The sequence below is a fragment of the Sceloporus occidentalis genome, unplaced genomic scaffold, assembly GCF_023333645.1.
Source record: "Sceloporus occidentalis isolate IW3139 unplaced genomic scaffold, rSceOcc1.0.p SCAF_6, whole genome shotgun sequence".
In the NCBI taxonomy this organism is placed as follows: Eukaryota; Metazoa; Chordata; class Lepidosauria; order Squamata; family Phrynosomatidae; genus Sceloporus; species Sceloporus occidentalis.
The window spans coordinates 67,454,319-67,526,407 of record NW_028316986.1 but is presented as its reverse complement, the minus strand read 5'-3'; the positions used below and the strand labels follow the sequence as shown (position 1 = coordinate 67,526,407).

The 72,089-nt window shown below is 41.4% G+C and overlaps 2 protein-coding genes across 3 annotated transcripts in view; one reads left to right on the top strand and one right to left on the bottom strand.

The window, feature by feature from the left end:
- The window catches only part of SPRTN (SprT-like N-terminal domain), a 6,926-nt gene extending 4,983 nt beyond the window's left edge, over positions 1-1,943 (top strand). Inside the window, exon 5 of the mRNA XM_089529932.1 lies at positions 1,127-1,943. Coding sequence (XP_089386058.1) covers positions 1,127-1,830 — 704 coding nt within the window. The 3' untranslated portion in view covers positions 1,831-1,943. The remainder of the gene's footprint in view (positions 1-1,126) is intronic.
- Positions 1,944-16,108: 14,165 nt separating this feature from the next.
- Positions 16,109-60,461, bottom strand: EGLN1 (egl-9 family hypoxia inducible factor 1). Of its 2 annotated transcripts, XM_089529930.1 has the most exons (5): positions 59,176-60,456; positions 28,991-29,110; positions 24,404-24,540; positions 22,100-22,167; positions 16,109-18,689 (listed from the first exon to the last, which is right to left on the bottom strand). In XM_089529930.1, the coding sequence occupies exons 1-5, from the start codon at positions 60,088-60,090 to the stop codon at positions 18,625-18,627; spliced, it is 1,305 nt and encodes a 434-aa protein (XP_089386056.1). In that variant the 5' UTR covers positions 60,091-60,456; the 3' UTR covers positions 16,109-18,624. The 2 variants fall into 2 exon arrangements, with proteins under 2 accessions (XP_089386056.1, XP_089386057.1); XM_089529931.1 differs by lacking the exon at positions 28,991-29,110 and having other exon boundaries at positions 59,176-60,461.
- Positions 60,462-72,089: the final 11,628 nt, after the last annotated feature.

Genomic DNA, 72,089 nt, shown 5'->3' with positions numbered 1-72,089 from the left:
TTAACTATAATCAAAATCCAGTTTCACACTAGATCTACAGTGCCAGTGCAGTTGAACATCTTCCCCAGCTGTATCTTTGGAACCATCCTAAAAAAAACTATGCTGAGGTTTTCCTCACAATTTACAGTAGGTTTTGGGGTGCATAGGAGCTACAGGTAGAAGGTGATATTTCACAGTTCTGTCAGCAGATGTACAACATTAAAGATTTTTCTCAGCATTAACCATTATTCTGATAATACTGCTGAATATTATATCACTCACATTTGTGTATGCACACAACACATATGTGTTTCAAACAGGTAGTTATTATAAAAGGAAAGGCCAGTTAATAGTTTTGTACATATGACTGATTTCTATTTCAGTGGAACTAACAAAATGTCTCCAAACAAAATTCTTTCCTGTTCATTTGAAGCTGTTTGGGTAGAGCATGATGCTATGGAGTAAGACACTGATGGGAAAGCCTCCTCGTTTAGCCTTTCTTCCCCTCATGGTACTTCAGAGCTAACTCAGGATGTCTGAACTGGAATACTACTGAAGTCCTGACCAAATCAATACGGTATCAAATGCTATGCCAACACAAGCCTCAGTACAAAGGTTGCTTTGTTGATATGTCAAGAGAGAATCTGTCAGTTGAGGATCTGCCTGTTTTATTAATTTAATCCATTCTACTGCAGTATATTTACTGCAGTGTCATAATTTTTCTTAAAAAAAACTAACAGAAATGTAATTAGATTTCTTGCATTTTTTATAATTTTGATGTCACAAAATTTCCATTGAACACAATTCTTACCATCAACAGTATTCATTATGTGGCTGGTGAACTATCTAGTTTAATTGACATCCACCACCTGTGCATTTCACCATTGTCTAAATCCAAGAGCCTGCAGGATATGTTGAGAATTTCCAAACTGAATACCTCTGGTTGTAACATTCCAGAAGCTGTTTGTTTTTACCTACCTGTAACAGTTACTAGTCAATGCTGTGTTGCAGCTAAGGGGTGTGTCTTGTTGAACCTAAATGTGTGAAACTGACTAGCATGATAGTTAACTTTCCCTGCAAAGCACTTGTTTGTAATAGTTAACTAAACTATTTGAATGTAAAGTAATTGTTTCTTCTGTTTTCACAGAAAGAGCTCATGCAAACAGTATACAAAGCATAATTCCTTTTAGTGGAAAAGGATATGTCCTTGGTGGGAACACAAATGTGTCATCATCAGAGAGAACCACAAGTCCTAGCAACTACAAGAGGTCACAGCATCATTCACCATCTGGTTTGACTAGACTGAATCCCAAAAATGAACAAAATGTTTCCTTTACAAATGTTTCCTCTTCATTTTCATTTGTTGAGGATAAAAAAAGCTGTGCTTCTAGCCGCATGCTCTCTAAAGTTTCAGTTGCTAACAAAAAAGTTTACAGCAATGTTAATGGTTCACCAATTAAAAAAATTTTGTTTACTGGAAGAAGTTCTCATTCAAGCTCCACAAATGCTGCATCAGATTTACTGCCAAAGGAAACACCAGAAAACCGCTTTTTTGAACCAGCTACATCAACTCCTAAATCCCACATTGTAACGTATGGAAATTATGACACACAAAATAGTGGAGCACCCAAACGGGCAAGGATGGAAGACACAACTGCCTTTGAAAACTATTTTTCAAAGAAAAAGGATCCAGAATGGACTAGCCCTTCAGTGAAAAGCAAGTCTGAATCAGTAATCGTGGAAAGTCTGACAACTTCTGTCAGTGATGAAAAGAGAATGGTTTGCTGCCCTGTCTGCCAGTGTGAGGTTTTGGAAGCAAAAATTAATGAACACTTAGATTCATGCCTTTGAGATTTCAGATCTCATATACCAAAACACTAATCATAGCAATGCTGTCTTTCTCAGGGTTTCCTCTATCTGAGTGTCTCTTGGAACCAATAAAGTTCATTATAATAAATTGCATTCTCACAAGATGTTTTTGCAGAACTTTAAAATATTGGGACAAACATGTAAGTGAATTAAGCCACTAACCCTGAAACTGTTCATTGCCCCATTTAACTGTCTTGAGAAGTTGTTAGCATGATTCTTTCCAGTTAAATATCTTGCACTGTATCCTTTATAGAATCATAGAATTCACAGAGACCCACCAGGGCCATCCAGCCCAACCCCCTGCCATTAAGGAACACACAATCAAAGCGCTTCCGACCGATGGCCATCTAGCCTCTGTTTAAAAACCTCCAAAGGAGACTCCACCACACTCCAACTGCCAAACAACTCTTCAGGAAGTTCTTAATGTTTAGGCAGAATCTCTTTTTCTGTCATTTGAGTCCATTACTCCATGTTCTTTACAGCAGCAGAAATCAAACTTCTTCCTCAGTATGATATCCCTTCAAATATTTAAACATGACATGTCTCCTCTTAACCTTCTCTTCTCCAGGCTAAACATATCCATCTACCTAAGCTGCTCCTCATAGGGCACAGCTTCCAAACCTTTCACTATTTTGGTCACCCTCTGGACATGCTGCAGTTTGTCAATATCCTTTCATGGGCTTACCTTTGCTGTACCTGTACTAATACACTAGGTACTACTCTGATCAAAATTAGAGTTAAGACCTCTTTGAGATGGAACAACTTAGAGGAGTTATGATAGATCAGTCTAATTCTTCATGAGAATCAGATCTAGATCTGATAAGCCTTCCACTTACGTTACTTAGAGCAGTTTCCTATTCTAAAATATCCTTTTCCAGTTCCATTTTTGTTTAAACCTTGAACAGGACAACAGTCCAGGCACTGACCTCAACTTCAAAGTGATCTCTAACTTTGTAGAGTTCATGAAGAATAGTGTTGTGTCTATGTTGAAAATGATTGCTTGCTACAGAATAGTATGTCCCATTTCTGCTTAGAAGCTGATACAGTTTGGTCATACAGTTTGGGCACTCGGCCTCTAAAAGGTTCACCATCACTGGTCTAGGGGATCCACTTCTGGACGGGTTACAAGTAGAGGAAAGCTGGGGGTCAAGGAGGAGGACAGTTGATGTTTCTGTTGGTTGCCCACCCTTCTCACCTACCAGAGCAGAGAATAGAAAAAATAGCTGCCTTGCCCAGTGTCCTTCAAGTCTTTTGCTGAACTTATCAGTTCTTACCACTTGGGAAGATTTCTCAAGCAGACACAAGAACTCTGCTGCATCAGATCAAAAGCCTGGCTAAAACAGCCTAGCTTTTCCACCATGGCCAACTAGCTGCTTCTTGGAAACCTACAAGCAAGAAATGAACCTTTGCATCTGACTTACAGAAGCACATTCCTCTGGTAGTTTTGAGGTAATATACTTTGGTCATGATTTGTAGTCTCACCTTTGACAGACCCAAACAACTTGTAAAAGTGTGATATCCACATATGTTTCCTTTTGCTGTCTGGACAAATGGGGTTTGGGGGTTAGGGAGGTGACCAGGCAATCTATACTTAAAGGAAACATTTAAACATCTAGCTTTGAGCTTGCCATGTCCTGTTTGGACCAGTAGCTGTTTCTTAACACTTGCAGAACACCACAGAATGTTTTCTTAGGAGGTATGGAAGGCATAACATGAAAAACTATTTTCTCATATTACATGGTTCAGGGGGTAAAGCTATATATTGTTTAGTGGAACAGTAGGGCTAACTAAAATACATAATCAACTATACATGTTACCCCAAATCCCTCAACATCAGTATGATATGATTAACAGCAGGGGACCAATTCCTTTTGCCCATCAAATGTCCTATATTCAATTTATTCTTCTGAGGCTACTCAGCAGTAGCTGCTCTGCACAACTGTATATTCAAACAGCCCTCAAACACTTTATATTCATCTTGTTAAGCATGAAACCTTTACCTTTGGTAAAAGAGCATATGAATTTGTCAGTTTCTATGATGGGACAGTTTAATAATAACAGTAATAATGTTCATTTCTATCCTTCTCCAAACAGATTGAAGCGGCTAACAATAAAAACATCAGTAAAATATGACTTATCATTGTATATCAAACCCATCTACAATAAAATACAATTTTATACAAATAATTTATACAAATATAAAATACAAATACAACGATCCTCCCCAAAAAGTAGCTCCGAAATGGAGCTCCTTCTCACGATGATGCCGAGGTGCCATTTGCACCCTGGGGCATTGCACTGACGTCATGCACATGCCACACTGTTTAGGCACGGCGCTTGTGTAATGTCATCAATATGCGCGCTGTGTAGACAGCAGCGCTGTCATATGCTAGGGTTCTGGAGTGTGCTGTGCTCTCCGGAACCCTAGAATTGGCCCCAGGCTGCTGCAAGCCAGCGGTCTGTACTGGACCTTTATTTATAATTTAATTCTCTGCTCATCTCTGTGGTATGCAAGTGCTTCCCAATGATCATTAGGAAAGATGACAAACATCTGCCACATTCAGATCTGTATGTTATTTCAAAATAACTATGTCAAAACATGGAAAGCAATTAAGATTTGTGAAGATGGGAGAAAGTAAAATTGTCATTGTTGGGAAAAATTTCAGTGATAAAGATTAATGCTTTGTCTAGAATGTTTTTGTTGCAGATAATACTGATTTTGACTAATGTGCCATTAAAAGAATTGCAGAAGGATTTCTTCTACAGAATGGAAAACAAAGAGAGGGACTGGCAATAAGTATGGAACAAGTACAAACCGAGGTAGCCCAAAGAAATGTCAATAGAAGGAGCCTTTTATGTAAAGGAAACAATAGCAAAAGAAACATTAATTTACCATTATTTGATGGAGTTTGAACAACTATAGGATTAAATTGAGTGAGAAATTATCCTCAGAGGATATAGCTGAGCAAAGATAATAGTTTCTTGGCACATTGCTCAGATTTCAACACTATCTAACCCTCATCCTCATGAGGACACTCTGGATCACATCACTCTGTTTCCCATACTCATCTATTCTCCTATCTGCAGGTTACAGCTTCCTCTACTTGTCTTTAAAAATGGACTTGCCACTTCATTTCCATACACAAATGATTTTGAATTTGAATTGACATTCTCACACACTAATGACATATATAGATCTGTTCCTGGCTTTCCACTCCACCAAATGCATCTGAGGAAGTAGACAAGTCTACAAAAGCTCATGCTGCCAACTTTTTTCAGTTAGTCTCAAAGGTGCTACAAGATTTCTTTACATACTGATTTTACAGACTAACAAGGCTATGTCTTTGAATGCTACCTCTGTGAATAACAGATAGGGACATTTTATCGTATGTGGTGGACAGGAAAAAGGCAAAAATGTTTGGGTTCAAATAGATACTTTAATACAGAAGACCGTGAAGGTTAATGTCCTTTTTTTTCTTTTGGGACTGAAAGCAGGGTGGGAATTGTGCAGCCTTCCAGATGTTGTTGGACTGCTGCCATTGTTAGCATGCCCAATGGCAAATGCTAGGAGATGCAACCAATGGCATCTGGAGAGTGGCACAATTCGTACCCTTTGTATAAGACTTACCTAAAGATATTTGGGGTGAAAGGAGCATGGGATGAGTGCTTGGTGTATAAAGGCAAGGATGGTTCAACACGAAGATTATCTGAGGGATGACATGCAAAAAATGTGCAGACCTATTCCTTTAAAATACAGTACCTTGCTTTTCTGCCCAATAGTAGCCCTCCAAGATGACTGTCAGTAAATGAAACATTAATATGTAATACATGCACCTTCTTATTAAAGGCATTGGTGGCAACAAAAAGTAGGTGAGATGTTGGGAGATTTCCATACCACAGGCCTTAAATCAGAGATGGGAATCATGTGGCTGTCCCCATGTAGTCAGAGTAACTCCCAAAATTTGTTACCATTGGCAAAGCTGCTGTCTGACGCTATCTGGAGGGCCAACTGAGTCCTACCCATTCCTAGATGTTGCTGTTTATTAAAGTCAGAAGGAAAACTATAGTAATGCATTGTAGCTGATATGCCCAATCAGAATTGTTCTGCACTTCTGTTTTCCTAAAGCAAACACTAGATGGTGCTCTATCTAGGGCGGAACTTCAGTGCATGGGGGAAATGGGAATTTCCCATCACTAATGTGGTTTAAGTGTTAGACTATGACTCTGGAGAGCAGGGTACAAATCCTCACTTGGCCATGAAAACCCATTGGGTAACCTTGGGCAAAGTCATGCTCTCTCAGCCTCAGAGAATGGCAATGGCAAACTAATTCTGAAGAAACATGCCAAGAAAGTCTTGTCATAGGTTCGCCTTAGAGTTGTCATGTCGGAAATGATGTGAAGGCAAACAACACATACACAATGTAAATCTCTACATGTTGGAAAAGTTGCACTGCTTACAGAAACATATAGATTAGAAAATCCAATGCAGTAAACACACCAGAGACTTGCTGTGTCAAATCATTGCCCCATATTGTCCAGCATTCTGTTTGTGCAATGGCAAAACAGGTGCCACAAGTGGGACATAAGAACAACAGCTCCCTTCTGCTTGTGTTGTCCAGAAACTTATATTGAGATTCATGCTTCCATTGATCCTTATGGTAGCATATAGCTATGACTAGTAGCCTTGACAGCCTCATCTTCTGAGCATGTGTCTAATCTCTTTATAGATGTCCTACATTTGTGGTCATCACGACACATGGTCATAGCATAATACACAGTTTAGTGTAATTTGTAAAGAGGGACTTGCCTTTTTTGGTCATGAATCTTCCCCTGTTCTGTTTTTTTGGAGGGCCCTTCATTGGATGACTTTCTAGTATCATGGGAAGATTAAAACTTCATAGCTGCATCCTCAGAGCATGTATGATTTTATATACCTCAATCATGTTCTCTTTACCTTTCTTCTATGTTACAAAACCGCAAACATTTCATTATAGGGAAGTTGCTCAAGAACCTTGATATAATGTTTTCCCCTTTTCCCACACTTGTAGTGATAACATAGATAAAGGTAACATGCTGTTGACCATTTTGCAATGTTTTGCAGTAGTATTCACACACACTCTTTTACTTTTCCACATTTTGTTGGAAATAACGTGGGATTGATATGGATTATTGGTATTATTACTGCTCAGTGTACCCAAGATACAGAACATTGTGGAGGTGCCAAATATTTTCATTGTGTCACAAAAATTAACAAAAACAAGCTGGCACTTGTTGGTTATATAAGAATTTACCTATTTTGCTGTGACTTGCCTACATAAGCTTTGGTTCAAACCACTGCATCCAGAAGTCAAATAAGTAGCTGAATGAAATCCATCAGTCTGCAGTTCTAGTAACATACATTGTCAGATCAGGTGCCCTTGTTTCTGGAAGGCCTCAGAGTTTGCTAGAGAGAATATAAAATCAAACAGAATAATGAATCCTGAGGATCTATCAAAGCAAGCGTGGGATATTGTACAAAAAGCACAAACCAGGGTTGGGGTATTTAAAAAAAATATTCCTGGAATATGTATACTCTGGAACACGTGTGCCACAAAAAGAGGACACGGGTTTGCAATGCAACAAAAACTTTAATTGAACCAAACTTTTCCTTCTCTGGATAGCAGTCAAACAAAACACAACCAAGGGCAGTTAAGGCCTAGTCCCTTTTCGCCCAACTTCACTGTCTGGGCTGTTTCACAGGGAAGAGCCCTCCCCTGGGGAAACAGGACCCCTGCGATGCTTCTCGAGGGGTTCCGTCTCCGCCTTCTCCCTACTTAGAGGCAAGGGCCCAACCTCCCAACGTTCCCCTCTCGGGTCCCACCACTCGTCCTCCAAGTCCAGTAGCTTGCAAGCAGTCCAAGCCTCAGCGTCGGGGAAAGGAAAGTCCCCCTCCTCACGTGGGTCTCGCAGTTGCACTTCTTCGTGCGGACCTTGTCTCTGGCGTGTGTCCCTCAACGGCTCAGTGATACCAGGGTTCCACTCTGCCCCAGACTCCGCCGTACCTGCCCTTTCCTTCTCTCGGTCGCAATTTCCCATTCAGCTCTTCCGCGTCCTAGCCTTCCCGCACGTTCTGGCCCTGCCTCTTTTATTCCCCCAGTGGCTATCTCCGCCTCTCTCTCCAACTCCGCCCCCTTGCTCTCCTTTCCCCAGCTTTCTCCCATCTCCACCTGATCCTCCTTAGCCTCCTCATCCCTCCCAGAAGCTATAGCCTCACTACACACATTTATCAGAAAAGTAGTGAAAAGTGTCAAGAATATTCCAGATGAAAACAAGTTACCAAGGTAAAGATGGCCATGTTCCCATGCAAACTGCCCCCCTGTTGAATGTCCTGGGGTCATGATGCCTTTATTCAGCCAACCAAAAGGCATAACAGTAGCTTTCGATACTCACTAACCACTACATCAAGCAAGAATGGTAAAATATTATGCAGTGGAAGAAAAGTGACACTGTGGCCTCTGCATCTGGCATGTTGGATTTATTCAGAAAGCAGAGCTTGGAATGTAAGTGTTGAAATTAATTTAATAATGTTAAACATTAGAAACTGGAAAAATAATTCATTAGCATAAATAATACCTCCAATAATTAGTTATTGTGAATTTATTCTTATGATTAAAACATTAGCATTGAGCCAGATCATGAGAATTATAGAGAATGGCATAAAGATGATCACTGTTGACCTTGGGGGGGCATTTTTTATTGGCTTCTTCAATGGGGTTCTTTTTTCCCCTTTTAAAGTTGGCTTTCTCCAACCTAGAATTCCCCCCACCCCAAGAATACAACTCCCCTCCCCCAAATATGGTTGTTGCCTGGGAATGGTGGGAGTGCAACATGTTTGGGAACTGTCAGGTTAGGGAACATTGTCCCAAAGCATGGCATCTCATCTTATAACCTCTTAAATTCAGTTTGTCATTCTTCTGCATCTCTCTTTTCTTTCCACCCCCACCAGCAAACATGCACTTTACTCACCCTTCAAATGCCCCACTTGTTAAGTTGGGTCACTGATCTACCACAGGCATAGCAATAGGTGGATAAATACATAGGATAGTCAGCGAATTAAGAGAGTAGGTCTTTAAACAGAAGTTAGATGAGCATCTTTCAGATGTGCTTTAGTTGTGTATTCTTGCACGGTAGGAAGCTGGACTATTCCGCCTAAATATCCTAAAGGCATTAAATGTTGTCTGATCATGGGAGCTAAGCAGGTTAGCAATGGTTAGTATTTGAGTAGGAAACCTCCAACAAATGCCAGGTGTTGTAGGCTATATAGGAAGGAATTAGCAAGCCACCTCTGAATATTCTTTGCCTAAGAAAACCCTAGGAAATTCAGGGGGTCACCATAAATCAACAGGTGACTTGAAGGTTTACACACACACACAGGATTAGATTATTATTATTATTATTATTAACCTTTATTTATAAAGCGCTGTAAAGATAGCCCTTTGGTTCCTCCCAACTCCTAAGATTCTATTATTTTTGTGCTGGATTCTTAAGATACTTTTTGAGAGTGTCTGAGCATATGCAGAATATTTTCTTGTAGAAATAAAGTGCTGCATCCTTTCTATCTTTCCACCTCCACTAAAGCAATGCAGTCTAAAAATGTCAGTGGAAGAACACAGGTTTTGTATGCAGAAACTGGGAATGCCAAATATTGTATAGTCAGCAGCTTCTTCAGTTTAAATTATAAGGTAACAAGCCCACTGTAGTGATTTGGCCCTTGCCACTAGGAAGATGGATTTTAGAGTCTTTGTGAGAATCATGGCCAAAGGTTAATAGCAATCCAGTGGTGTAGAAAGTGTTAATTTGTATTACTAACTTTGTTTTGATACATTTCGCATCAGCTTGGCAGTTTGTGGATGGGAAAAGATATGAAGGCTGAGAACAGACTGGAGGAGTGAGTTTTTCCTCTGTCACTAACCTGCCTACACAATTCTCATAGCTGTTGGAGGGGGGAATGGGTCATGCCTATACATTTTGTTTTTCTTTGTTTGCTTCTGCACTGTGTCAGACCTTGGGAGCCATTCTTCTATTCTTCTTTGCCCAGGAAGGTGCACACCAGATGAGGGAATCCATATAGTTAGCTATGGGGAATTGGATACTCTGGGTAGAAATACGAGTTGTTATTTAGAGGCCCAGTTCTACCATTGGCTGTGAAAAGATGCTGGACTCCACTGGCCTCTTTTGTTGTATATCATCTGCTGCATAATTTGCCACCAATGAAGCTTATCTTATCTAGCAATGTGTCAGTGTTTGGTACCAACTAAAGTCTTGTGGAGACCTGAAAATACACCCCATCCCAGAATGGAAGGGGTGGATAAAAAGAACAAGGTGGGTAAAAAGAGTGAGAAAGGTGGAGAAAGAGGGAGGGAGACTGAAAGAAGCCAAGGGTGACAGAAATTGAGGATGGACATCAAAAAGAAAATTTTCCTTCCTGCCAGATTGTTAATTTGGGGTACATGTCTTGGTCCAAAAGGAGATAAGGTGACAGATAGGGGTCTGTGCAGTTCTGTCTGAGAAATATTGCTAATAGTTTCCCTCAGCCATCTTAGAAAAAAGAGAGAGAGAATATGGGATTTCCTATAGCCCCAATTCTAGAATGAGTTCAGTTGGACAGAAACATCATACAGTGGGCTATTGTTATCTGCAGGCTTACCATATGCAGAGTTGAGCTTCCGCAGACAGCAAGCCCCATTGTTTGTAATAGAGGTGCATCAATGTGGCTGGACTAGTGGCCACGAACACGTTGTACCACCATTGTAAACAACGGGACTTGAGGTCCAGCTGGGGGGACGTCTGGAATGGGACAACTGTATGCCAAACACAAGGTGACTGTGGAAAGATCTGATCAAGGGATAAACCTCTATTCCAACACATTATCTCTGACATGCAGATAAAAAACCCCAGCACACACTTTCTGGAGACCCACAAGATTCCCGAATCGAATGTTTGGATATAGAAAACTGACGTCTTCAATACAAGCTCCTGAATATACTCTGTAGTTTGACCTGTTCTTTCTGTGCTAAAGGAATCCAGACATCAAAGACAAGATATGAAGCAAACAAGGGAATATTCCAGATAAGGCTGGTGCAAGTGTGAAATTCAGCATTACCCTTTTAGGAAAATGGGTTAACAAGGAAGTAGTTTTATCCATGAGGATTCAGCAACTGAACTTGAGGAATGTGGAAGTTTGCATGATCACTTTCCCCAAGGCAAGTGATTTGCATTGCAACATCATAAGACCAGCACAGTGTGTTCCAGTACTATAATTGTTTTCCTTTCTAAAAGCTGAGAGACAGGGAGAAGTTTGTCAGGTGCTGTTTCCCCTGCAACAATGAAGCAGCTTTGATGCAATCTTCTATACCTGGGGAACCTTTCCCTGCCTCAGAGCTCTCAGAAAAAAAACAAGAAAAAAAAAACACCAGCAGCATGGTCATGTGGCACTTGGATCCTATGAAGCTCTACAAGTAAGACAAGATCAGGCATAGATCAAATAGGACATATGGACATGGTGACAACAGTTTCAAGGTCCATATCAAAAGATTTAAAACAGAGAAGTAGCTTAAACTGGGGAGTGAAGAATAGAACGCTTGGCCATCCAGAGAGATAAAGGGTGTCAGTGGGAAGAGTAGAGCAGTGAAGTTTAAAAGCTAGGACAAAGGATCAGGGCTGTTGCTAGGTTGACAAGATGGCTGATCTTGAAAGCTTCATGAAAGTGCAACCAATATGAAGTTATTATGATGAAGTGTTTCTGTTGTTGTTGTTATGTAATGTTTTCACTGCTAGGGAAGGGAGATGTTCTTCTGGGAATTTTCTGCCCAAGATACCAAGATAAATTGACCCGACATGGATACTCTACATTTGGAGGGAGGTAACAGTGGCTAGCCTGCCTCAGGCAGAAAAATTGTGTGCGCTGACTTTGTTGGGCATAAATTGCATAACACAGAAGGGGAAAAGGTTGATGGTTTGAAAAAGGTTTATCTGCCCTGCCCCTCCTTTCTTGTCTTTCTGCAAACTATAAAAATCGTTTGTTTTTATGTGCTTTCATCGTGGCTTCAACTTAGGGCAACTGTATCACTGGCCTCCTCCCTGCTTTCCTTTTGCCATCAGTAAGAAGAGGTTTATCACTGGCCCTTATCACACAAGGGGTTTTGCAGCTCAAATCCAGAATTACTTGTGATCCAATCATGCGAATTCACGTTAAAACGTGATGCATTATCTCACATGATTGCTTTATATGGGGGGGTTGTTCCGAGGCGGATCCACAGTCAATCCGAAGTGACTCCTCAATTTTGTGAATTCGGAAACAAGCAAATTCACAAAAATTGTTTCCAAGCTCACTTTGCTTTCAATCTGAATTGGTCTGGTGTGGAATGCAATTTTGCTTCCGTCCTGGTACACCCCCCCCCCAAACCTCCAAGGTGGCAAATTTCCCATGATATGGCACTGCAATTTTGCTCCATTTGCTTCCGGTGCTCCTTCAAAAACGGAGGATTAGTTTGGATGTAGCTGACAATGGAGGGGGCGATCGGAGGCTGGGGGGAGAGATGAGAGCAATGGAGGGGGCGATCTGAGGCTGGAGTGAGAGGTGACAGGAACTCCAAGTCCCAGAATTCCATAGCATTGAGATGGGAGCAATGGAGGGGGCGATCTGGGGCTGGAGTGAGAGGTGACAGGAACTCCAACTCCCAGAATTCCATAGCATTGAGATGGGAGCAATGGAGGGGGCGATCTGGGGCAAGAGGGGGAGGTGACAGAGGTGACCCTTCATGTGCGGGTTGCATTCATGTGAAACAGGAACCAGGAAGTGGCATCCTTCTTCACCCCAGAAACATAAAAGGGCTCAATGCGTTCAGAGCCCCACCGAGCATGCGCAAGGGTGCCAATTCTAATTGTTGAATTGGCATGGTATGTACCAGTGTGATAATTTAATGTGCACTCACTCTGCTTTGACTCAGGAGTGACCACAATTTCGTTCTTCACATGTGATAATTCATCACGTGAATTGCCTTGGATTCAAATTGAGTGCTAACCCTTCAATTTGAATTGGCTCTGGATTGGAGTTCCAGTTTCACATGTGATAAGGGCCAATGTCTTTTTCTTAGGCTGAGAGTGTGAGACTTTCCTAAAATCATTCAGTGGGTTTCTATGGCCGAGCAGGGATTTGAACCCTAGTTTTCTGGAATCCTAGTCCAGCACTCAGATCACTGCACCACCCTGGTGGTTACTACAGTCTCAGGAGAGATAAATTTAAGATGTGTTTGTTTAAAAACGGCAACAGGTAGGCCCTCTACCAGTTAGTCTGCTTGGGCATAAGGCTTAGCACATATAAACATTTCTGAGTCACACATGCACTAACTTGTGCTAATTTTGCTGGGTTGCAATTTTTAAAAGTAGTTAAGCAAACAAAGAGAAGTACAGGTTGCATTCCACGGAACTGTATTTTTTTTTCTTTTTCTTTTTCGGCAGGGGCATGCTTCAACAGAATCAGAATTCAGCAGTTATAGGGAGCATATGACTGCCTTGTTAGAACAGCTTTGCTTGCTACTGGTTTGTTTCTGGGCACAATTCAAAGTGCTGGTCATGACCTATAAAGCCTAATACATCTTGGGTCCAGGTTATCTGAATGATCATATATCCTGATATTAACCTGGCAGACCTTTAAGATCTTCAGAGATTTTTATCCCACCACTATCACAGGCTTGCTTGGTGAGGACATAAGAGAAAGTCTTCTCAATGGCTGCTCCCACCATCTGGGATGCTCTTCCATGGGAGGCTCGGCTGGCCTCTTCCCTGCTTTCCTTTCGCCATTAGGCAAAGATATTTTTGTGCAAGCAGGCTTTCAATGCATAAGTGTGAGTTATTATTAATAATAATATTAACATTTATTTCTATCCCGCCTCTCTGTGCAACACAACCGAGGTAGCTTACACATTAAAACAATACAGACCTGTATCCCAAAATCCCACCCCTCCTAAAATACAATTTAAAAATTCATAATTTAAAACATACCTTAAAATGACAAACAAAATTAACAAGTAGATCAAAGCAGTGGCTGTGGCGGGAGTGAGGGGTATAGGAGATTCAGATTTTTGGTGGCCAGTTGTCTATTCAGGAAAGGCCTGCCAGAAAAGATCCGCCTTGCTTTTTAAAAGGTGGTAATGAGGGACATGGGTGCTGTATAAAAAAGGACTACATGTAGCCTACAAGATGGAAAATTCCTCTGCCTTAATACTCAAGTAGCTGATCTGGAGATGTTGAGAAAACAAGAAGTGCAGCAAAGGCATTCCTGTCTCCTTCACTGCCATGGGCATTAGAGGACCCCTGTAGTGGGGATGGGGACAATTTTACCATATTTTGCCCCTGCTTGAGCCTTAGTACTTTTTCTTCTTATCAGGAAGTAACCTGTTATAATGGTGAGGTTTCCTAGGGAGCTAAGACAGCCTACTCTCCAAACCACTGACATTTGCACACCTATTTTTGATAAGACAGGTGGATTGTGAAAATGAGGAACCAGCAATCTTATTACACATCTTTAGCAAATGTAGTTTAGTGATCCCAGGAAAAGAATCAAGGCTGCTTATACAAATGCCTGTACAATGGAGACGAGCTCCATGTGAACGGAAACAAAAACACAATGCTAGTGTTTAATACTGAAAATTATAAACTGGATTATTTCTGCAGTGCGGATGCTGCCCCAAAACCAGTGGCTTTATTTTGTGGATTTTGGATGTTACTGTACTTTGCTATATGGCTGACAAGAGCCAGCGTAATGTAGTGGTTTGAAACAGAAACCCACCAGGTAACCTTGAGAAAATCACACTCCCTCAGCCTCAGAAGGCAATGGCAAACCCCTCTGAACAAATCTTGCTAAGAAAATCCTGTAACAAGTTTGTTGTAACTAGTCCTCTGGGAGATCAGGATTCAATTCCCCATGACACCACAGAAATCCACCAGGTAACCTTGGGTAAATAACAGTCTCTCAGCCTCAGAGGATGGCAATGGCAAACCCCCCTCTGACGAAACTTACCAAGGAAACCCCATGATAGGGTTGCCAGAAACGACTTGAAGGCACACAACACACACACACTCACCCAAGTCTGGGGTGAGGAGGAGATGCTGGGGGGGGGGGCCTTCCAGCCGCATGGAGTGGCACTTTGCTTCTGGAGGAAGGGGCACCGTCCCCTCCACAGCCTTAAAGGCAACAGATCCCATCTGATCTTGGGAGCTAGGCAGGATCGGCTATGGGTAATACTTGGATGGGAGATGGCTACATTTCAGAGGAAGGAACTGGCAAAATCACCTGAGCACTCCTTGCTAAGAAAACTTTATGAAATTAATGGGATTGCCATAAGCTGACAGGCCACCTGAAGGCACACACACACACACAAACACACACACACAGCAGAACCAATGCACTGATGTTACCTCCATTTTTTGTAAAACAAAACCTTAAGTCAGAATGTTGTACACCTTTTCCCCAGTCAACATGTTGTTTAGAATGTTTTTTCCCCTTAAATGATGTAGTAGATAGCATTTTCGTTTGCTATGTCTTCTTCTGCCCTCTTTCATTGCCTCCCCCATCCCTATTCTTTAGCACAACCTGTGCAGTGGTGGCAATGACACAAAGCATGAAGAGCAGCAAGCAATATGAGAGATAGGAAGGAGCAGAGAAAAGCTGCCTGAAGCACACTACCTAGTGGTGCAGCATGCATCATGGCAAGGAAACTGAATGATGAGATGGAAAAAAGAGGAGTGGATTGGCAGAAGACAAAAGAGATAAGAAAGGGAATGGATGTGGATAGAGGGATTTAAAAAGATGAGCAGAGTAAGAGATAAGAAAGAAAGGTAGAAGGAAGAAAGAAATGTACAGACCTAGCACGAAGCATATGCTAACATGCAATACTACAGGGATGACAGAGGAAGGATACAGGACATCAGGGATGCACAGTGGCAATGGCATGGACACTGTTGTTATTGTGAAAGCAGACAGTAAAGTTACTAGCAGTCATCTCCCACACAGCCCCATGCCTTCAGCTTTTTTCCTTTAAAAACCAATCACAGCCAGATAATTAAAAACAGGATTTACAAATGAAGCTAACAGAAGACGCTTGACTGCAGCTGCAATATCACTGATTGCTAAAAACAGACACACACATATTATCAGATTACTAATTAGTACTGTGGAGTAGGCTTTAAAAAAGTTACATAATTAAAAATAACCACCACATTGTTTCAAGAACCTTTATACATCTTTTAATTAGATTAGCTTTACAAGCAACTTGAGAGCTCTTTCAGTAATGAACACTGTTTTTCAAAAGTTACATGACTTCATAGGAAATCTGCAAATGAATCCTGAAATTTCTTTGCCTGCTAGATAAAAGTCTTGTGTTTTACAGCTGGCTAATGTCATGAAATAAAGATAGCATTATGAAGCTTTATCTTTAACCAGGACTAAACACACATACAGGCATAAGACAGTTTAAAAATAGTCTGCAACAGGTAGGTTCCTGCTTGGTGATACCCAAGGCTGGAGACTTAACTGACACGAGCGGTTTTCTGAACAGTTGTTATAAGACCCAGTTCGGTGATCTTTTGTAAATAACAAATTAAGAGATTTAAGCACATATAAATCTCCCAGCAAGCACAAATGTAAGACATTGATACTTTGAACAGAGGGACAAACAAAAATGTAAAGGCTTATGTTGTGCATTTCTAACATATTAAACATAATACAAAAGCAGTTAAAAGTTAGAAATGGTGTTCTTTAGGCCTAAAACAGTGCATTGCACTGCAGACCAGACAGAAAAGAAGATTTACACTCCTTGGTCAGGCTTGCAGAGGCACTTACAGTAGAGATGTTTTCTTCTGATTTACCAGGATGAAGAGAAAAATCAAACTCTTAAAAGTTTTGACAGCTTCTTTTTGCAGGGGTGAGGGAAGGGACAAAAAAACCCCAAAAACTCTTGTCACAAGTTCCCCTATTATGCTATCACAATACTGAATTTCCCTCTTCTATCAGTTGTCACTAAACACACGCCTTTTTCATGTTTTACATGAATAGTAAGCTTATTTTTAATAAAAATTACTGAGCTTTCCATAGAAAAGGTCTCTAATAATACAAACTATACAGATGCTAAAATTGTCCAAGTTGTACATGCAGAAATATTTCTGTACACTCACATTGTTCTGCTTGAGTGAGGGAATTAAGGGACAGGTGATGGAACATTATGTAGGGAGGCTCATGTTTCTAAGGCTGGTAGAATTGAAGCTTCCCTTCAGGCGTTACTCTTGAGCACACACCCATCCCTTCCAAACAAGTATTTCAAAATGCTTGGATGAGGGAACTTTATTGCTTCTTCATCTTAAAGTAACTAATTATTTTCCCTTGTCAAAAACATCTCCATATTGATCAGAGGCCAATGTTAAACTTTCTCAGCAGTATGAAAACCTTTAGATTATTAAGGCTGTAGTGATGCACTTCAGTCTTAATGCACTGAATACAGCCTTGACATTATGTAAGATCAATTGGCTAAACTGCAAATGAGAAGGAATACTACTGCTTTAAGAGAACACATCATCTCTGTTTTTAAGTTGCATTGCCTTATAGTGGAAGAAAGTAACGTTTTTGTAAAAAGAGTCAAAACAGAGAACTCCCACCAAGGTAGTAGAAAGGGTGTTTGTTGGTATATCTAAAAGCCTAGAAAAGCCCTTGTATTAAAGGGATCTGATGGTACTTATGGGTATTGTCCACTTGATAATTCATCTATACAAGCCCCACTAAAAGCAGCAGGAGTTGCCCAAAAGCACAGCTGCATTCTTGAAATGAATTCTTGATTTTCACTTCTATCAAGTGACTTTCACAGATGAAATTCCCAATGGATTGTACCCATGGTTTTCAATAGCAAGGACAGTACGGATAGCGTCAAGTCCACTTAGTGCAAGCCAATCACTTAGAAAACCCAAATGAGACAAGATACAGAATGCTTGCTCTCTGCATTCAACATATAAAACCACAAATTTAACAAAGTAATTGACAGCGAGATAGGCATCTGTTTCAGTTTTTAAAAAGTTTCAGAGAACACAATACAGCAGCAATCTTTTTAAAATGTTCAAATTAGTGTAAGATATGAAAATAAAAACAATTGGGTTCAGATGGTAATTAAAGTGCTCCTTTTTGGATTTTAAATGAAAAGACAAAGTGATCATCAGTTACTGGCAATTCTTATTTAAATTAGGTTTTACATGGTAAGGTAACAGTGTGAATAGCAATTTAAAAAAAAAACCCCATATAAATGGTATTCTGTGGAATAATGTTTTGTTTTGCTTAATTTTGATCAGTTGAACCTGGTTATTCAAAATAATAAAATTAAAAAATTCAGATCTTTACCACTTTCCTTTTTTTAAAAAAAGAGGGAGATGAGTAACATTGAGCTGGATGACTGAATGGCAAAATATGAATGATCAAAATCTTCTATGTAGGGCACTTCATGTGTAAGCTGTTTCTTCTCAATGCTTATCTTCATATAAGCAGTCACAGAACTGAAGTCACAATCATGTAGTACAATGCTTCAGCAATTACAAAATCCATTTGATGCAACACTGAAACCTATTATTTATTTATTCCAAGTGTTGATTTGGCGTTGATTTTCCTTTATCTTATTATTCACATTCAAAAGTTATAGACAGTGCCAAGGACTGTTTGGGAGCAGGGAGAAGAGCCAAGGAATTGCTAGATCAAAGGCTTTATAGAAGGTCTTTCCCATTTGAATCAGAAGGTTTGTTGAGCTCAACCCTCACACCCTTTTCACCTGAAAAAAAAAGGGGGAGATTATTAAATAGGGAAAGATTACATTAAATGCATGTTCCAGGGCAATGGTTCCCAAACTTTGGTCCTCTGGATGTCTTGGACTTCAGCTCCCAGAATTCCTGTATGTTAGCCAAATTGCTTGGAGCCCAAAAAACTGGAGGATCAAAGTTTGGGAACCATTGTTTTAGGACTTCTAAATATGATACAACACATACTTTTGAGAGAATGAGGACACTTTTTATTTAAATTAAACACATGAATATTCTAGGGGTTAACAGAACAACATCTCAATATCTTCAAGATTTTAGATGCCCAGGGTAGTATCTTCTAAAACTGTCATTACCACCTTAATTGTTGCAACAGAAAACGTACATTAAATAAGGAATTTAGCAAAAGCCTCTTATGAAAGCCTTAATGCAGTTGAGCTTTTCTGTTGGCTGAACAGAAGATGCTATCTTGTCCAATTTCCTCTTATCCTTATTCCCCCCAATTGGTTAACTCTGATTTTTACCCTTACAAACTAGCTAATTTCTCAACTGGTGCTGTGATTTGACAAGAAGCTTAATGTGTATGAACATTAGATTTAAGAGTAATACCATTTTATGATCCAACTGAAAAGCCACAAAATATTTTGGAAGATTTCAAGTTCTCCAAAACTAATCAACCAAGAACCCTTTCTCCCTCTTTCTTTTCTCCTTCCCAGTACTTCTTGGGAGAGCCCCAGATACCATCTCAATTCATGGAACAGCCTAATCGGAACATCTAAAGCCTTTTTTGACTTTTCATTTTAAAACTCCAACCAGATACAGCCTCCTTGGCTTAAACCTCAACCACTCCCCCCACTGGGCTATGACATCTTATTTCATGAACAGGTCTGGAGAACTTGAAAGCTCGCACAGTACTTTGTGGCTTTTAGCTGACCTAATAAATTCTAAGTTTTTCTTTTGACTAACAAATTTGCTTTTAGTCTGAATGGTAAAAAGCAAATTTATTTATTTATTAATACCACAATTAAGAGAACAATATACTAAAACAGGAATGGTAAATGTAAATGGCTGTTTTCGTGGTTTCTGCTGCCACCAATGCTGAACTTCAACTCAACCTAACCCAACCCCTCAGTATTTCTAACCTTCAATAAGAGAAAGGAAGGAGACACTGCCATGCCAGCCTGTGGGGCGCCAGGCAACAGGAGAGCATTCTGCCACCTTCCTACATTACATAAAGTTGCTGGAGTTGCCTCTGGATTTCAGTGGCAACCATGGGAGCAGTGTGAACCTTGGGAGCAGCTATCAAATTATGTAACAACATCCAGATGGTTGGGAGCTAGAAGTGGCCCGCATGCTCAGGTCCTCTGGAAAGAACCTATTACAGCCTACTAAAACAAGGCTGGCTATGGTTACCCAATGGACTTTCTCATCGGCCACTCCTAACTTATGGAATGGCCTGTCAGAAGAGATCTGTCAAATTACGAATCTTGACAGGTTTAAAAAGGCAGTCAAGACAGATCTCTTCTGATGGCCACCACCTTCCCTGACTGACCATACTGCACCTATGTCCTAGAATTTAATATTGTGGATCACCCTTATCATACCCCATGAAGCCCTCTCACAAATGTTTTAATGGTTTTTAGATTTTAAAGATTTTAATGTTGTTATTATGTGAATTGTGTAATATGTAAGTTTATGGGTTGGGTTGGATAATGCGCAGTGGTGGTGAACCTATGGCACGCGTGCCAAGAGCCCTCTCTGTGGGCACACATGCTGTCACCCTAGCACAGAGTTTGCCACAGTTTATTACTAGAAAGCCAGAGGGACGTGGCACTTACCAATAAATAAGTGGGGTCTGGGTTGCAGTTTGGGCACTCGGTCTATAAAAGGTTCGCCATCACTGGATAAGGGGATAGAGGGGTTTAATTTTATGTTATTTATTATTTTATGAATATTATGTTATATGTTTTATATATGTAAGCCCCCTCGATCCACTGAGAGAGGCAGAGTATAAATTTTTATTATTATTGTTATAATGTTGGTTCTGTCAATGTGCACAGTGGAACCCTGCGGTCAATGCAGTGCATTCTGCACTTTCTCTATTATAACAGTAACTCATGGATGGGCGACTGTGGCCCACCAAATGTTGGTGGACTAGATCACCGCCAGCCAATACTAAAGGATCATGGAATTTAAAATTTGGCAACATCTGGAGGACCATAACTGCCCACCCCTCATCTAGCCCAATGGATTCTCAGATTTTGGAGAGGGTAGGTGCTACAGGAGATAGCATGGAGTGAAGAAGAAGCAGGTATGTAACTTGCAGGATTATTAAGGTAGTAATTTTATATAACAAAGATCAGTTGAAACCAATTTTTCATGTTTATCAAGTTATCTTAGATAAGTCTAATCCAGAAGTAGATAACATGCACTCAGTGGGCTGCTTGCAGTTCTACTTTTTTGTTTTTGTTTTTAGCTTTTAGTGGTGGTGGTATAGTATTTGTATTTTATTATATTTTAAAAGTCTTTTTTTAAATGCTATTCCCAACTTGTGGTTTTAATTTGTGTTTTTTAAATTAAAGTTAACTGTGTTTCAACTTTAGTATTAAGAGGTTTTTTTAAATTGTACTTTGTTATCAAATGATGTACACTATCTTCAGTCCCATGCTGAGAGAAAGGCAGGATAGAAATCAAATAATAAATAGGAATTTCTCTGCTATCCATTGATACTGCCATGGTGCCAAATTCTCGCATCCAAGGGAGAAAAAAAGAGGGTGGTGGTGGAGGCTGCCATTTTTCTTTAAAAACAAAATGCACAGAGCGTATCCCACTCTTTAAAAAGACAGGATTCTGCTGAATACATTTCCATTTTTAAAACAATGTACATGTACTAACCACACGATTTGTTCTTAAAGGAAAACACAGGTTTACTGTCACTATGCAACCAAGATATAATGATGCTGTGAGTGTTGTGGGACCTTGCCAGGTGAAATGCATCCCATTATCCATAGAAGTGTCTATCTTTGCAATAGTCCATTTGTAATACGTTTCTCATAACTCTCGTTTCCTTGGTTGACATGATTTGACTGTTAATGCTAAATAAAGGGTACATTTCAACAGACTTGTTCCTTAATTTGTTCTAGATCATATATTTCAACATATTGTTCTCTGACTGCACTAGGTTCTGGTGATAATAAGGGAACAAGAAAGAGCTTGAGCCATTGGGGTGAGTTACAAGATATAATGAAATTAAAGCTATCTGTATTTCACTGCTAAACATAGAAGATCATTTATTAAGTGCAGCTGTAATGGTCACTGTACTCAGCAGGTGCTGTTGAATGTTACATTCTTATGCGTGCATGGTAAGAAATAGTTTCTTCTATTAAGAAGAGAACAAAAGTGTGAACATAGGGAAATTAGTTACCTGTTAAGTATTTTTCTTTAGCACGGGCTCGTTCATCTGCATCAAAATACCACACTGTTATTGCGTACCTTTAAAAGAACGAGACAACGCAGGAATATACTATTAAACACAAAGTCACTGAAATATTTTTTCAGGGACATTTGACAAACGATTATGCCCAAACCACTTCTCATTCTGTATGCTGCTACCTTCTCCTACATGGTGCTAGTGGGCATCAGGGCTTCTGTAATGACCTCCCATGGCACTTCCAAAACCTCTCCCCCTGCAATAACATTTCTACCAGCTGGCCAGGCCAATAGCTCATATCTCAACAGTGTGGAAGTATGCCCAGGAAAAACATTTCAAAAGACAAAGAGTATAGTGCGCCCGTGCCACATGCAGATGCATTTTACGCGGTTTCCAGCTTATGCGGAAGCCACGCAGGGAGAACAATAGTGCATGTGCCTTTGGCACACACGTACTGTGCTGCCACATGCACGTGCCCCATTATTTCTTATGGGGCTCGAGCACATTATGCAGGGGGATCCGGAATGGATCTCCCATGTAAGGAGAAGGCCGACTGTATTTTACAATTTTTCCCTTGTAAGTAATATAGCTAACCAGAAGCATTTCTCAGCCAAGAACTGGCTAGTTTGCAAGAAGTTCTATAAATGACTGATAAATTACTAGTTTGCAGAATGAGTCTCTTGTTGATAATATATCATGAGTCCACAACCTTTTTAGCTCCATGTGCAGATTTTCAAAGATTCAAAAGTCTTGTGGGGAAAATTCCAAAATGACTGTCACAGGACTATGTGGCTAATGAGATTTAGTAAATCAAAAAAGGATCATCATGATTGTGCATGATTTTTATGAGATCCTCTTCAAGCCACCATTAAAGCATAAATGATTTTTTAAAATGGACTTTAAAGATCACAGATCTGGTATTGGCCAGCACTGCCATGATACAAAACGTATTTACATTAAATGCCAATAGAAACATTACAAAAAACATGTGCATGAGCTCATGTAAAAACATTTGCAAGTTCAAGATAGTTTGTTTTACCAGATCCAGCTATAACATACAGACCCCCGCAGGAGTACCACTATACCTGTCGAATGAGAGGATAATAGACTCAGTGAAGTGGAACTCATGGTTTTACTCATTAGGAGACACTTATCATTATAGGCAAGACTGACCAGAGCCTAACCGAAAATAAAATGAATAGAAGATCCTAATAAAGCCAGTCCAACTGGAAGGGTAGACTGAGGAAATGTAATGTTACATGTAGGACTGTGTATGTACATGCTATAAGCAAAGCAAATGACACCACTATTCACATGAACAGAATACGATCCGATAACAAATTTTAACATTTGTTCCGTATCAAAACAATTACCTGTCAACACTGAGAACCAATTATTCAGAAAATTGGACATTTCTAATCTGCTGTAGTAATAAATGTGTCAAGTGTCTTATCATTAGTCCCAAACTGGAGTAGATCTATTAATCAGTTATTTACTTATGTGTTGATTTCATGTGATCTATCCTAGAAGACTCAAGCTAGATTCTTATATTTACAATCAAGCACTAGATTGTAAGCACTGATTTCAAGAGTCACATAAGACATTATTTTCTTTACTAGCACCCACATGCACATATACAGGATTTTTTTAAAAGCCAGTTCATTTTTTTAAAGCTGTGGTTAACCAAAAATGTGTTCACAATGGTTTCAAATACAGCTTCCAATGCATACACTAAGGAAATTCACATTAGCAATAACAAGATCTTAAACATTCAAGTATTTTATTCCCCCTTTCAATCTTACAAAATCAAAGCCAAACATGTATGCCAACATTTCCATATTTAGTGACTTGCCTCCCTGATCAATCCCTTCATCTTCATTCACTGTATATACTGAATTTAAATGTTTTTGACATGAAACACTAAGTGTGCTGGGATTCAATTGTCCTGAGGCAAAAACAAGTTACAACAACACATAGTAACATGAACTTACTTTTCCTAGTTTGATATATCTAATACAGTGAGTAAAAAAAATGGCTTTTATTGGTTTATAACTAACTCCAGTGCAGCATGATGCTGATCAATCTAAGTTTGCCCTCCCACTCCCAAGGCTGGATAAGCATAAGTTATACATTCTGAATAAGCAGGGGAACTATTGAGGCCTTGTTTACTCATTACTTTCCAAAGAAGAATTAATCTATTTTTGTAAAAAAAAAATTACAGGACAGCATTGACAGGTTTTTAGTTCCCACCTATTTTGTAAATGTACAAGTCTACATGCAAACATTCATTCATCTTACCGTGTAGCAAATGCAGGCTGCACTTCATGAGGGTTGCGGCGGTCAGACCAGAAAAACAGCAGTCTATCAAATTTAGGTTCAATGTCAGCAAACTGGGCTTTGCCTTCTGGAAATATTCGAAGAATACCTCCACTTACCTTTAAAAACAAGAACAGCACTTCACATTAACAGTTGCTATAAACAGTTTTAAGGAATTAACAGCACTACAAACAGCTTCCCTTAATCTAAGAACTTCTAGGTTAACTAAAAAGCAGCCAATAAGCTTTCCTTTTTATAAAGATTGAAAGAAGAACAACCATAGGTAAAATAATCTGTGTTGAAAGTTCTTTTACTGGCTCTTACAAAATTAGTTAGTAAGGACAGAAGTTATTATTACAACATTTATTTTTCTCACATTTTTGCAGGATATTTTAACAGCTGTGTTTTAATGCATGTTTACTGATTCAATACTCATAATATGAATTTCTGAAATATCAAAAACATGTGTTTTTTTTAAAGAAGCAAAAGGTCTAGGTAGTGATGATGGGGTTTAAGTTGTTCATGCATATACATTTTAATCAAAATATCTGCACTAACATTATTAACTAGCAAGTAAAACTGCACAAACAGTTCAAAAATCTGACAGTTCTACTGTGTAACTTATATTTGTTGTGTGACAAGTAACTGTAGTATTTTCACTTCCCTTTCTTAGTAACCTCATAATCTTTAGGATTAAAATTTAGAAGGACAGTTTGCTTATATATAACTGTGGTTCTTTGAATGGTCATTCATGAGCTGACAGATATGGCTTGTTCTGCATTTGTGCAGAGCCTACTGGAAATTTCTAGAGCTCAGCAAAATAACTGTGCCTTGTCCACAGTGTGTATGCTCTTTTCCTCAGTTCCCATTCATTGCCTACTTTTACCATATGCTTCAGCACATAATAAAAATATGAATGAAGAGAGACAGATGACAGTATTATGGAGATGAGCAGAGACTGCGTGAGCTCACAGACTACCATTCCAAGAACCAAGTTACAGGTAAGTAACCTGTCCTTCCTAATGGTTTCGGTGATCCACACATATGAGTGAACAGCAAAGTGATCTGATCTGGAGTAGGGTGGTTGTTACTAGCATACAGATGAAGAAATAAATTTCTCAAATGTAGCCTCTCTGTGGTCCCTGACATCGAGACTGCAAGACTTAATGAATATGAAGGGTTGTGTCTGAGTTGCTGTTTTACAAATGTCTACCAGTGGAACATTAGAAAGAAGCATTATAGATGCAGCCATACCTCTTGCATAATTGCTCCTGACTGAAGAAGGCAGTGGGTTCTTTGGCTATTACACATGCTAATGTTGGTGATAGCCCAATTTGAAATACATTGGGGAAGAGGGAGGTACCCATTTCTGAGGGCTTCAATACTATATAAAGAACCCGTTGGAGGACTAGAAACTCTTTGTCCTATTTACACAAAATGAGACAACCTTCTGCACATCTAAAGAATCCCATACCAATTCAATGGATTTGGGGAGATTGTGAAAGAAAACTGGCAATACTACTTCCTGAGACAAGTGAAACTGAGACAGTACTTAAGGCAGGAAAATGATAGGTCATAAAAACACCAGGCCAAAATGGGGGAAGAGAGTGTTGCAATGGAAAGCTGTCAACTCACTTGCTCTTCTAGCTGACATGATCGTCACTAAGATGGTAGTTTTCAGAGTGTAAAGCAGAAGTTGCAATGGGTTTAAAGGGCTTCCCCATTAGACCTGTGAGGAAACCTTGGAAGATCAACATTGGCACTAAAGATGGACAGGGTGGACAGAGATCACCATAATTCTTGAGGAAAACCTTCACTTGTGGATGGGTGCACCATGAACTGTTCTTCTGATTGTAAGAAAAAGAGCTGTGATTGCTTCCAGGCAGACGTTGATAGAAGAGAGGCTCAATCTTTTTTTTAAATTATTATTATTAAAGTTGCTAGAAACTAAGACTATCCTCCATTTTCATATCTGAAACATGAGAGTTCTGAGTATCCAGAAACCTCAGAAATGCTCTCCACTTATACAAGCATGATTTTCTTGTGGGTCATTTTTAGATGCCACAAGAATGTCAATCACTTCTTTGAATTTTTCTTTTCTAGTCAAATTCTCTATGTGGTGTCTGAAAATCTGAGTGACACACTTTCTCATCATTCTGCATAAAGTCTGGATGAGATGGGAGGCCGCAACAGCATCCTCAAGCCAACCACAGTAGTGATGTGAGCTGCAGCACTGGTGATTAAAACACAATGGGCTCATTTCACTACGATCCACATTCCCAAGGGAAATGGGGAAAGTGCATGGGGACATTTTCATTTCAGTATTAAGGACCTCTGCCACTCTTGAGCAGTTGTTCTGAGTAAAGCAGAAGGTCCTCTGAGCAAGTCAAGAAGTCCTCTAAAGGAGACAGGATTCCTGCCTCTAACTTGGGCACTTGGTGAAAGCAATAATCATCATCTTCAGATTCAATATGCTTTGACATAGGCACACTTGTCTTGATGAGTTTGGAGTTAAAAATCATGGTTAAAGAAGATTAGCACTATTCCACAGACACAGCTATCGGTGGATTTGAAAGATGTGTAGAATGTGGTGGTGAATTAGCATCCAATGGTGTAGGTCTCGTGAGAGACTCCTGAGGAGTAAATATCAGGGGTAAACTGTGCACTGTTGGAGGTGAGTGCAACACTGGGATTGATAAGGACAAAACTGCCACCAAAATCACTGCTGTTGAACCCAAAGGTTGTGCAAGAGGCAGACAGTTCTTAATCAGTCGTTTCAAGACTGTGGCCAAAGGGGGTTGACAATTCCATTGTGGGCTTGGCAGAGGATAGGGAGTTTGCATACGTTCTTCATAACATTGCTAGCACGGTGATGATAAGCATTATGCTGTGTAGGGAAATGTCCAAAGGGAACCCACTATATCTGAAACGTGACAGGTGGATGGGAAAAGGGTTCTGAGATGGAGAGTGCCAGAAATGATGCTAGTATGACCACTCAGATCCATAGTTAGACAACAAAAGTCAAAATCAAGGACAAGGGACGTCATCTCCAAGACTCTGATCAGCACCTAGATAGGATGAACCAACAGGGACCCTGATGGCAAGGGAGAGGATCACAAACTACACAAGTTCAGTGGGAAAAGTTACAGTGAACAGTCTTGAGAAGTCAGTGCTGGGGGGGAAGAGTCAAAGATCTCCCCCTATACTATATGGCTATGAATTGGACACTGTCTAGAGAAGCCCAGAGATTTGTGAACTCTTTCTAACAGGGGATCAACCACTGTTAACTCTGTACATTACAGGATGACAAACAGGCAAAAGCCAAAATACTGGGAGGAATTTATTACAGCCCTTAAAGACCAGGTTGACGGTGACCTTCCAGAGGCCATTCTCTGCAGTTGCTCCCAACTTATGGAATGCTCTGCCGGATGAGATCCGTCAAATTACTGATCTAGAGAGCTTTAAAAAGGCCATTAAGACGGATCTCTTCCAGCAAGCCTTCCCGGAATAAAATGCTCGGCCACAAATAAGACTTTCCATCCAGTGAACTCTGCCCATGATGATTTTTATTTAGCGTAGTCAGTTTTAATATGTAGTTTTTAATCTTACGTTGTTTAATCTTGTTTTAAGGGGGGCATTATGTATATATGGATGTATTTTAACCTGTTGTACGCCGCTTTGATTGCCTGGCAAAAAGCGGGATAGAAATAAAATTATTATTATTATTATTATTATTATTATTATTATTATTATTATTATTATTGAGGAAGAATGAAGGAAACACTACTGGAGACATTCCTGACATACTGATAATAATGCAGCAGATGAAAAGTAACTAAGGGTAATAATAAGATTATAGACACATCATCAAAATGTGCTTGGCATAAATTAAGAATTTTCTGAGAATCTCTGCACAGGTGCAGAACAACCTATATGTGTGACTCACTGAAAACAGAAAGAAGAAACCAAGGTTAAAACAAAGAAATGTCAAATTAATAGGCTTAAAATTCAATTCTGACTTTCTTCCCCTGTAGAAAACAATAGTGAAAATGATCTATACAATATATGTTTGACTACAGCAGTTGGAAGCGATTTGTTTGAAAGTGCCCTATAATTTAAACATTGAACCAAGAATATTTTTCCACATGGACACATGAGCCACTTCACAACTTTTATGGCACGAGAGGTACATGGATTTTTATTATTATAAAATGTAATCTGAGATTCAAATATTTACTAGAAGTGCATAAAAAGACTGCAGCGAAGTGAGTGAGATCTGCATGTCTTTATATTAACATAATACTTGAGTAAATATATATTTGGATCCTAGATAAAAAACATAAACAGGAAGTCTGCAATCCAAACACTACAATGAGATCCTGTGGAGACCAACAATTTGCTATGAGCTCGTAGTATGTGTTTACCATATATTTTCAAAAGAGTCTCTTCAGAAGGCATGAAAGAAACTGTATACATTATTCTTTAGTAACTAAACATATATTTATTTGAATGACTTCAAAAATCATTGTCTGATCAAGCATGCAAAACCCTCTCTGAAGCAGAAATTACCTTGGCATCCCAATCTTTATTAAGGTAATATATACATGTGACACATCTTCCATCTCCATTTGGATTATCAACATGGCGCACGTATCCTGTCCCATTGCCTGGATAGCAAGCCACCATTGCCTGCAATCAAAAGATCAAGACACATGAAAATAAAGTGACTTTTCCTCTCCATCTCTGAAAGGAAGTTTCTAAATCCCTACCTATCTTTACTACAATGATTTTTTTAATCTGTTTTGAAAAATTAGAAGATGGAAAAGCTGATAAACACCAGGATGGCGAGAAAGTACAGTGACAAAAAAGAGTGGGAAGGATGGAAAAGGGAGAGCAGGCAGGTGAGGGAACAAAGCTAGCATAGGTCATATAAGTAGCAAGGTGGAGAGCAAACCAACATGAACGCTCAGGGGTATTGGAAATAAGATATTGGGGTGATGATGGGAAGAGTGGGGAAAACTCAGGCAAATCTGGGTACTTAAGCATCAACATACTGTAGCTTCTGCAAAAGTAAGTACCACCTCACTAACGAAGCATCAATACATGTACAGATAGGGGTGAATCACTAGATATTTTTATTTGGACTTCCAAAAATTCCTAACTAAGAGCAATTTGATAATCATGGGATAAAATGAGCAGTCTTTTTGTGGACTGAAAACCAGTTAAAGAACATGAAGCAGAGAATAGGAATAAATGATAATTTCTCACAATGGGATATGGTTTTCCCAGGGATCTGTACTTGGACTGGTGTTTTAAGATGACCCAGAGTTAGGAGTGAATAGTTGTCAAGTTGCTATATGATACAAATTAATTAGAATGGTGTGGATAAAATATATCGTGGCTGTGAAATTCACCAAGTAATTATACTTGTGACTTAGTGTCACAAGATGTAATGACAGATGCTAACTTGGACAGATTTTAAGGGGATTAGATAAATTCATGGGGGTTGGGACTCCCAAATCATTGATCAGTCCCCAAAAAAAAAAAAAAAAAAAAAAAAATCCACTTGCCAGATTTGTCATCTACTCTCTCAATCTTGTGCAAAAAACCAAAAAACCCAAAAACCAATAAAAGTCAATAAAAGCAAACGCCTTTCTGAAAGATTTCCCACATCTCTGACCCAGGTGCTGGAGACACATAGGGGTTGTCAGGGAGCGGGGGGTACTCCTTCCAGTTCCACTAATAAAAGCACTTCAATTCACTCAGTAGACTATTGGATCCTGGCTCAAAAAAGTCAATGATAAAAACAACCAATAAGCAAAAAATAAAATTGCATGTCAAGCCCCAAACCTACAACTAAAATTCAGGGAATGCCTATGAAAACAAATGTGTCTTCAGACCTGTACGGGGTTTGTTAACCCTACAGATTGAGGCAGATAACAAACAAAATAAAATACAACATTTATCAGTTTAAAACATATACACCAGTTAAAACACAGTTTAAAAGAACATACAAGACTAATAAATATTAAAACTATCAATCCATTGGCGCGTTACAGAGCTCCAAAAAGTGGCGCTCTGCCTGCGCCATCATTAGCTGTGCCGAGAAGCCCCAGCGGCCAAACTGCGAGGCTTCCTGGCACAGCTAAAAAGAAGTACCAAAACGGTGCTTCTTCTTGCGTCGCGGAAATGACGCGACGAGGTGCCAATGGCGCACTCGACGCGTCATTTTCACGACGCTACATGTGGACGCTAAGCGTCTGGCACGTAAAAATGGCTGTGCCCGTGTATTGTATAGGGCGCGGCCATTTTTACGCCCCCGTCACGTGCTAGAGGTGAGGCCGGTATGGACGCTAGGTCCTCGACCAACCCCTACTACGTGATGGGGGCGCCACAAAGGCCCGTGCGGAACGGGCCATAGGTTAAAATGCATAATTTAAATTCATTATTTAAAAATCATCTGGATAGGCCTGCTGGAAGGGAAAGGTCTTTAATGCTGTTTTAAATTCAGACATATTTAGCTATCAAATCTCTTCCAACAGGTTCTTCCAGTCTAAGGGCGGCTGAAGAAAAAGTCTTCTGGGTGACAGTTGCCAACCTAGTCCTGGCTGACTGGAGTAAGTGTTTCTCAGGAGGCCTGTATTATAGGGGAGGAGGAAGTGATCCGATAGGTACCTTGACCCAAACCATCTAGGGCTTAGGTAATACCCAACACTTTGTAGCCAGAAACTAATTGCCAGCCAGTACAGTGATTTTAATATTGATGTAATGTGATCACTTCTAGATGTAGGTAAAGGTAACAATTTCCCATTTGACATGATTGTCAAGTCATGTCCGACTTTAGGGGGCCATGCTACATAATCCGCCCCGCACTCTCAGAATATTGGGGAAGAATCTGCTGGAATTAAGAACAACCAGACTAGCTTCAACTTCCCTAAGAGCTTTCACTGCAGCCACTTCTAGTTTATGTAACAGCCTCCCGGAAGAGATCCTCCTCACTACCTCCTTGGAGACGTTTAAGAGAGAAGTTAAGATGGATCTCTTCCAGCAAGCATACCCACCCGACTCTGTATGAAATACATTAGGATTGGAATACCTCTATTCCCACTGTCACTTCGATAGTGTGTTTAATTGTTAAAACAGTTAAACTGTTAAATGTTTATATATTTTATTGATGAGCTTTGTAGTTGTATACTTATATTAGATTGTAATCCTGCCTCGATCCACCTGGAAGAGGCGGGAAAATATTATTATTGTTGTTGTTGTTATTATTACGCTCATCTCTGCTACTAAACCAAGGGAGCCAGTACTGTAAAAGACAACCCTGTGGTCATGTGGCAAGCACAACTAAATGCTGAAATGAATAGATAGTTGTTACCTTCCCACCAAAGTGGTACCTCTTTATCTACTTGCACTTTTGCTCTCATAAAAGAGAGCTGACATCTGGTGTTCCACAGGGCGCCATTCTATCCCCCACGCTGTTTAACATTTACATGAAGCCGCTGGGAGAGATCATCCGGAAGCATGGAGCACGGTGTTATCAGTATGCCGATGACACCCAGATCTATCTCTCCATGTCACCGACTGATACAGTGACTAAGGATGGCACCTCCCCTCTGGATCCCTGCCTGGGGTCAGTAATGGGCTGGATGAGGGAAAACAAATTCAAGCTGAATCCAGAGAAAACAGAGGTACTTGTGATAGGTACTGCAAGTCCAGACAGGGAAATTTGCCACCCTATCCTTGATGGGGTTATGCTTCCCCTAAAGGATAAAGCTCACAGTTTGGGAGTACTCCTGGATTCATCTCTACAATTGTCATCTCAAGTAGATGCGATGGCCAAGAGTGCTTGGTACCAGCTTCGGCTGATACACCAACTGCGCCCGTGTCTGGACAGAAAGGACCTTGAAACTATAGTACATGCACTGGTAACCTCTCGCTTGGATTTCTGTAATGCGCTCTACATGGGGCTACCTTTGTACCAGGTTCGGAAGCTACAGCTAGTTCAGAATGCAGCAGCCAGATTGATCACAGGTACTCCGAGATCGGACCACATAATAAATAATAATAAATAATAATAAAAATTTTATTTGTATACCGCCCTTCCAAAGATCAGGGCGGTGAACAGCATAAAATCAAACAATACCACAAATTACATAACATCAAATACAATCAATATACGAATACATCAATAAAAACAGATTAAAAAACCCCGTTAGCCAACCTTCTTGCCAACAAGGAGGAAGGGAGGCCAGCTGGAACTTCAATCGGGGAATGCAGCATGGAATAAGAAGGTTTTTAAGTCCCTTCTGAATTGAGCCAGGGAGGTGGCCGAGCGGAGCTCTGTGGGCAGCGTGTTCCATAGGGCCGGGGCGGCGATGGAATATGTCTTTCTCGTTGTAGAGGTCAGCCTAGCCCCTGGGACCCTAAGTAGTTGCTGCCCAGAAGTTCTGAGGGTGCGGGGCGGAATGTATGGGGAGAGGCGGTCCTTCAGGTATCCTGGGCCCAAGCCATTTAGGGCTTTATAGGTAATCACCAACACCTTATACTGTGCCCGGAAGCGAATAGGCAGCCAATGCAGGTCTTTTACCACCGGTGTAATATGGCTGGCCCTGGAAGTACCAGTGATCAGCCTGGCTGCCATATTCTGTATCATCTGTAGCTTCCGGGTTTGGTATAAGGGTTGCCCCATGTAGAGTGCATTGCAGAAATCCAGTCTCGAGGTTACCAGAGCATGTACCACAGATTCAAGGTCCCTCTGGGCCAGGTATGGGTGCAGCTGGCGAATAAGCCGAAGCTGATAACAGGTGCTCTTGACCGTCGCATTCACCTGAGCTGTCAGGTGAAGCGACGAGTCAAGAAGCACCCCCAGACTGCGCACGGAGTCCTTCACAGGAAGCGTGATCCCGTTCAGGACAGGTGGAACCACCGCCATTCCTGGACCAGGGGAACCTATCACAAGTACCTCCGTTTTCTCTGGATTCAGTCTGAGTCGGTTTTCCCTCATCCAGCCCATTACTGACTCCAGACAGGCCATGAGAGGAGAGACGCCATCCTTAGTCACTGCATCAGTCAGAGACATAGAGAAAATTATTTGGGTGTCATCAGCGTACTGATAACCCCGCGCCCCATGTCTCCGGATGATCTCTCCCAGCGGTTTCATGTAAATGTTAAAAAGCATGGGAGACAGAATGGCTCCTTGAGGGACCCCAGTTATGAGGGCCCTCTTATCGGAGCACACGTCTCCCAGCTGCACCATCTGGAACCTCCCAGAGAGGTAGGACCGGAACCACTGGAGCGCAGTGCCCCCGATTCCCACCTCTGCCAGGCGCTCCAGAAGGATACCATGGTCTATGGTATCGAAAGCCGCTGAGATGTCCAAGAGCACCAACAGGGACACGCTTCCCCTGTCGATGCCCAGACGGAGATCATCGACCAAGGCGACCATGGCCGTCTCGACCCCGTAACCCACCCGAAAGCCAGTTTGAAATGGGTCCAGATAATCCGTTTCATCCAAGATCGATCGAAGCTGGATTGCAACCGCCCTCTCGATCACCTTCCCCAAGAATGGTAGCAGCGAGACTGGCTGATAACTACTATGTAACAGGGGGTCGAGGGAGGGCTTTTTTAGTAAAGGTTTTACAATGGCCAATTTTAAATCAGATGGAAATTGTCCCTCCCTCAAGGATGTATTAATAATCCGGCGTAACAACCCCGTTACTGCCGGTCCCCCCTGAGCCGCTAACCATGAGGGACAGGGATCGAGAGAGCAGGTTGTCTTCCGAACACTTCCAAGGATCTTGTCCACATCATCGGTACTTACCAACTCAAACTGATCCAGTTTAATGGAGTCCACAGAGGCTCTGGACGCCTCTACCCTAGGTTCTGTTCTAATGTCGGCGTTAAGACCTTCGCTTATCCGAGAGGTTTTATCCGCGAAGAAGTTATTAAATTGGTCACAGCAGGCCTTAAAAGGTTCAAGGATCTGGTTCAGGGCAGGAGGGAGCTGAGTTAGCTCCCTGACTACCCTGAACAACTCTGCCGGACGCGACTCCGCGGACGCGACACGAGCACCATAGAATGAGTTCATAGCTGCTCGTATCGCCTCTCCATAGTCCTTTAACAGTTGGTCTAGGAGAGCCTTGTCGTCTAAGCGAAGGTGTTTCCGCCAACGGTACTCTAGCCGTCGCAGTTCCCGCTTCCTTGCCCGGAGATCTTCCGTATACCAGGGCTTACGCTTGGAAGCGGGTCTGAGAGGGCGCTTGGGAGCGATACTGTGTATAGCCCTAGAGAGACCGGTATTCCAAATACCAGTCAGGGCATCAACAGAGTCGCCGTCACTTCCAACCATGTGTCCCTCTAGAGCTTCCTGGAACCTCTTGGTTCCAGGAAGATTTTAATATAACACCTATATTAAAATCTCTCCACTGGCTGCCTATTAGCTTCCGGGTGCAATACAAAGTGTTGGTCGTTACCTATAAAGCCCTACATGGCTTGGGCCCGAGTTACTTGAGGGAGCGCCTCTCCCTACATAATCCGCCCCGCACCCTCAGAACAACGGGGAAATTTTTTACTTGATTGCCCCAAGGAAAAACTACCAGCAACTCACTGGAGGGCTTATACAGTGACAGCCCCTACCCTCTGGAACGCACTCCCAGAAAAGATCCGACTCTGTTCTATATTGGAAGCCTTTAAGAATGCATTAAAAACCCACCTCTTTCAAGTAGCGTATCCTCCCGATTCTGTTTAGATTAAGGAGTCCCCCCCCCCCCTCATAACTGATGGTTTTAAGGATCTGTATATGGTTCAGGTTTTTAGGAAATTGTATGAAATTGTGATTGTAATTACTGAGCCATTTTATTGTTTTGTACTGTGACATATGTCACATGCTTACTATGTTGTGAACCACTTTGATCTACAGGAAAGGCGGTATATAAATAAAGTTTTTATAATTATTTATTATTATTTTACATGCTTTTGAACTGCTAGGTAGGGACTAATGATGGGAGCGCACTTCATCACGTGTGCTTGGGTCTCAAACTCCCAATCTGCAGATGACCTTGTGGTCGTCAAAGTTTGCGTCTTAACTGCTAAACCACTATATCTCCTCAATATTAAAATCCCTCCTAGATGTAATAGAAACCAATCTGGCAGCCATGTTTTGAACTAAGGGCTTTTATCACATGCAGATTTTAAGCCGCAATTTCCACAGGAAGGAAGTGGTATAGGCAATATTGATCCCTTGATGCCACTTCCCTCCCATAGCTGCCCAGTCCTTGACCTGTGTCTTTTCATTCACAGGAGAAACCCATGAGTAAAATGCCAACTGCACTCTGCTGTGGGTGCAAAAAGCTATTCCCACAGCAGTAGTGCAATTGGCAGTCACATGGTCTCACTGTCCCCTCCTCCCTCTCCCTTTAAAATTTTCCAACATTTTTGGCACTATTTCGAAGCTCTGCAGCCCCAGTCCAGTCAATTTTTGAAACTTTGGGGCTCTGGCACTCCAAAATAGCAGGCAATTTTTTTAAAAAATGAAAGGCATGCCAGGCAAGGCATGTGAGGGAAGGAAGAATTAAGGAGGCAAAGAGGAACAGAGCACAATGTCAGCAGCAGCCCCAGTCATGCTAAAGGAAGACATGCAGTGGTGGCTGCTCCTATACTGCTATTTTACCATTTATTTGCAAGTTGTGGAACTAGAGCACGAAAGAGGTTGGTGTGATAAACAAAACAACAGCCTAATGAATGAGGGTGTATGGAAATGACATCTATCGAGCGGAAGCCATAATGATTCAGCATAAAATAGTAACCTGAAAAACCGAAGCATCACATATACACAATATAGTTAAAAGTAAAATTGTAATCCTATGCTCGTTTTCCTAGGAATAAGCTCCACTGAACTTATGGGGCGTCTGAGTACTCATGGGCCGGACTGCAGAGATTACTATATCAGAAATGCAATAGAAGAACTTCAGCATCGTGCTATAATTGTATTCTACATTAAACCATAGGTTCTGAACAAAACAAAAACTTGCAAGAAAGGGCAAGTTACAAGGCTAATATCTTTGGCAATATGAAAGAAAAACAAGAAAGTAAAATAATTCATCAACTTACCACTGGCACATCCAGTGTGTGTATAGTGGGTTTACAAGGGCTACATGCTCTGTATTGGAGGCCTCTTCTCTTAGCCTATCCAATGAAAGAAAGTAAGAGCAGGCTGGAGCACACAAAGCTTAAGTAGGGTCGCAGACCTGAGAGCTCCTTTTTGCTGCTGCTTCTTCCCCACTGCTGCGTGCTCTAGTTCCTTGCTCCAGTAAGTCACTCTGTTTCAAAGTGGTGTTGCTCCAAGTAACAGAAATGGTACCTTGCACCCAACCTTTGCAAGAGTTTCCCGCCACTACTAGTGAAAGATGTGACATAGATGTTTATCACACTATACCCTTAAAGTGCTACTATTCCACTTTGACTCCTCTAGCTGCCTCCTGTTGCATTCTGGTATTGGCAGTTTTAAGGAGGGGTATTTAGAATTCTCAGGCAGAGAACTTCTCTGCCTGAGAATTTTAAATACCCCTCCTTAAAACTGTAAATCCCAGAATGCAACAGGAGGCAGCTAGAGGAGTCAAAGTGGAATAGTAGCACTTTAAGAGTATAGTGTGATAAACATCTAAGAGAATGAGCTTACACAGGCAGGTGAAGAGCGGGAGATACCACCACATGAAGTGAGGCTTTATGATGGTTTTAAGGGACCCTGAAAAGAAGTTTCATGCAACTCTCATCCCCACCATGGTCCTAAAGGCTGCTGGTTCCCCTCGTCTTTCTTGTGCACCATAGTTTAACTAAATCCCCCTTTCCCCCTCACTGTTCCCCTACAGCCCTTTTCACTGCCCTCTGGATCTTTCTACCACTCGGGGGGGGGGGTACCACCCAATTTGTAAATCACTACTATAAAGCCTCACTTCCCTACAAAGAACACACCTTTCAACAAGAGCAGATGACCCCACTTGGCTTTTTACTATAATGAATGAACACCTGTGTGCAATCACCTATTACCTATGGTAACCTCATGAATTTCATAGGGTTTTCTTAGGCAAGCAATACTCAGGGGTGGTTTTGCCAGTTCCCTACTCTGAAAAATAGAAATATATACTGCACTTGATATTCACTGGCAATCCCCCTCTAAGTAATAACCAGAGCTGACCCTGCTTAGCTTCTAAGATCTGACAGGATCTGAAGCTTTTAGGCCCGCTTTACTACAATTTATCTCAGCTCAAATTCCAAGCCTAATTCTCCACCACCTTTTTAGTTGCTGTGCTACCCCACACCACTAGGAAAATAACGCAGTATTATCTAAAGTGCAACAAAATTGTTGGGTCTCATGTCTAGTATTAGTACACACATTTCCAATCAGCACACACAAAATGTGCTATAGTTGTTTATAAACCTGGTGTGTTCAGAAAACCTATCAGTCTAATGGTCATTAAGACTTGCTTTTCTTGCTCTTTAAGATGTGCAGAAGAGGAATGGTGGATGTGTGGTTTTAGCAGCCTTATCGCTCCTAAAAATGATGCTACATTCCTGTTTGATCCGCAACAACTTTAGAACACAATTTTTTTTGGGGGGGGGGGTCTTTGCTTTCTTGTGTTTTTAGTGACTATTGAGAAAGGGGTTTACTGGAGACATTCACTGTTGGTTGCCAGACCTAAGAACCGTCTCTTCCACCATCATAAACTTGATGGTGACTAGATAGTCCCTAGTCCAGGCACTTCTTTCATTCCTTCTTCAAACAAGTTGGTCACATAATTTAGTTTTTATTTATCTTCTGTTGCTTTTACTAAACAGTTAATACAGTTTATTAATAATGGTGGAATACAGCTCTGTGCAAAGAGTGTGTATGCATGCATGTGTGTGTACAGTACCTGGAGTGAAAGCATAGATCTCAAGGTATCTTTTGACATTGATACAGCAAAGGGAAAAAAAAAGATATCTCCCTGTAAAGAACAAAAATCACTTTTAAATTGTAGCACCTCTTTCTTTCAACTGCTGCATCTCTATAAGGCTGTGGAATCATAGTATATTAACTGCAAATTCTCATCATGTTCAAGGTCATTTAAACACAAGTACATTAGATGTAGAGCAGCATTTCATTTTCCCCATTCACTAACAGCGAATGTTACTCCAGTAGCCTTTTAGACAGAGGGGAAAAGGTGTTTGAATACCACTAACCTATAGAGAATACAGAGAATGTGTAGTGGAACAATGGCCCGTTACAGACGGGCATGAAAGTACGCGCAGAGCGCGTACTAGGGTTAGAAAGGGGCGGTGCTTCTGCACCCCCCTAACCCTAGTGCGCGCTCTGCGCGCACAAAATGGCAGTGGCCATTCCGCACGGCCACTGCCATGAGGACGTCACGACCGCTGCCATGAGGATGCATAATGCGCCCTTTCCGCGGAGCAGGAAGGAGCTTCGTTTGGGAGCTCCTTCCTGGTTTGGTCCGCTGGGTGCAGACTTCACACGGCTGCGCCCAGTGGACCAAAGGAGAAAGGGGCCAAGCGGCCCCTTTCTCCTCCTCCTCGCCACCGCGGGGTGTCCTTGGGGCTTGAAGCCCCAGGGACACCCCTTTTCAGGCTGCGGGGAAGGGGCCTTTTGCCGCTTCCCCGCAGTCCGAAAAGTGGCGGATTGGGGCCTCAGCGGCTGCTGCTCTGAACACTAAGGCCCCGATACAGCGGGGAAAGGGGCGGGTACAGCCCGCCCCAAAGAGGTGGTCTGTAACCCGCCAATTTTAGATACTTTTGTTGATGTTGGTTAATAATCATATTTATTGTAAGAGTGTATTTTTTTTTAAGGTACCTGCTCTTTAATTTCAGAAACTGGGGGTAATATGCTACATGTCTGTCTCAAATCTCATATTCCCTTACTTCATTTGGAACTTGTTGTCGCAATTCTGTTAAGCTTGATTCATAGAATCATAGAGTTGGAAGAGACCACACGGGCCATCCAGTCCAAACCCCTGCCATGCAGGAAATCCAAATCAAAGCATCCCTGACAGATGGCCATCCAGCCTCTGTTTAAAGACCTCCAAGGAAGGAGACTCCACTAAACTCTGAGGGAGTGTGTTCCACTGTCAAACAGCCCTTACTGTCAGGATGTTCTTCCTAATGTTGAGGTGGAATCTCTTTTCCTGTAGTTTGCATCCATTGTTCCGGGTCCTGTTCTCTGGAGCAGCAGAAAACAAGCTTGCTCCCTCCTCAATATGACATCCCTTCAAATATTTAAACAGGGCTATCATATCACCTCTTAACCTTCTCTTCTCCAGGCTAAACATCCCCAGCTCCCTGAGTCGTTCCTAATAAGGCATGCTTTCCAGACCCTTCACCATTTTAGTCACCCTCCTTTGGACACGCTCCAGTTTCTTTACGTCCTTTTTAAATTGTGGTGCTCAGAACTGGACACAATATTCCAGGTGGGGCCTGACCAGAGCAGAATACAGTGGCACTATTACTTCTCTTGATCTAGACACTATACTTTTATTGATGCAGCTTAAAATTGCATTGGCTTTTTTAGCTGCCGCATCGCTCTGTTCACTCATGTTCAGCTTGTGGTCTACTTGGACTCCCAGATCCCTTTCACATGTAGTCTCATTCAGCCAAGTGTCCCCCATTCTATATCTGTGCATTTTATTTTTCTGGCCTAAGTGCAGTACCTTACATTTCTCCGTGTTGAATTTCATTTTGTTAGCTTTGGCCTAGCTTTCTAGTCTATTCATGTCATTTTGAATGTTGAAGCAATAAAATACTAAATAAAGTAAAGACTTTCAATAGTAAAAGCCACTAAATAATTTATTCTTTGCTCATAATGGGAGGTTTTTTTCCCCTAGGAACAGGAATTAAAAGGCATGGTGGGCGAGAGAACACACACAGTTCAGGTTGCCTGGCAGTATTTCTATATTAAGCTATTTTGTATTGGCCAGTAATACCATGCTTTAGATTAGAGCCATATAGAACAGATATAACCCTGTTAGATCAAGTAATCTTGTGTAGTAAATGTGTTACTTTATACGAAACTCACCCAAGTGTCCCATTCTTTATTACAAAATATCTCACTTTAGTGGGGGTTGGGGAGTTAAAAAGAAAGAAGTGTATTTCCACCCCCTTTCTTAAAAAAAAAAAGAAGCTCCCTGACAATGTTATAAGTTAATTCCAAGGAACCAGCCTAAAAGTAGATGGATCATAGCCTTAAACAGAAAAGCAGCAACGAGGAGCTAATACAGAATGGCTTTTTAAAAAATTATAGACCAAACAGTGACTATAAGGATCACATATAGGATGCATTAGATACAAACTGAAACATCGCAAATACAACACTAACTGAAGAGCACATCACACACCTTGTAAACTAGAAGAGTCTGCCTAATTAACTGCTGTCTTGCAAGTTACATTTATGAGTACAGTGGACCCTTGTTATACGCTGGGGTTTGGTTCCAAGATCCGTCATGTATAACAAAATCCGTGTATGCTCAAGTGCCATTAAATATAATGGCATAGCAAAATGGTGGCCCTTATAAAAAATGGAAAACCAAGGTTTGATATTTGAAATTTATACTTTTTAAAAAATATTTTCAAACTGTGGATGCTTGAATGTGTGTATAAAAAATCCATATATAAGAAGGGCCAACTGTACAAACATGAGCCCGAGTAAATAGTGACATTTTAAACTGTAATTCTAAAAATAATTGCCTGGGGGTAAGATTAACTGAACAAACTAGTGTCTGCTTTTCAATAGACATATATGAGTGTACATACAGGAGTGTACTGCAAAATGTACTACTATGATCTTTTTCATACTGTATACTGCAAAGATCCATACACTTAGTCAATCATATGAGAATTTAGCACCAAAGAGCACAAATTGATAACCCTTCCTTTCTTTCTTTCTAAAATGATCAGTGTTAGCACACCTTGGATGCCCTACGTTATTTTGGAATACAAATATTTTGTAACAATAGCAGCTACATAGTGGCCAACAGCATTTTCCTGGAAATGCCATGCTGTCCTTTGCAAAGCCAAATGAACCTCTATGAGTGATCACACAAGACCTGAGAACATGTGGAAAGGACCCATGTAATTTAATGGGTGTAAGTATTGCTTCTTCCCAACACCCTGCCAAGCGCATTTCCTCTTGAAGTTCAAAGACAAAGAGGCCTGTCAGCCTAAAGCAGTAAACCAATCTTCCTGCTAGCCTCCACTTTATTTCCCAACACTTCATCCTGTCCCAAACACCCTGGGGTTGTACTGATTTTATCACTGCTAGATTAAATCAATGCCACTACCACCAACCAAAAATATTCCTTTTGTAACTCTGACCATCAACCAGCTGGGAATCACATTGTTTCTGGGATTCCTGAAAAATCCACTCTACTGCCGCAAGACACAGTTTACGCCATAAATATGCCCACCTGAGCACTCCCACATTGGTCCAGTTTTGAATCAGGAAGAAACTTTTTCCAATTCAGAGTTGACTCTTCAGAACTGCAGTCAAGACAGAGTGCTGAGCCACATTCCACACATAGCCTTCCCCAGATTGGAGCATGGCCCCTGAAACTGGTAAAGTATTGCCCTGCCCTGTAAATTGCAGTCTGCTAAGACACTTATATCTTTGTTCATATATGTGTTTGTGAGAATGTTCTTGTATAAAAGTTGGTTTCCCTTTTATTGTACAAATAAAACTATATTTGGACCTTGCGTTCTGGAAGTTTGGAACAATTAAACATAGGCTTGTGTCTTGGCTGGAGTTTCCCTATTCCTCTTGCTGCTTCCTACTGAGCTAATTTAGGGGCAGTACAGACCACCCCTTTCAGCGTCCTGTAAGCGCTCATTTTTGGTCCGCAGCATTGTCGTAGCAACCAAACCATCCAGCAACACTGCGGACCAAAAAAGGGGCCACCTGCAGCCCTTACGACATCTCTTCCTTTGCATGACATGTGGGTGCTGCAACACATCATGCACACGCCTCCTGTGTGGACAGCACGGCGCTGTAATGGTACCGCCCACACGTAGTAGGGCTCGAGACTGTGCGGTTGGTGCACAGTCCCGAACCCTACTATCACCACCAGGACGTTGTGTCCTAGCGGTCTGTACCGGGCCTTAATTTCCCAACTGGATTCAATAAGTGGGTGTCCTCTCAGGACCCCCTGCAATTTGGGCAACAACTGTAAATGCATACCTAGTTTGAAATAAATCCTACCAAAATTAAAGGAAGTTACTTCTAAATGAACATGAATACCAATTTTGTTGTATTCAGCATCCTAATGAAAAGTCCAGAGACTGTTACTAGAATCACATGTCCACATTTCATGGAAGGCATTGATACTGCTATAAGACAACAAATTGGGAACAGTAAATGATTTTTTCATGGAAAACATCAGAAAGTTCTGGACATAAATTTAACTTACATGTTAATGTATATGCATGTCTTCTGGATTTTATGGGTTATCTATTCTGCATTCTCAAGATGTGGCAGGCTACAAATTAAAATGACTATTTCTTCTATTTGTGGGATTGTACAGTCAGCCCACATATCCACGGATTTTTTATCCACAGATTCAAGCTTCCATGGCTTGAAAATAATGGGAAAAAGTATACTTTCCAAATAGCAAACCTTGATTTTCTATTTTATATAATGGACACCATTTTGCTATGCTATTGTGTTCAATGGGACATGAGCATCCATGGATTTTGGTATCCACAGAGGATCCTTGAACCCAACCTCAGCGGATAACAAAGACCTACTGTATTCCAATATACAGTAGTAGTAAACTTAAAACCAACCCATATAACATCAATTGATTAATATTCCATGACTGGAGATCCCTTGAACATATTAAGTCACACATACACACTTTAGAAATGGAGATATTTTGTCTAGAACACTACAGCACACAGAACAGGCTTCCAGAACTTTTTAACAGTCACAATTACTTAATGATGGAGGGGAGTACACTATCTTTGGCATACTTCCATTTTTTTTGTATGACTGAGAATATGAAAATAATTATATATATTTTATATAAATTTTAACAGTTGTAAAATAGCTCTAATGCACTGAATCACTGTTTTACTCGTACATTTGTTCATTTTGTTACATTTTAGCAGCAGCTGAAGTTTTTTTGGTTTGGTTTGAACCACTACAGGTTCAGTAACTGGCTGAAAATACAACTGAGAAATACAGTATGCTGTACTGAGAACTTGCAGGGCAGGCCATAGTATGCTTTACGGCACAGAACGCTAATGAATCTAAAGGATTTTACCAACTGTAATTCCAAGGGAGTTGCATTATTCTGTGCCCATGTAATAAATTATAGACAGAAGTAACTTAGAATGAGAATCACAGCACATAAGAGTAATATGAGGAATTATAATGGAGATACCCCTTTAACTGAGCAGTTTGCTTAGGTTAACCATAATCTAGATTCATTAAAGGTTTTTGTTATTGAAGAGATTCACTTCCAGCAATACTGTTCTCCACAATATACTTCTTAAGGGGAAGCCTTTTGGATCTTTAAATTCCAAATGATCTCCCCAAGTTTGAATTACTCCTATTTAGGTTTGTCATGTTTTTTTGGTAGTTCTAGGTGTCTTGTTAGGAATATCTAAGAAAGACTTTTTAAAAGTTTTACTCATTTAGTAATTTGGCAAATGGAAATGTGGATTCATTAGTAAGAACTGTCTATCACTGACTGTTGTTCTCACCCGTTAATTAATTTTAATGAATTTCTTTACTATATGGTGCATATGAATGTGAAACCTTTGTTATGCTCCTTTTCACTGTGAGATTAATGTGGTGGATAAAAACAGCTTTGCATACAGTGCGCCCCTGCCATATACGGGCTTACCATACGTGGATGGCAAGTCCCCATAGAATGAATGGGGCGTGTGCCCGTGGCACATGGCCCATTCATAACGATGGGACTTGAGTTCCTGAGTTTTTTGCCTTACGCGGGGGCATCCGGAACAGATCCCCCCCATGTATGGCAAGGACAGACTGTATTATATACCTTATTGAAGTTGGTCAACATTTGTATATTCTCTATTTTTTTCACACATTAATAGAAGTCATATTAGAAATCAACACATTATAGTTGATTAACTTTTGCTAGGTAGGAGTTAAGATTGCTGCATCAATTATACATCTTGGAATAATACATCTTATTGAAATTATTATACATCTCAAGTTGATTGGAAAATGCATGTACAAATTGACTGAAGAAGATTCTGTGAAAATGACACTACGTTTTACAGAGTGGCAATATTTTTTTTTCTTATAAAGGTTGGACTCTTTATATCTTCAAGTTTAGGCATAACCTACATGGACTTTTTATAAATCTCAGGTTGTGAAAGCGCAATTAACCCATGTTGGCTAAATTTTTGTCTATCACCTATGGAAACGGCTGCATTGTCTGTGCGGCAGCTAAAAAGGCCAATGCAATTTTAGGCTGCATCAATAAAAGTATAGTGTCTAGAGGAAGAGAAGTAATACTGCCTCTCTATTGTGCTCTGGTCAGGCCCCACCTGGAATATTGTGTCCAGTTCTGGGCCCCACAATTCAAAAAGGACATTGAGAAACTGGAGTACAGTGGAACCTTATTATACGCGAGGGATCCGTTCCGGATCCCTCCGCATATAAAAAAATCCGCCTATGCTCGAGCCCCATTGTTTCCAATGGGGCTCGTGCGCGGCGGCGCGCGAGGCACAACGGGTGCGTGCGCCCATTCAATTGAATGGGACGCGCCGCCCTTTCCGCGCTGGCGGCTTTGAGCGCCTATGCTCAAAGCCGCCTATAAAAAGGCAGCGTATGAGGAGGCTCCACTGTATGTCCAAAGGAGGGTGACTAAAATGGTGAAGGGTCTGGAAACCATGTCCTATGAGGAATGACTTAAGGAGCTGGGGATGTTAAGCCTGAAGAAGAGAAGGTTAAGGTGATATGATAGCCCTGTTTAAATATTTTAAGGGATGTCATATTGAGAAGGGAGCAAGCTTGTTTTCTGCTGCTCCAGAGACTAGGACCCAGAAAAATGGATGCAAGCTCCAGGAAAAGGCGGAACTTCCTGACAGTAAGGGCTGTTCGACAGTGGAACACACTCCTTCGGAGTGTAGTGGAATCTCCTTCTTTGGAGGTCTTTAAGCAGAGACTGGATGGCCATCTGTTGGAGATGTTTTGATTGAGATTTCCTGCATGGCAGGGGGTTGGACTGGATGGCCCTTGTGGTCTCTTCCAACTCTACGATTCTACGATTCTATAAAGTTGTAATTTTTTTGCTCTTGTTAATAGATTCCATTAACAATCTTCAAGTATATTCTGTTCAAATTACAGTTGTCATATAATTTTAGTAATATATTAGCCATACTATTGTAATGATATGATATTTACTTTTCTAATTGTTAGCTTTAGATAATTAAGACAGTCAATTTTGGTAAGAGATCATTCTGCATTTTCATACTGTTAGCAAAATGCATTACACAAACCTTCAAAGCTCACAAGCTTCTTCACCAGGCATTTTGGAGGAGAAATGTCATGATGGAGGGTCACAAAGCAGATGTCAAAACTGATGGTGGTGGTGGGATATTTGATACAGATAAAGGACATGCGCCTTGTGGACCATAAGGGATTTAGGATAAAAAAGCAAAACAGTTTTGTAAAATATCAGTTGTTGTTGTTGTGTGCTTTCAAGTCATTTCCAGCATATGCCTTACCCAAGGTCACTCAGTGGGTTTCATGGCTGAGCAGGGGAATCGAATCCTGCTGCAAGAGTCACAGCCCAACACCCAAGACATTATGGCACAAAGGCTCCCAAGGTATTTATTGCTTCTTTTATAAGTTATATTTAATTACATTAGTTTACCCTGTATATCAGAAAAGTTTGAATAGGTTTATACTATAGTGGGCCCTCAGTACCCATGGGGGATCCATTCTGGATTCTCCCTGCAGATGCCAAAATCCATGGATGCTCAAGCCCCACTGACTTCAATAGTGGTGAGGCGAAGCAGCACACCACCATTGGGGACAATGGCACTTTGCCCCTCCTGGCCACCTGATGCCTACCTCACTGCTTCACCATGGTGGGTGGCAGGAGGCTACCTCCTCCTCCTTCACACTGCTGCCACCTTTTCCTTCTCTTGCTTTCTCCCTCCCTCCCTCCCTCCCTCCCTCCCTCCCTCCCTCCCTCCCTCTCTCCTCCTCCTCTACTGACACCCCCCTACAGGCCTGCCATATTTTAAGCCTGGTTTCACATTTGTCCCTTACCACCATACGACTTATCCAGGGGAAAGAGCAGCTGCTGCTCAAAGAGTCGGGCAAGGCGGGCAATGGCTGGGGAGGGAGGAAGAGAGAGAGAGAGAGAGAAGGGGAAAGGAGGGAGACGAAGGGAGTGACTATGCCACCAGTGCATACCCGCCTGCCCCAGCCCCGCCTTGCCTGGAGAGAAGGGGAAGAAGAAGCAAGTTGTGGAGGCTAGAAGAGCCTGGGAGCCAAAGTCCCATCACAGCACTCTTTGTTCTTTCTGTTGTTGTTGTTGGGTGCCTTCAAGTCCTTCTTGACTTACAAGAGCCCCAAAGCAGTGGACCCATTGTGGGTTTTCTTGGCAATGTTTGTTTAGAGGGGGGCTGCCATTGCCCTCCTCTGAGGCTGGGAGAGTGTGTTTTGCCCAACGCCTCACCTGCCTCTGTCCTCCTCCCCCTCCCCGCTTTGCTCCTTCCTCCGTCCCCTTCTTCCTCCTGCCTTCTCCTCCTCTTCCCTGCTGCCGCCACCTCTTCCTCCTTCTCCTCTGCCACCCCTCCCCCCATGGGTTTGCCGTTTGCAGATGCTGGAATCCACGGATGGCATGTCCACTGATACAGAGAGCCTACCGTATGTATAAACTTTTGCTATACTTCTTTATCACATCCCTGGAGAATTGTGACTATTTTAGAAACAGCTGAAAACCAAAATTTAATATCTTAGTGGTATGCTTTAGCATGTCATAACAAGGGGAGAATAATTACAACATTACTGTGATTTCAGTAATCTATTACATCTGTCAATTTTTGGAAAAGCCATGGAGCAAAGACATGCACTCATTCAAGAAAATATTATTTAAAACAATTGTTTCAGACAATACACAATATTGGGCCAATATGTTCTCCCCATTCCTTCAGAATGGCGGTGAAGTTAAAAATTATAAGCTTTTACAGTCGCCCCTTAGAACTCGTGGGGGATCTGTACCGCACCCTCCCTGCGAGTTCCAGATCTCGCACATATACAAGCCGCATAGGCTTGAATGGGGCGTGTGCATGCAAGGCACGTGCTGCAGATGCGTGCCCCATTAAGTTTAATGGCGGTCGCCCTTCTGCAAATTTTCAAGTCCATGGACTTAGAGGGGTGACTGTACTTCTACTGGCAGAATAATATCGTTATCAAAGCAGTAAATCTTGGTCAATCTTAATATATTAAGATTGTTAAAACATATTAGTGACAAATGGCTTGGGCCCAGGGTACTTGGAGGACCGCCTCTCTCCATACAATCCGCCCCGCACACTCAGATCTGCCGGGAAGCAATTGTTAAGGGTTCCAGAGGCTAGATATGTCACCACCACACAGAGGGCCTTTTCTACCTCGGCCCCCAAGCTCTGGAACTCGCTTCCCGGCGAGCTCCGCTCGGCCGCCTCGCTGGAACAATTTAAAAAGGGGTTAAAAACACACCTATTCCAGCAGGCATATCCCTGACCCCTGATGACCCCTGATGTACCCCCTTCTTCTTCTCCCTCTTAGCAGCATTGCTGAGCTAGCGTGAGATTGTTTACTGTATGACTTGTTATTATGATGTTTTTAATGGTTTTTATTGTTGATATGTGCTATGTTGTGAAACCGCCTTGATCCTTGGAAAATAAAATTTTATTATTATTATTATTATTATTATTATTATTATTATTATTATACTTGTTGTGTGGAGTGGATTGAGTACAGTCAGCTGAATAAAGTGGTAAGCTGTAGTCAAAAACAGAACTGAAATTGTCAAATATCCTCATTTCAGAGTATCTGATCTCACTACTCATTGTAGGTTATTCCAGTAACAATGAACTAGTGCTTATCAGGATGTCTGAAGCAACTCATGTCTGTATCTTCCTAAAGCCTCACTATCAGGAGCATTTTTAACAATATGGGAAAGACATTTATATAAAGGCTCTCAGAAATACCTATCCTGGTATCAGAAAACATTTTTCCACATTTAGGATTTCAAACTGCTTTTAAAATTAAGATTTTAAACTTGCATGACTGCATAAATGCTATAAATACAAAAGTATTCTACTTCCTTTATAATTCACATCTGGTACCACACCCCCTTTATGTTAAAATAAGCAGGTTTCCTTCCCTGCCGAGAAAAGCTACAAAGCCTCCTTTCCTGTCAGAAACAGAGCAAGCAAAGTAGTTACTCATATAAAATTACAAATCTGATTGGCAGTACAGAATTATGTGAACAAAAATAAATAGTATATTATGTTATATTTATAAATAAATGACATACATTATAAACACCTGTGAAACCAAGGTCAGGTCTTAATTAAAAACTATAGCCCAGAGTAGCAAATACTTTTCTCTTTCACTGTTTGAGATAACGTGTTTAAACCAGTGAGGAAAAAATTGTTATCTTTTGAGCTTTCTACTAAACAATAAAATTCTATGATAGTTATTTTCAGGAACATGAAAATAACAATTTTCAGTGACTATCTTATTAATTGAAATGTTGTGGTTTTTAAAATTTTCCACCAATTTTAAAGAAAAATGTACTTGAATGTGTACACTATGATGTACAGATAAGAAAAAGGACCAAATTTAATAAATCAAAGGCTAGAATGTAACGATTTTGTCTCTAATGACAGCCACCCTCTCTGGTTTTTTTGGGAGGAGGGGGGTAATAGGAAGGAGACTACTATATTTAACTTGTACGTTTTTACATTTTATTTTCTACTGTTTTTAACCTATTATTTTAATGAGATGATTTTAAATTGTGTTTTAAAATTTCATTGTTAGGTTCTAAATGGTCCTTTTAGTGAATCGCCTTGGATCCTACTACAGGGAAAATGTGGCATATAAATGAAACAAATAAAAATATACTATAGTAGAAGCCATAGAGTCCTTCGCCAAGCCAGGCAAACACATAACTGGACTTATTTGAAAAGTTATGTTGCCATAGAAGATAGTGGAAGACAGTGAGGCCTGCTTCATCAGTCTTCCTGGCCTAATGCAATAACGTCTCCTGGACTTTTAATAATGTGACTAAACAGGGAGAGTCATATGATAAACTGGCAACAATTCACCCTGTGTGCTCTATTTTTCTTAGAATTATAGAGCTGGAAGAGGCCACAAGGGCCATCCAGTCCAAACCCCTGCCATGCAGGAACACAGAATCAAAGTACCCCTTGACAGATGGTCATCCAGCCTCTGTTTTAAAACCTCCAAAGAGACTCCTCCAGAGTGTGTTCCATTGTCAAACAGTTCTTGCTCTCAGGAAGTTCTTCCTAGAGGTGGAACTTCTCTTTCTATAGTTTGAATCCATTGTTCTGTGTGCTATTCTCTGGAGCTGCAAAAAATAAACTTGCTTCATCTTCAGTATGACAGTCTTTCAAATATTTAAACAGGGCTATTACATTGCTTCTTAACCGTCTCATCTCCAGGCTAAACATATATAGGACCTGAACAGACAGGCCAAAGTAAAGCTGCTTCAGGTCACTTTGGAGGTATGCTGTTTAAATGACGCATGCATCCTAAGAGGCCAGAAGCTGTGCCAAAGCCATGTCCCAGTCTTAAGGAGTGGAGTGCAGCTTTGGTACAGCTTCTGGCCTCTTAAGATGCATGTGTAATTTAAATAGCATACCTCCAAAGTGACCCAAAGCAGCTTTATTTTGACCTGTCTGTTCGGGCCCATAGCTACCTAAGTCTCTCCTCAAAGGGCATTTGAAAGGAAGCAGGCATCTTTAATTATTGAGGGGGAGAGGTTGACCAGTTTTTCATTTACATTTGCAAAATACAGGTTATTTTCCAAACAACAATTTTTATATATAAAATAGCACTTGACTGACATGGCTGTTTTGTCTCACTTGTTTCACAACCACGTGCTTAATGTTTATACAAAACCTCAAAGCCACCAGTCATCATTTCATCTGGATCGTGCCCTTTATTCATTAGTACATGCCAACTGGGTTAGATTCCAAGTACAGTATACCATTTGAAAAACAACCATCGCTGAGGAATGTCAACAAGAAACTTGCAAAGCCGATGGAAGACCAGGTTTTCCAAATATAATCTGAAATACTGTTGTCAGTGCTGTCAAAAATGGTCAAGTTTCATCCTGTTCAAACAACACACACACACACACACACACACACGGCTGGTGTCTACAGTTAAATAAGGTGAAGGAAGTTTTAGGAGTTTAATAGCTGAGAGCATGTAATTATCATTTTTATTTAAACCACATTCTCACATCCCAGACCATTTGCTTTGAACTTCAGAAAACATTTTTGATTAAAGCCAGGTGTGCAAGGAACAAAATATATTAATGTTTCCCTACAGCCTCCTCTGTCAACATACTTCATTCTCAAGACATCAACATTCCTTAGGTTACATTTCTGCCTCTTTTCAAAGGGAGCCCATTCAACAGAAGCAAGCTACTACATCAGTTTAGAAAAATCCCTTTTAACAAAAAGAAGCCAATAAGGAAACTACCTACTCTTCAAATAATTAGACACTACTTTTTCTGTACAGGCATATTTCACTTAACAAACCCATTGACAAAGAAGCTCCTTTTTACAAAGTCTTTATATGTCCACATGTTGTAGACCCATCTTTTCCTCTAGTTCCTGTGTAGCTGCAGATTTTTGTTTTATTTTTTGAAGCATCAGCATTAGACAGATGGTTAAAAAGGGCTTGAGAAGCACAAGATTTTTGGGCAGATTGCACCAGGGACTCTGCCACAAACAGTGCAAGAAAGCTTGAGCTGTTCTACACTAGCTAACCCTACTGTGGCTGTGTAGCCTGTGTAAATAGCAACTGCTTCCAGAATTCCTGACTGAGCTGTACAACAGTGGAACACACTCCCCCTGAATGTGGCAGAATCTCCTTCTTTAGAGGTTTTTAAACAGAGAATGAATGGCCATCTGTTGGGGGTGCTCTGACTCTGTATTCCTGCATGGCAAGGGGGTGGACTTGATGTCCCTTGAGGTCTCTTCCAACTCTATGATTCTATGAATAGCAGTGTACACAGCTAATAAGATGTCTCACCAAGAACATCCAGCATTTTAAAAAAAGCAGAGATGTGTAAGTTTGGCAATCAAAATGGAAATCATAAGAAAAATGGAGGCTAGTAAAAGAACAAAGTAATCCCTGGAGGCTCCCTGAAGGCTGAAAGGATTTTAGAAGATTCCATAGATTTTCTCTACTGTGCATTACTTGACCTAGCTGTTTCATTTCATATTAACATATTTGTTAGTTTTGAATGAAACATTCAGTGAAGCATGTTAACTGCTCTTCTTTTTTGTGGTGTAGGAACCTATCCTAATTCTCTCCATGTTATTTCTGCCTCTGGACCAAAGTTTCAGCTGAAGTAATGTGCAGGAACACATCTACTAACTGAGGTATACCTCAAATTGAGTCTCACTTCCTGACTGAATGCTAATAGAGCAATCATATGCAATGGGGAATGGGCATATCATTTGCAGTTATACTGTCTCTTGCCCTGCTCTCTGTAACTTATGAAAATTGTCCCTGTCCTTTTCCCAACCTCTTTTATTTTTGTACCATAGACAGAAAGCAAGCCAGTGGAAAGTTGTTCTTTAATCTCTGTATAACACCTAAAATATTAGTATAAATATATGCTTCAAATTCTTAAATTCTTTTAATGCTCATTAATTTTAAAAACCTGACTCAATAAGCAGTCAAACCATGGTTTGGAAAGGTTGTTCCCATCCTATCAAGAAAGTGGCATAACCTGTTTGCAGAAAAAAAGCAGAAAAACTATAAAATTCCAACCTGTAGTTGTACCATAAAATTTAGTTAAAAAGGGAGTCATACTACCAGCACTTTAAGGCTTTAGATGCCTAACATGACTGTATGAATTAGTGGTCTAGTCCATGTCTGTGGACTTTTTGATAAGATAATACTGATCTGAGCTTGGGTCTTTATAACACGCTCACTGAACTAATGAACATAGCAACATATATCTTTCACATATATGATCCTAAACATACTTAAATATATTTTAACATCCTTTCAGATAGATCAATCTTCCAGTCACACAAATGTTATTACAAGCTATTCATACACCACCTAACGTCTATGTACCCAATTACTCCAACATTACATATAAAGGTTTGGCATTTCAAGGAAATCATATTGGCCTGCTAAAGCTGTGATTTTTGCAAGCCAACAGTTTTAAATTCTCTATGCTCAGCACATTTTTATCTAACACTTCCTGAATGGCTACTTCCAACAACTCCCATGTGCTCAAGCCTGGAAACATCTATGATCTGTGCATCACTTCTTGACTGAACACTAACAGAGCAATCATATGCATGTCTGTTAAGAATTAAGTCTATAAGGATTACTTCCAGTCAGTAAACGACAGCCTCACACTATCCACAAAAATATTCAGCAACTATTTAATGCCAGTCACTACTTCTATCCATCTATTTGCTACTAATAGTTAGCTTATTTACTACTAGTTTTTACTACTAATAGTTAGCTATTAAATTATTGCTGCATGAGGGATTACTACCTACCATTGAAAAGACAGACCTTGATGCAGTATGAAAACTGAGCGAAAAGAAAAGGAATAGGACAGTACAGTTGGCCCTACATTTTCGCGGAGGTCCATTCCAGACCCTCCTCCCACATGAAAACGGAGACTTGCCTATATTCAAGTCCCATAGGCTTGAATGGGGTGCATGCCTGTGAGTGCATGTGGGGCATGCGCCACAGAGGCACAGCCCATTAAAAATAAGGGAGGTTGCCTCTCTGTGAATATTCAAGAGACAGTAATGGACCTTAAGAAAGGAGGGCTGACTATAATAGAAAACCAAATAAGGCAAGTCAATTTAAGAAGGACTTTGGTGAATAGGAGTAGGAAGCACTTTCAAGTTGACAATTAGAAAACAATGTTCTAAGCAGTCACTAATCACAGAAGCATCACACAATTAAGGTTCTGTGGCACCTTTAACACTAATATATTTAATATTATGGCTAAATCTTAGAAGATGCCACAAGAAGTTTTGTTACTTGCATAAATAAACATACCTTTCACTTTGAAAGAAAAGAAGACAGAGTAATAGGGGCTGAGCTTTAGAAAGAAAGAAGCTAGAACATGAGTGTCTGTATTACATGGTATTGTTGTTGTTAACTGCCCTCAAATATGTGTATTACATACAAGAACCTAAATAAAAGTAGAGGAAAGTCAAACAGAGATGTTATGAACTACCTAGAGAGGGAAATCATCAAGGAGAGGAGGAGGAGACCAGACAAGCAGAAGAAACTACAGGAAAGGTTTTAAAATCAGCAAAAAGAACAGGCTACCCTCTGGAGATACTACAAAGTAGTGGGGCGGACTTTCTTTGGTGGGGGCCATATCCCTTTATATTAATCTGAAATTAGTTTGAGGTCTGTGGGTGTTCAACACCCTGTTGTGAAGCAATGACTTGGAAAGAAGCACACACATACATTGAGGTACTGCAAGCCATTCAGAGGCTGCAACTCTTAAGATACAAGAAAGATGACAGTATAGACAATGGTATTAGAGAAGCTGGGAGTTGTGGAGAAAGAGAGGGGGTATTCTCATTCTTATATTCCCTTTGAAATATTTATGGAATATTGGGAAAGAGAAGAACATGGGGAATTGAATAAAGGATGGGAAAGAAGGCACAGCAAGTAGATTTTGAAATTCATTTTAGAGCAATGCCTTTATTAGAACAAATAAAATACCATAAAAAGCTGTGCAAATTTTGAGTTTTCCAGAACTCCACAGAAGGCAAGCTCTTAAACTAAACTGGGATGGGAGAGGAAGAGCTGGATGATACTGAAGACATTTCATTCACAGTCTTAAAATGCAATGAAGGAGGAAGCAACAGATATGCAAATTAGGCTCTCCTAGGTGTTCTGCTCATTTCAGATTGTATCTGTGGATGTCTTTAGATTGTACCTGGCTGATATAAGGACACAGGCAACAGCTGGTTCTCTAATTTGTTTTAAGATATAAAATCCAGCTGCTACCTGGAACTGTCTCCAGGCTGTGGTTACTCCTTTTTTATTTATTAGCTAACCCATTCACCAAATTACAGTTCTATTCACTAAATGGCAATCTGCCCTCACCATCAATACGATTTGCACAACAGCAAATAGCTACTCTGTGTGACAAAACAGAAATCCAATAAACAGTGAACCCAGGTTAGGAAAATCACAAAGGCTCCCCCTAGTAGGTAGGAAACAAAGAAACTAGACAGTTTTGATATTAACAAATCTATAAATTTTCAAATGCTGTATTTGGCTTAAAAAGTGAATATAAGCAAAACAGGGTGGTAGTTGTTGTTGTGTGCCTTCAAGTCATTTCTAACTTATGGTGACCCTAAGGCAAACCTATCAGAGGATTTTCTGGGGCTGAGAGTATGTGTCTTGCCCAAGGTCACCCAGTGGATTTCATTGGCCTAGCCAGGAAACAGGCTGAGTCTCCCTTCTGAAATGCTTGGGACCAGAAGAGTTTTGGATTTTTGAATATTTCCTTTTACATCTTGGAGGTGGGAGTCTGGTCAACATAAAATTCATTTATGTTTTGTATACACATTATAAACATAACCTGAAGGAAATTTTATACATATTATTTTTACTAAATGTGTGCATTGAACAAAATGTGTGTGCATTGAAACATAAGAAAACAAAGATGTTATCTCAGCCATCTATGAAATAAATTTTGGAGTATTTTGGAGGCTGGAATTCTGGGAAAGGGAGATTCAACTGTAGTGGTGGGTTGTCATGTCAAGAAGACACTTGCAGGTTACAAGCTGAATGGCTGTGAGGAAAGATTCTGGTGTAATTTGTGTAATTTTATACGTAATACTTTTAAATAATTTTCTGCATGAAACAAAGTTTGTGTACATTGAACTATCAGAAAGCAAAGCCGTCACTATCTCAGCTGTCATGTGGACAATTTTGGATTTTGGAATATTTTGGAATTCTAGATAAGGGAGATTCAACCTGTATTGTAACCCAACAACATATTTAGGTTTGTGTCCAGTTTTATGATACAACGATGTAGAGGATCTTGCTGTGATTCAGTGGAAAACTGAAAAAACAATACCACTCTCACTTTGGGAACCAAGACAAAATTGTATCCAAATGGATCCTGTAGATGTAGATACTATTTAATGGTTAAATATAGAAGTCTACTGATTCATAACAAACAAACAAAGCTAAGCTAACATATTTCTAAAAGTCTTACAAGCCCCTTTATTGTTATATATATTTTTTTCTGTGTCTACTTAAGTCCAAAACACACTGCAGAAATAATCCAGTTTGAGACTGTGTTAACTGCAGTTGTAGGGAATTTTGGGAACTGATCCTTACTGTGGCACCAGAGCTCTCTGACAGAGAAGGTTAAATGTGTCACAAAACTACAGTTCCCAGGATTCCCTAGCATTGAGCCAGGGTAGTTAAAGCGGTCTCAAACTGGATTATTTCTGCAGTGTGTTTTGGACCTTAGTAAACTGGCTACTTTCCTGTAGCAAAAAACAAGATGAGGGCTGGAGGGAGGCCTTTTTTTTTCTGTTCTGGCCCCCCCAGCACCTCCAATCAGCTTCTCACACTAAGAATTTCAAAAGTGAGGAGCTGCCAGTACTATCTGCCTGATAACAACAAACTCTAGGAAGACTAAGAGTGCACATGAAACTATAGCTAGAATTAATATTTTTTATTTTAGTCATACCCTCCCTTTCAGCATATTAAAGTATCTAAATAAAACAAGGATTTTAAATTTTTAGCTGTTGTCTTAGTCTACTATGTAAACTACCTTGAAAACTTTTTGTACACCAGTTTTTTTGTATATTGGTTTTGAAAACCCTTGGATAAAATATTCTAAAACAATAATAAACCTCACCCACCCATTTCTCAGAAAGGTAGGTTTGCCTGACATAACACCAAGCATCAAAAATGTATTCAAAGTACAATAGGTAGTTAGGGATGATACCCAACCCTTCTCCCTGGCTCCAAGATCAGTAGAAGAACTGGATAGGAACCACTTGTCTCCTAATGCTAAAATCCTGGTAATGTAATGTGTACAAAAGTCCCTCAAGTGCAGCTGTATTTTTGTTGTCCAGTGGTCAACATCTTCTATCAACACTGCCACAGTGCAATAAAAAACCCAGGTCTTGAGGAGGTGCTGAACACTGAAGTTCCCATGAGCCAAGTGCCAGGGGAGTGTTACATTATTATGTAGGATTGTAGTACTCCTATATAGCATCAAATGTTTTGATCTGATGACCAGCACTGCCTTTTTGGATGCTACACACACACACACACACACACACACACAGAGCAAGAGCACAAAGCAGTTATATAGGTAAATAGAGCAGAATACACTGATCTTTCCACTAACATTCCAAATAAATAACTTTCCAAATAAACTGTCCAATAACATTTCTGAGCTTGACATTTTTTGAATTTTCACAAGGCAGACCATCAAAAATCCACCAAACCCCCACATGGTTCATTTCAGAGCTAGTACATTCAGCAGCCTGAAATGAAGAGCTATGTGATAGTCAGTAAAATGTTAAAAATCCAGCACTATATCATTAGTAGAATAGGACATCTTTCCTAATGACAACCCTTGTTGGTTGGACTCTGATGTTATTAAATGTTCAAGAATCTTTTCAGTACTTTAAAAAACCAGGGAACTGCATCCAAATAAATGGCTATATTTACATTCTATGAAGATGTGCATGGGAAGTATCAGAACAACTATGAGTAGTACAACTGCTAGTTTCACATTCATGATTCAGAAACTTTCTTTCAAAGATCTTCAGCATGACCATAATTCCATGAATGGCAGACTGGCAAGAGAAAAACTGCTCATCCTGAATAATAACACTTTACTATTTCCGTGACCACACCCACAATGACTTTCTTGTTTTGATTACAAAGCAGAACGTTAATTTACTAGGTCTTCCTTTCAATCACTGTAACAGAGGAGCCTCTGTAGCACGATCATTATATTAATTTGTTGCATGGGGAAATCATCAGAGAAATTATTGACTCCTGCAAGCATGCTGTCATGTCTGCATCCTTCCCTTATGGACCTTGGAACATTATGTGCATTTGCGTGGTCTGTTTTGGATGGTTTAAACTGCTACAAAGCCTGCTGACTAGGAAGAAAGTTTCCTAGATCGAAGCTTCTTTTAAGATACTTGTGTGTGTGTGCATGTGCCTTCAAGTTGCCTGTTGACTTATGCCAACCCCATGTATTTCATAAGAGTTTTCTTAGGGAAGGAATACTCAGTGGTAGTCTGGCCAGTTCCTTCCTCTGCAATATAGCATATAGCACCTGGTATTCCTTCAGGGTCTCCCATTCAAGTACTAACCAGGGCCAAGCAGCTTAGCTTCCAAGATCCAATAGGATTTGGTGCCTTCAGAGTATTTAGGCTGCTATAAATTAAGATAGCCAAAAATAATACGTGAATCTTTGATAGGCTCTCTCCCAGTAGCTCTTTCTCCATTTGCCATTCATCCACATCTAGTGAACTGTGATTTTTAAAGTGCCCTGAAAAATAATCCTTGATAAGAAATGAGTTCCTGTGATGATGGGGAAAGGAAGAGTGATCCCACCAAAGCTCAGTGAAACCCCTGAATATCCCTGCGGTTGCAGGGTCACCAACTGCCCTAACTGCAAAGGAGGACAAGAGAATCTCTATGCCCTCCAGCGCAACTCTGCCAGAGGCTGACCATAGAGTTGTGCTGGAGAACCTGGAAGTTCCAAGGGAATACACTTCCCTAGCCATTTGGAAGTCCTCCAGCACCAGGTTCTGCAATCAACTTCTGGCAGACGTCGACGACCATAGAGTTGCACTGGAGGACCTGGAGATCCCTAGAACTGGTAAAAAGAGTAGTGTTTTGATTTGCTGTTTTTCCACATACATGGGGCCCTTCACCCCTGACCCCAGTGAATATGGAGGGGCCACTGCATTTTGTTAGAGCCTACATTCTACTTGAATGTCCTACATTTAACAGTGTCTTGTCCTCCTTTGCAGTTAGGTTGGAAACGATGTGGGGCGTGTCCTGGAAAAGGAGGACGTGTCTGCTCACCCTGCGCTCTACTTAGAGGTGCCCTTAGGGGACTGTGAAAGGGGAGGGGAGGAGAATGGCACTATTACTTCTCTTGATCTAGACCCTAAAGTTCTATTGATGCAGCCTAGAATCGCATTGGCCTTGTTAGCTGCCGCATCGCACTGTTGACTCGTGTTCAACTTATGGTCTACTTGGACTCCTAGATCCCCTTCACATGCAGTCTCCCTAAGCCAGGAGTCCTCCATCCTATATCTGTGCATTTCATTCCCCTCTCCCCCCCCCCCAAGTGCAGTAGACGCACTATAATAACTCTGTTGATGCAGCCTAAAAATTGCCTTGGCCTTTTTAGCTGCCGCATCCAAGAGTGCTGTGGGAGGCGTCCTGGAAGAGGAGGAAGGAGGGTGCCACTCACTTTCGTCCTGCCGTTGATCTTGTAGTCGCCCAGCTTGCCGTTGCAGTGGCGGATGAGGTCGTCCATGCTGTTCATGAGCCGCCCCACGGCCTTGCAGCCGGGCTCCTTGCCCTCCACCCAGGTGATCTTGTCTCCGCGGATGTCCCGCGAGGAGTCGCTCTTCTGGCTGACCAGCTGCCCGTCGGTGAAGCGGCCCGTGAGGTGCAGGGCGCGGACCTCGCGCTCCACCCGCCCGCCCAGCTCCTGGCCCAGGAACTCGTCCACCACGCAGATGCCGTGCTTGTTCATGCAGGGCACGATGTACTCCAGCGCCAGCCGCTGCGGCACCAGCGACTTCATCTGCCCGTTGGGGCGCAGCGAGGACGCGTCCCCGCCGCCGCCGCCGCCGCCCGTCAGGTTGGACTTGTCCCGGTAGAGCAGGCCCGCCTCCCGAGAGGGGGCTGGGGCTGGGGCTGGAACCGTCACCGCCGCCGCCGCCTCCTTCTCCTCCTCCCCTTCCTGCTCCTGGGCCTCTTTGGCAACGTGGTTGTTCGTGGTCCCCTCCGAGGTGGCGGTGCCCGCCTTGGCCGCCCCTTTCTTGGCCGCCGCTCCTTCCCCTCCCGCTCCTCCCACAGCGGCAGCGTTGGCAGCTCGGCTATTCCCTTGGTGGTGGGAGTCCCCCCCGCCGCCTCCTCCAGCGCCACCGCCCCGGCAAGTCAGCTTGTGCTTCTTCCAGTCCTGGCGCTGGTGCTCTTTGCTGCAGTAGAAGGAGCTGCGGCACCGCCCGCAGCGCAGCAGGTTCTCCATCTTCCCGCAGAGCTCGCAGTACTGGCGGTCGCTCAGGGCCCCGCTGCAGCCGCCGCCGCCGCCGCAACAACCCTCGCCATTGCTGAGGCCGCCGCCGCCGCCGCCAGCCCCGCCGCTGTCATTGGCCATGCTGCCTCCCTTCCCGCAGGCTCACTTCTTCTTCTTCATCATCATCATCATCATGGCCGTCGCCCCGCTCCTAGACGCTGCGCCGCGGCCTCCCCTCGGAGGGCGACACACACACGCCTCCCGCAGAGGCTCACTCCTCCCGCCGCCGCCGCCGCATGGCAGCCTCTGAGGGAGAGAAGGGAGGAGCGCCTGCCTCGCTTTCTCTCTCGCTCCCAATCGCTCTCCCTTCTCTCCCTCTCCTTCTCCCCTTCCTCTCAGCTTGAAGGGAGCGGAGAGAATGACGGACGCCAACCGCCGTCGTCGTCGTGCTTTTCCGCCGGCGCGAGCCCAGGCCCCGCCCCTCGGGACGAAAGGGGCGGAGCTTGCGCCGCCACTCTCCGGCTCCGCTGTGCACGTACGCCACCACTTCCCAGCAGTCACACTCGGCCCCAACCGCCAGGCAGGGAAGGGAGGGGCAACTGTGCGCATGCGCGACCTTTCTGGCAGGGCGGGGCAAGCACCATGGAGTACACTTTTGACCCTCCCTATTCTCTGGGGTGAGGGGCACGAGACCCCCGTCGCGGATATGGAAATACGCAAATAACAAAAGCACCACATTTTTACCTTAGAGGACACCTCTCTAGGAATCTCTAGGTCCTCCAGGGCAACTCTGTGGTCAACATCCGACAGAAACTGACCATTGAACTGCACTGGAGGAGCTACAAAGGCCTAGTGGAGGGTTCTTTCTAGGAATCTCTTTGAGGTCTTTCAGTGCAACTTTAGTTAAAGTTGACCATAGAGTTGCACTGGAGGACCTAGAGATTCCTAGAGAAGACATATTAAATCTGTGAATAATCAAAGCCACAAATATCAAAGCCTCAAATACGGAGGGATGAGTGTAGAGGGGAGTGGAGGGGGTCCTGGAGGGAGGTTGTTCTTTCTTTCTTTGGACATGATTTATATAAGGTCCCAAACACACTGCAGGAATAATCCAACTTTGAGACCGCTTTAACTTGCCCTGGCTCAGTGTGAGGGAATCTTGGGAACTGTAGTGTTGGTTTTTTTATTGTGGCACCAGAGCTCTCAGAGAGAGTGAAAGAGAGAGAGAAATTCCCTAGCACTGAGCCAGGGCAGTTAAAGGAGGTTTATTTCTGCAGTGTGTTGAGGGAGTTTTTGGCCTTTTAAAGCAAAACTGGGACGTTTAGCAAAGCTTGTGCTTTGTATTTGTTCCTGTTCTCAGGAGCACTTTGTATACAAAGCACAGAAAGGACTTGGGCACACACAACAACAAATACAAAGCACAGTCTATCTCGTCAGGTGCATTTAATGGAGTCTCCAGAGTCCTAAGGTGAACCTATGTGAAAGGGATCTAGGAGTCCCAGTAGACCACAGGTTGAACATGAGTCAACAGTGCGATGCAGCAGCTAAAAAGGCCAATGCGATTTTAGGCTGCATCAATACATAGAAGTATAGTGTCTAGATCAAGGGAAGTAATAGTGCCACTCTATTCTGCTTTGGTCAGGCCCCACCTGGAATACTGCGTCCAGTTCTGGGCACCACAATTCAAAAAGGACGTTTCTGAGAAACTGGAACATGTCCAAAGGAGGGTCACTAAAATGGTGAAGGGTCTGGAAACTATGCCCTATGAGGAACAACTTAGGGAGCTGGAGATGTTTAGCCTGGAGAAAAGAAGATTAAGAGGTGATATGGTAGCCCTGTTTAAATATTTGAAGGGATGTCATATTGAGGAGGGAGCAAGCTTGTTTTCTGCTGCTCCAGAAAATAGGACACAGAGCAATGGGTTCAAAATAGAGAAAAAGATTATCTACCTCAACATTAGGAAGAACATCCTGAGAGTAAGAGCTGTTTGACAGTGGAACACATTCCTTTGGAGTCTGGTGCAGTCTCCTTTGGAAGTCTTTAAACAGAGGCTGGGTGGCCATCTGTCAGGGGTAATTTGATTGTGAGTTCCTGCATGGCAGGGGGTTGGATTGGATGGCCCTTGTGGTCATTTCCAACTATGATTCCATCAATTGGTACATGAGTGATCATAGACTTGAGTCTACCTCCTCAGATGCATTTGGAAGTAAACCCAAGTCTGCCAAAGCTCACACTACCAATTTTCCAAGGTACTACAAGGCGGGTTACAGACCGCCCATTTGGGGCGGGCTGCACTCGCCCCTTTCCCTGCTGTATCAGGGCCTCAGCATCCAGAGCAGCAGCCTCTGAGGCCCCGATCCGCCGCTTTTCGGCTGCGGGGAAGCGGCAAAAGGCCCCTTCCCCGCAGCCTGGAAAGGGGTGTCCTTGGGGCTTCAAGCCCCAAGGACACCCACGGCGGCGGGGAGGAGGAGAAAGGGGCCGCTTGGCCCCTTTCTTCTTTGGTCCGCTGGGCGCAGCCGTGTGAAGGCTGCGCCCAGCGGACCAAACCAGGAAGGAGCTCTGAAACGGAGCTCCTTCCTGCTCCGCGCTAAGGGCGCACTAAGTGCCCTGGCGCGGAGCGAGGACGTCACGTCCGCTCCGCCCCGTACAAAGGCGACGTGGTCGTGACGTCCTCATGGCGGCGGCCGTGTGGAACTGCTGCCGCCATTTTGTGCGCACGGAGTGCACACTAGGGTTAGGGGGGTGCGGAAGCACCGCCCCTTTCTAACCCTAGTACGCGCTCTGCGCGTACTTTCCTGCCCATTTGTAACGGGCCCAAGAGCCCTTTGCAGACTGATTTTCCAGATTAACATGCCTAGGTCTTTTAATTTGCATTACAGGGTAGAATTCAGAGACAGCCCTGTTAATCTGGAATCTCAATATGTAGAGAGATGTTGTAGCACCTTCTTTGAGACTTAACTGTGTGAAAGAGGTTTGTTGTTGTGTGCCTTCAAGTCATTTCTAGAGACTCTATCATGCTGTTTTCCTTGGCAAGATTTGTTCAGAGGAGGTTTGCCATTGCCTAGCCGAGGCCACAGCATGTGACTTGCCCAAGGTCACCCAGTAGATTTCATGACTGAGCAGGGAATTGAATCCTGGTGTCCAACGTGGTAGTCCAGCACTCAAACCACTATGCCACATGTAGCATAAGTTGTGTAGACTTGCATCTGAGGAAGTAGACCAAGAAAGCTTATGCTATAACTTCTTTTGCACAGTTCGTCTCAAAGGTGCTGCAAGATCTCCTTGCACTCCTATCACAGGGTGAGTCTCCCTTACCCAGAATTCCAAAAAACAAAATATTCCAAAAACCAAAAGTTTTTTCATGGGTGGGTGGCTAAGATAGCGACACCTTTGCTTTCTGGTGGTTTCATCTGCAAAATTATTTTAAAATATTGTGTATAAAATTACCTTCAGGCTATGTGTATAACATAAATTAATTTTGTGTTTAGACTTGGGGCCTATCTTCAAGATACCTCACTATGTAGATATCTGCAAATAAAGATATTCCAAAATCCCAAAAAAGTCTGAAATCCAAAACGCTTCTGGTCTCAGGCATTTCTGATGAGAGAGACTCAATCAGTACTGGCCATTAAATTAGCCATTGCCAGCCACTAGAGCTGCATGTTTTATTTAGAAATGATGCATGTTGCAAATCTATCCTCAAAACTTAGTTCTCTTGCAAAAGCCTCTGAACACTTACGGGGAAGGAAGTCCCACTGAATTTATTAAAATCTCCTTCTGAGCAAAGCACACACCGATTTGGAATCAGTGCCTGCCGTCCTGTGTACATTCACCTGGGACTTGAATGCTGAGAATAAACATGAAGGATCAGGATCTGTAGGTTGTACACAGGAAAGTTGAGACACAAAGCCTGCATTTTTGTTCTTATGTGCCTTCACGTCAACTCCAACTTTAGATACACTATCCTAAGGTTTTCTTGGCAAGATTTATTCAGAGGAGCTTTGCTCTTGCCTAAGGGTAAAAGCTTGTGGCTTGCCCAAAGTCCACAGCTGAGTGTGGACTTGAATGCTGATCTCCCTGAGTGATAGTCCAACCCTCAAATCACTACACCAAGGCACTGGATTCTCTTTTAGTCCTGAAATTTATATCCTTTTATCCCAGGGAGCAGCAAATGGGGTAGTGGAAAGATTGCATTACTTCAGGGTGCAGGTGAGGATGCAAAGTCCCCCCCCCCAAATAATGTACATGTGAAGAAATAAACACAAAACACATCTTGCTAGTAGTAATCAGAACATCAGAAAAGGATCTCACCCAACATGCTCTCTGTTAGAGCCAATTGTTTACACAATGTACTATTTACTATCAATGGTGGTTGTTGCATGCCTTCAAGTAATTTCCAATTTAGGGAAACCTTAAGGGAGACCCATAATGGGGTTTTCTTGGAAAGATTTTTTCACTGGAGATTTGCCATTACCTTGGCCTGAGGCTGAGAGACTGGTTTGCTGAAGATCACCCCATGGGTTTCAGGGCCCAGCAGGAAATTGAACCCTGGTCTTCAGAGTAGTAGTCCAACACTCAAACCATTATGCCACACTGACTTTAATTTGCTACAAAGTTACTGTGCAAAACCAGCTGGATAGCCTAAGAAGACACCTTTAATTTGGCTGGTTCAGAGCCCTGGGAGGAAAGATGGTCCCAATCTGAAAGGTCCTCACCCCAAGATAGATCAGCAGGTTAAAGTATCATTTGGGCATCATTATACTCTTTTGTGCTTCCTTTTGTAATGCTTGTTTAGCTCATTTTAACTGTCAAAAAGCCAAGAATCTCCTTGCAATTCCCGTTCATTTCCCAGAGCCAAGCTAATGCCTTCTTTGTTCTACCCAATCCTGAGTTCAGCCTATAGCCTTATGATTTTATTCTAAAGTCTGCTACTGTCCTTGTGTTCAGAAACCCAGTGCCTTCTTTTATTTGATTCTTTGTGGACTTGCAAAGTTGCAGGAACTGCTTGCTTCTCAAGTCTCCACCCTACAATTCTTCCTAGCATTCTCTGTTTCCTACTCTACTGCCTGATTTAAGTTGCCAGTCAAATGTCTTCTTTTCCATTTCTCCCTGAACTGCCTTGTTTTACCCAGTTAAGGTCACTGCATTGCAAACCCTATAGTGCCCCTGCTCCCCTAAACACTCATTGAAGTGTTGAAGATAGTTTCTATACATATTTATTTATTTATACCCTGCTCTGGAATTATACCACTCCCTTCTCCTTTTGTGTCGTGTCTTTTTAGATTGTAAGCCTGAGGGCAGGGAACCGTCCAATTAAAAAGATTGTATGTACAGCGCTTTGTAAATTTACAGCGCTTTATAAATAAAGGTTAATAATAATAATAATAATAATAATAATAATAATAATAATATAGTCTTATAAACCATAGGATCAATACTTCTAAATGGTGAAGGGTCTGGAAACCATGCCCTATGAAGAACGACTTAGGGAGCTGGGAATGTTAACCTGGAGAAGAGAAGGTTAAGAGGTGATATGATAGCCCTGTTTAAATACTTAATGGGATGCCATGTTGAGGAGGGAGCAAGCTTGTTTTCTGCTTCTCCAGAGACTAGGACCTGGAGCAATGGATGCAAGCTACAGGAAAAGAGATTCCGCCTCAACATTAGGAGGAACTTCCTGACATTAAGGGCTGTTAGACAATGGAAGAGACTTCCTCGGAGTGTAGTGGAGTCTGCTTCTTTGGTGTCTTCAAACAGAGGCTGGATGGCCATCTGTCTGGGATGCTTTGATTGTGATTTCATGCATGACAGAATGGGGTTGGACTGGATGGCCCTTGTGGTCTCTTCCAACTCTATGATTCTTTGATTCTATGATTCTAGTGTCTTGAGACAAGCACGTTCAGCTTAGCTAGTTTCCTTCTCCACATACTCCCCAAATTGAGAAGATGTTTCAAGTATGTGTGGAACTAGAACTTATCTTTATTTAAAGGGACAAAGTATCACCTTCTATGGTGGGTCCCTTTGCAGTACACAGCTGTAGTCCCATGATTCCACTTTAAGTGCCATAGTCCATCCAATGGAATCCTGGGGTTAGCAGTTTAGGCAGGTATACTTAGACAACTCTAGGGCCTCCTCAAAGTAAACATCCTGAGATTTTATAAGATACTATGGCAGCTACAGTGGAACCATAGTGTTATAACTGTGTTGTATGGAAGGGCCTTGTGTGTGCAAAGCCATAAGAACTCTAAAAGTGATGGTTATGCTATTAATATCATCAAGGTGCTTTTGCTCTCATTGTACCTGCTGTGAAGCACTGTCTTCTTTTCCACACAGGAGTATGCATGTATACAGGAGACAGTTTAGCTTTGTGTGGTGCCTGTAGATGCAACCCTTCAATGCCCATGTTGATCCTAGCCACTGAGAAAGAAGCCTAAACCAATTGTCAGAATTTGGTTTGTTTGCTTCAACCTATCAATTCATCTGTTGCTGCTGCTTCTGTTGCTTTGGCCAGTGTGATGTATGGCTAGGGGAAGATACTTTGCCGCCTGAGGTAGAGCAGCAAATGGTGTACACCTCTTCGAACCCATCCAAGTCAAGATTCACAGTAGCAAAAGCCAGCCAAATTATTTTTCCACATAAGGCAGAAAATCCCACTTGTACCTCTCCCTTATCCTGGCAGTAACATAAAATATTGTCAAATTAAGTAACAATTTGCTTCACTTTCCTGACAACCCAGATCTCTTGCCTATGTCTCCTTATACTGCCTCTGAGATTGGAAAGGTACCTGTTAGTGGTAATACATTTATGTTAGATTGTCAGGAGAAGTGAATTAATTAATATTAAAATGTGATGGGAAAAATTACAAAATTAACTTCATTGCTATTAATAGATTAACACATTAGTTTAATTTTTAAAAGGCATTAGAAATAGCCCAACCCTTTCAAATTACGCCTCCTAAATAATGAATTAAATAAATAATTAATTTAATTATTTTAAAATTTGAATATTGCTGATGTTTAATAAAAAATGACAAATTTAAAATTTGTTTTTGCAAACCTTGATGAATTGGGGTAAATTAATTAATTTCTAATTATCTCTAAGCTCTGCTATGCCCAGTGGTAGGGCTTGTCCATGTCACACTGGGTTATCCAAATTGTTAGGTTACCGAGATGGCACCCACAAATTAATATATAATAGGGGAATTTAATAGCTCAGATTAATGGCAGCAAGAGGACTCTGGGTAATTTCAAGAAGTTGGGATCTCGCCTTTGTCTAACAGGTCCAAGAACTAGAACTCTCAGAGTGCAAAGTGCAACTTAATTTTATTATTAACAGCAAAGGGTAAAAAAAATCAAAATTTTAGCAATAGCATTCACACACACATACAAACTGATGAAATTAAAGGTAGTAGGTTATAGCAAGGTTGAAGGAAGGAAATTTCTGACCAGTCCAGAAGCAGCGCTCCAATCAGGGGATGATGGTAGTGACAGTGGCTCTCAACAAGGCTGCCTAAAATGTGGGGAGGGGGGCAGCCTGTGTTGAGGGGTCAGTATGAAATCTGGCAGCATCTCTATGCTAAAGCTGGCTTTTCATAGAGTCTAGGGGGATTGCAAAAACAATGGAATTTCCATCTGGTTGATGGTTTTAACTTCAGAGTTACAAAATGAATATTTTTGTTGATGGCAGTGACACTGATTTAATCAGGCAGTAATGGGATTAGAACAACTCCAGGGTGTTTGGAATAGGATGGGGTGTGGGAATACTGGATGCTATCAGCAAGGCTGGCTTAATGCTTTAGGCCAACCAACCTTTGTCTGTCACCTTCAAGAGGAAATGCACATAGCCCAAGGGGTTGGAAAGCATCAGTGCTTACATCCATTAAGTTAGAGGGGTCCTTGCCACATGCCCTTAGGTCTCTCTGACCAGTCAGAAGTTCACTTAAAGGTCATCATGGCCTGTCCAGGTTCATGCTTATGGCCTCTCTGTAACTGCTATTACAACAAAATATTTGTACCCCAAAATAATGCAAGGTATGCAGGGTATAGTAACAATTGCACTGATATTGTGCTATTCCACTTTAACGCCTGTGGCTGCCTCCTGTGGAATTCTGGATATTTTTTGAGGGGGGACACATGAAGAATTCTCAGCCAGAGAGCTCTTAGGCCTCAGTAAACTGCAAATTAAGAGTGTTATGCTAAAATAATTATATATGTTAGGTCACATAGCCATTTGGTTCTGCTCACCAGAGGACTCTGCCCACTCAGCCCCCAACACAGTTTCTGAAATTAAATTCAGTTCTCTGACTCAAAAAGGTTCTCCACTTTGTTATTTATGGAAATGACTGAATTTGACTTCTAAAGAAGAAAATTACAGGGTGATATGTCCTGCTCTCTTATGTTAAAGTCACTGCTGTTCTGAACTGGCTGGCTCAGGAGTCTCCTATATCTACTACAGTAAAGCAATGCTAGGGATTAAAATGTCACAGAACGTTTAAGACGTTCCTACAGTGCCCTTGTCCTCATTTTCAACTTTCCACTGTGAAAAGTTCAATGGCATGTATCACATTTTTGGGAGGTTTCGCAACTAGCTAGTGCTCTTGCTGCTGGTGGTAAAACAGCCAGCTGTACATGATTTTGCCCTCTGTCCCTGACTCAAGCAAGTTACCAGCCTTTCAGAATGCCTAGTCAGATAAAGTAGAGGCCAATGTCTCTCAAAATTTTCTAGGGATCTTGCATCATTCTATGAAGTATACTGTTGGCCATTTGCCTGATAATAATTCCTATTTGATAGCTGCAGTCCTGTGAGAACTGTTCAAACAATGATTCCTGCAAGGATAGTAGATTGGGTGGGCTATAAATAAATCATCATCATCATCATCATCATCATCATCATCATCATCATCATCATCATCATCAATCATCATCATCGTAGCACTGTAGGAGAAACATTGTTTGCCTATAACATTATTATAGTATTAAAACAATGCCGTAAATAAAATATGCAACATTTTGTCCCAATAAAATAAATATTATTTGCTCACAGTTTTTCTCCAGAGAAGGAATGAAAAAGCTAAAAACAGACCTCTTAGAAAGGAGATGGGTTTGCAGTGAAGGTACAGTTCACAGTATTCTCATTATAGCAGGCTATAGTGTAAATTGGTTTTTTTATCCCCAGAGAGGCAAAAAACGTACACAGCAAAATGTTTATAGACAGAAGCACAACTTCAAAATGATCATGGAGGAGAAGTGTTCTTTTTGTCATATGTGAGGGCACAATAGATGCCTGTGATAGTTATATAAACGGAGCATCTTACACTCTCCATTAATATTCAGTGAAGGATTGTTATGTTAGCAACAACCATTTGTAGCTTGATTATAGGCAAAACTACAGCTACTGTGAGGAAAAGGTATCTGTCCCCGATATCCAGTAGTTTTGTGATATGCAATTACCCTCCGCCACCCTAATTGTTTTTATCTGAGGAGGGACTAGTTTCAATGGGTAGTAGGTTTTTGTATATAAATATATATTGTGCCCCTTTCTGTACTAATACAAACAGACCTGATTCTGGAGACAGCGTCTCACAAAATAGTGTGTCCAAAAGCTTAAATCACTTCAGACGTAAACTCTTTTTTTCAGAGCAGCTATGAAGAAACTAGATAAGATCCTTAGAGGCCCAACTGGTTCCTAGGTTGCTGTCATTTCAGCACCGAGTGAAAGCATGGTTGTTTACAAAAGCTTTGGGAACCTGACTGGTTTTATACAGATCCATACATGTGCATTGCTTCAAGTTGTTTTAAAGTATTTTAACTGGTATTTTGTTTTTTAAAGTATTTTAATGTGTCTTATTCTAACTTTTTTTTACCATTTCATATCTTCCAACTGTCGTGATTTGGCAGTGTCAATCCCAATTAATATTCTGTCCTCTCTCTTTTTCCTTTTTTGACTGCTTTAAAAACATTCCAGTTTCTCTCTTCTCCTCCCACATTTCCCCTTTGTCCTCAGCTTAGTTCAGTTACTGAAAACCAAGAAGCTATACAGATTGCCCCTAAGGGGCGGCATGTAGCCATCCCTTTCCTGGCTGGATCAGGGCCGCCGCAACCTCATGCTGCGGCCCTGATCCAGCCTCTGGGGAGTGCAAAAAGGACCTGCTTTTTGCAGCTCCTTTTTGTGCCCTCTAAGGGGTGCCATAGCAGCGGCAGCACAGCTTTATGACACCCCTTCAGCACTGCATCATGTGTATACAGCGCTGGAGGTGCACCATGATGGTGCATGCCATGTAGACCAGCACATGCCAAAATGCCATCTTGGGGGCAGAGTTAAGGTGTCCAGCGTGAGAATGCTGTGCCCTGACTCCACCCACAGGCCGGCACTTTCTGCTGGTCTGTATAGGGCCTGAGTTAAAAGTGCAGAAGTAGTTTACACTCAGTTAACTCAGAGGAGATTAAACAAGAGGGGAGGTTGGAACTTTGTCCTTCCCTGTAGACTCAGGCAAAAGCAAAATGCTACACCGTTTTCTAGCTTGTATGTTCTTTCTAATTAATAACTGTTGCCATCTTCACTACACTGTGATGTTGCCTGGCTACATATGGCCCAGTGTTAACCTGTAAAATGTTAGAAGGTTTGCTACACACAACACACACACACACACACACACAATTGGTCTTGTTGTATGTGACCCTGATATCTTTAGACAGAGGGTGGGATAGAAACATTTTAATTAAAACAAAACAGCCAAACAAATAAGAACTTTAAATACAAGATGTAAAAACGTATGATGGAATACCAAAGTCAAGACAATCTATTCTATGGTATTTCTAATTTCTACATATGGGTGTAAATGCTAGACAATGAAAAAAGCTCATGGGGGGGGAGGGACTCATTTGAAACGTAGTACAAGATTCCATGAGATGGAACTGTGGTGGTTGAAGTGGTATCAAAATGCTGTAATTTGAAGTGTGAAAGGAATTATATTAATGTATAACAAGTCTCTTTCTTCCTGCTGCTTACTATAGGGAAAGGTTGGGCAGTGAGAGAAAATAATTTGTTAAAATTACTTTAGCAGTAGTAGTAGTAGTTGTATTTTTTATTATTATTATGCTTTATTAATCTATCGCAAAATTGCGACATTAAAGTGGCTTTCAAATTAAAAGAACAATACAATTAAAAATATTAAAAAGTGAACATTAAAATAGAATTAAACTAGTACAGTATTAACATGCATCACTCTTTAAAAAAATAAAATGCAATTTAAAAAGATAAAGGTGCTTCAACTTGCTGCTGGAAGGACAGCAAGGACAGGGCCATCCTGGCCTCTTTGGGGAGGGAGTTCCAGAATCTGGGAGTAGCCACTGAGAAGGCCCTCTCCCTTGCTCCCTCCGAATGAGCCTGAGAACGTGGTGGAGAAGACAGAAGGGCCTTATAGTTATATAGGTTATCAATGCAGGAAGTTTTTTTTGTGGGATGAATGAAAAAAATGTGATTTTCAAATATTAATGCAGCTGTTTCCTTCTGTCCATAGCTCAGCATATGGGATGGGTGAAATGAAATACAGTAAAGGATGGCATTTTCCAGCTTCATTCATTTCTGATAAAACTTTTAGTGTAGGCATGTTGTTTTTTATATTTTAGTTTATAATTGACATATTGTTGTTGTTCTCTTCCTCGATCCATGGGGGGAGGCGGGTAAGGAATAATAATTATAATAATTATAATAGTTATATAATATTTATACAATAATAATAATATGAACATTATAGGTTTAATATATATTTTAATATATATTGTAATATATAACATTATATACATTATGATATACATTAATATATAGATATCTTTTATATATTAATTATTGTATATTTGCTATATAATTATTATACTTATTATTATGGTAACATAACTTACATTTAAATAAACTTTATAGTTAAACAAAGTTATATTCAAACAAATTTTATAGTCACATTTATCCCTTCCACCATAAATGTAACCTCCCCCCAGTTACATTTTTTGTGTAAAAGCTCATCTAAACCCATTCGCCTTCTCCTAATCACTCTCCTATCTCTGCCTGGAAGTCCAGTCTTTCTCAGCTTCCCCAACGCCCTTAAAAACTCCATTTCCCACAATGCCCTCTTCTGAGGAGGGGCC

Coding starts and splice junctions, on each gene's coding strand:
- EGLN1 (XM_089529930.1), bottom strand. CDS start 60,090: ATGGCCAATGACAGCGGCGGGGCTGGCGGCGGCGGCGGCGGCCTCAGC. Junction 24,541..28,990: donor ATAAAGATTGGGATGCCAAG/GTAATTTCTGCT, acceptor TTGTTTTTAAAG/GTAAGTGGAGGTATTCTTCG. Junction 22,168..24,403: donor CAGCCTGCATTTGCTACACG/GTAAGATGAATG, acceptor GTTCTTTTAAAG/GTACGCAATAACAGTGTGGT.